The sequence below is a fragment of the Centropristis striata genome, chromosome 21 (assembly GCF_030273125.1).
Source record: "Centropristis striata isolate RG_2023a ecotype Rhode Island chromosome 21, C.striata_1.0, whole genome shotgun sequence".
NCBI classification, from domain to species: Eukaryota; Metazoa; Chordata; class Actinopteri; order Perciformes; family Serranidae; genus Centropristis; species Centropristis striata.
Window position 1 is genome coordinate 4,727,514 of NC_081537.1, and position 72,089 is coordinate 4,799,602.

Below are 72,089 nucleotides of genomic sequence, written 5' to 3' on the forward strand. Positions count from 1 at the left end.
GATTTTGAAGATTTTTGAATTCATTTTTCAAAATGTGATTTTTTACTTGCGTCCCGCGTCCCAATTGCGGCCCTCGTGACGATATTTTGTGGCCTCCACAAAAATGATATGAAAGTTTAATGTGAGTTTTATATGAATCGCACTTTACCGTGTTGTGTGTGGAAGGTTCCTTTAATTACTTTTTTAAATAATTTTGTGGCTTTTTAAAATAATTTTGTGTATTTTTTGGAAATTCTGTGTATTTTTTGGTAATTTTGTGTCTTTTTTTTAGTAATTTTGTGTCTTCTTTTGGTCGAGTCCATTTGTCCATTGGTTGAAGTCGAGTCCATTTACTTCCTGGTGTGAACGTGTGAGGCAGGTGGCCCAGAGACAGCTGGATCCCTGTGATTAGTATATGAGCAGAGATATTTAAAGCATTTGAAATACGTGACTGCTCTCAGCAGCGACAGGACACCACTGATTCATCTTTTACTGGAGCTGATGCTCAGACATGGTGACAATGCTCGTGTTAAAATTCCAGACACATCTGATGTAATACGTGTTTGTTAATCCCTCAATTATTATGGAACTCATTTTTATGATATTTTCTGCAGTTTTGGCTTTTCAGCTCGTCACATCTGCTTCATCTAAAACACAAGAAATCACACAAAACACTAACAGTTTTTGATTAAGATGTCTGCACAGCCTGCCAATAAACACATTGTACTCTCTTGTTACATTATGGAATGTATGTTTTTAACATGCTCCATGCAGGCGTATGACTTATTGGAGTGAAAAAAGAGTCGACTGACACCCTGCTGCACGCTTATTCTACATCAGGGATGGGCAACTGGAGGCCCGGGGCCCGCATACGGCCCGCAACCTCACTTGAAGTGGCCCTCAGTACAACTACATGCATTTGAGCATGAAATCTTAAAAGTGCAGTGTAAAAATGCACAAAATTACTTCTTGCAATTAATGTTGGTCTACTGTTCTTGCACTGAAAAAAAGAAATCACAGTAAGTGGTTATTTTTTATTTGCTTCAAACCTTTTGTATTCCTATTTATACTGTTCTACGTGTATTTGAGCATGAAATATGTTAAGTTACTGCACTGTAAACATATTTTAAATTGCAGTTTCATCTTATCTGGTGACGTGCATGGTCCTATATGTCAGTGATTCCACACAGGGGGGGCCCGACCCCCCCAGGGGGGCACAGCAAAGATCCATGGGCGGTCGCGAAGCCCTCTTGATTTTAAGGGATGTAATCAATCTAATGTGTTAAATATAGATGAGTCAGCATTTAATTCATTAGTGGGACAAAAACAACTAAATAAGGGCTACATTAAACGTCTATTCATTTATTTAAATAGAAAAATCACTATAGAAAAGTTTAAAAATAAAGGCTATATCGCGAGAATAAGGACATGTGTAACATCCCTCCTGCAGTATACACAGGTAACCTCACCTAGTGGTAACCTCACCTAGTGGTAACCTCACCTAGTGGTAACCTCACCTAGCGGTAACCTCACTTAGCGGTAACCTCATCTAGCGGTAACCTCACCTAGCGGTAACCTCATCTAGCGGTAACCTCACCTAGTGGTAACCTCACCTAGCGGTAACCTCACCTAGTGGTAACCTCACCTATCGGTAACCTCACTTAGTGGTAACCTCACCTAGTGGTAACCTCACCTAGCGGTAACCTCACCTAGCAACGGAAACACAGAGCTAGTGGTAACCTCACCTAGCGGTAACCTCACCTAGTGGTAACCTCACCTAGTGGTAACCTCACCTAGCGGTAACCTCACCTACCAACAGAAACACAGAGCTAATGGAAACATGGCGAAGCGTCAGGGAGACGAAAATGCTGAATATCTCAAAAAGAAAAAGAGAGGGTACCATGAAAGTCACATTGAATTTGGCTTCATAGAAGCAATGGACAATGGGGGGGTCGCCAAAGTTTACAATGGTAAAAATGCGGGTCCCTCACGAAAAAGGGTCGGAACCACTACTATATGTGGCCCTGTGGTAGTGTCCATGAAAAATTGTGGCCCCCTGCAGCATTTAAGTTGCCCATCCCTGTTCTACATGATGTACAAAATGTGTGCGCAAATCTGTCTCCTTGGTCTATGAGCATTATCTCCTTCTGTCTTTTTCTTTTCATCACACACACTCAAACACACACACACGTCCAGCTCCAGACAGTTCAGATGAGATTTGTCACATCCGTTGACATAGGGCCCAATTAAAGGGGAGGATTAAGCCAGGGCTGGGTGACCTCCTCAGGAATCTCTCTTAGACGCTGTGTGTACACTGTCAAACCCTCTGACAGACCTTCCCTTTAAGCACTTTCACCTGCTAATTAAGACGCAGGACTGTTGTGTGTGTGTGTGTGTGTGTGCATGTACATCCATGTGTGTGTGTTCATTCACCGCACATACAAGACAAATGTACCAGCGAGTGTCAACGATAGATTTGCAGCCAGAGAAGCATCTATGTAAATATTTGACTTGAACATTGTGTGAGTTTTTTGGGAGCTCGCTCCAGCACACGTCAGCACACGGCTACAGCCAAACAGATCGGCTGTGTCATTTATTATATTAAATTATTATATGTTTTGGTGTGTGCATTGCACTGATGTGTGAAGAGGCTCCTTGGCAACAAAAGCCAAGCAGTGTTTATGGTGTGAAGAGATTAAAATGGATAGCGGCGAGGCAGAAGCGGTGAGCTGTTGCTGGACAAAGCTCTCAATGACTGATTAGTGCTGTGTCACTGCGGTTTTTACACAATGTGGAGAAAAGGCCTGTTGTAACCACACACTTCTTTTTTGGTATTCTTTTTATTTACAGTAGCAAACTGTATAGTGGCAGGATAGGAAATCTGGATATTTTAAGGGAATAATCACTTTGTGACAGAGTCAAGCCGGAGATGGGCTCAAGGGGAGAAACAAGGCAGATAGAAAAGGTTTTTAAAAAGGATAAAAGAAGAAGACAGGGGGATCAAATGGAGGATTACACGAGGGCAGAGAGGGAGCACGATGAACAAGCAGAATATGTTGTGTCATCAAGACCAGTGGTTCCCAACCTTTTTCTTGAGGGACCTACATTTTTACCATTGTAAACTTTGGCGACCCCCCCATTGTCCATTGCTTCTATGAAGCCGAATTCAATGTGACTTTAATGGTAGCCTCTCTTTTTCTTTTTGAGATATTCAGCATTTTCGTCTCCCTGACGATTCGCCATTTTTCCATTAGTTCTGTGTTTCTGTTGTTAGGTGATGTTACCACTAGGTGAGGTTACCGCTAGCTGAGGTTACCACTAGGTGAGGTTACCGCTAGGTGAGGTTACCGCTAGGTGAGGTTACCTCTAGGTGAGGTTACCGCTAGGTGAGGTTACCGCTAGGTGAGGTTACCTCTAGGTGAGGTTACCGCTATGTTACCGCTAGGTGAGGTTACCTGTGTATACTGCAGGACGGATGTTACACATGTCCTTATTCTCGCGATATAGCCTTTATTTTTAAACTTTTCTATCGTGATTTTTCTATTTAAATAAATGAGTAAATCCTTAATGTAGTCCTTATTTAGTTGTTTTTGTCCTACCAATGAATTAAATGCTGACTCATCAATATTTAACACATTAGATTTATTACATCCTTTAAAATCAAGAGGGCTTCGCGACCCCCATGGATCTCTGGCGGCCCCCCCTGTTGGGAATCACTGATCTTGAGAAATCTGCCAGCAGTAAACAAATAAACAAAACAAAATGACTTGAAATCATGTTGTTGCAAATCAGACAACTATGAAACATTATGTGATCTCAAACCAAATATAAAGGATGTGATACAAGGCAAAAACTTGAAATGAAAACATTATTTATTGTTTCTTCACCCACACGCTTCATGCCACTCTGTGCAGATATCAGTCATTAGTGTCACCAGGAACTGAAGCCATGCTTCTTTACTTACACTGTCCCCACACAAGACTCAGTCCTCCTGACAGTGAAGGCTGGTCTGAGGCAAGGTTATTATAATTAACGAAAACTAGAATTAAATAAACATTTTTGTGAACTGAAATAATGCGCCAAGTATGTGCTCCTGTGTCTTGACTGAATTGTCTGGTGTGTGCGTTCTAACAACTAAAATATCTGTTAAATCTGTTCTCTGGTCTCCCATGTAAAATATGTTACAGTCTTATGTTGACAGTCTTATTTTAACAAAGCCTCTAGACAAAGGCTCACTCATCTTAATAAAAGCATCCAGTGCAGTCATCTGCCTTTAGTCCAACTATAGTTTAACCCTATAAAGCCAAGTGTATCATATTTGATACATAAGTTTTTGAGACCTCTACATCATCAGTGTGATATTTTCTTTTCCTGAAAAACCTGATGAATACATGAATTGATGATTAAAAAAACTGAGCGACAAATTTCACAAAAATACCAGATGTAACAAAAATGATTTGCTGGTTCCACTGGTGGATCTGTCATTGCTGCGTGAAAACTTCATATCAGCAGATGTATGATGTTGTTTTACATGGAAAAAAATATTTTGTTTGTTTGAGGAAAATGTTAAAAGGAAAGTCAAAGTTTTATTTGGTTAAAAATATTAGGTTTTATGTGATTATGTGAGTTCAAGAAAAGCAAATTGTGAGCAACAAATTGCACAAAAAGACCTGATGTATCAAATATGATCCAAATTAAATTCATATATGAAAATTGATATTGAATTAAAAAAAATGTTAGCCGGTTCAACAAGCACTCCAGTTTAGAAAATTTTGAATTTTCTGGCAATTATTTCACGGTTCAGGCTTTATAGGGTTAAGTCTGAATATTCAGCTCAGCTTTCTATTAAAGGAATAGGAAATAGTCAGTCATGTGCATGTCCCGGGGGACACAGCACTTCTAGAAAGTTTTTTTAGAACCTGGCTAGCAGCCAACTAGCCCCAACTCACACTGGTGATCCTGGATAACCTGTGTAATGAAGATGGTTATCACCATAGACTGTATGAACCATGATATGGTCTATAGGCCATAATTACGCTTGTTTTCAAAATGAGTCTTGGGCGATGGGAGCACAAGTGGACAGTTGAGACCATAGACTGGAAAAAATAATGGACGTAGTCACGGTGACATCACCCACTGGTTTGTGGTTTTTAATTGTTTTGTTTTGTTTTTTCAAGTTGTTAGGCCCAAAAGATGGCCATTCCATCCCTGGTCGGGTAAGAACAACATCTCGAGTCACTAGTTGCTATGTTGCAAGCAATACCCTAGTACAGTGGTTCCCAACCTTTTTCTTAAGGGACCCACATTTTTACCAATTGTAAACTTTGGCGACCCCCCCATTGTCCATTGCTTCTATGAAGCCGAATTCAATGTGACTTTCATGGTACACTCTCTTTTTCTTCTTGAAATATTCAACATTTTCGTCTCCCTGATGCTTCACCATTTTTCCATTAGCTCTGTGTTTCTGTTGCTAGGTGAGGTTACCGCTAGGTGAGGTTACCACTAGGTGAGGTTACCGCTAGGTGAGGTTACCGCTAGGTGAGGTTACCACTAGGTGAGGTTGCCGCTAGGTGAGGTTACCGCTAGGTGAGGTTACCTGTGTATACTGCAGGAGGGATGTTACATATGTCCTTATTCTCGCGATATAGCGTTTATTTTTAAACTTTTCTCTCGTGATTTTTCCATTTAAATAAATGAATAAACATTTAATGTAGCCCTTATTTAGTTGTTTTTGTCCCACTAATGAATTAAATGCTGACTCATCTATATTTAACACATTAGATTTATTACATCCCTTAAAATCAAGAGGGCTTTGCGACCCCCCATGGATCGTTGTCGCTCACCAGAAACTTTTTTGCCCTAAACCTAGGTCAGTGGTTTTGGAGCCTAAACTCACAGAAACTGCAGCCTTTTTTACAACCATGAACTGTATGTGTATGTATAACGATGTGTGTGTTATTTTTAGAACACTCCACTGTTCCGTGAGCCGTGAAATACTCATTTTGACAAACGCTCATATGTGTTGTTATGGGTGGTATTGACTAGCACTCTATTCTGTTGTTTAGGTTGGAGATCTTGTTGTAACTGGAGAGAGCTACTTTCCTACTTGTTTAAAATATGCATACCAGCACCTCTAAAAGCTCACTGATGAATATGAATCTTGTTGTTTGATTTGTACATTGTGTTAAAGTGTGCAGTAGAGTGTACAAGGGGACAGGAAGCCAGCCTGCTAGCCTCCACACATTCTCAGCTGTATCCACTGAACCTTTAATCTGCTTTAGTGAGACAGGAGCTCTGTGACTTTGACACCTGTTATGCACATAATTGACATCCTCACAACATTCTCACTGTGGTGGATTTTGTGAGTCTTTCTATTGGTTTTGGTCTGTTCCATATATGTTTAAATCAAGCCTGGGAATAAAAGCCTGGACGTGTCCAGCTGACGTCCTGTGTTGACGGATGTTTAGGGACGTATATGAGCTGCAGTTGGTTAATGCCGCCCCCTGAGGAGAACGGGCACAGAGCTTAGTTTACTACGACAAATGTCCCCTGGTATGTGGGAGCTGGAGGAAGGGATGCCTTGTTGAATACAGATAAACCTCCTGATCCTCAGCTGCTGCTGCTGCTGCTGACCGACTGCACTGATTACTTATTGTACAGCAGGGCCGGCTCTAGCCCATTTGGTGCCCTAGGCTAGATCCATTGGTGTTGAACAGCTCTGCTTGCTGTTTCACGTGGGGGGGGGGACTCCCGTTTTTGTTTGCCCATGGTGCCAACCAGGCTATATAATACAACTGTCTGTCTATATAATCATTAACTTACAAGTAAATTCGCAAAGAAGCACAGCTGGAGACTGCTAACAAAGTTAGAGACAAGAGAGACAATGAAAATGCAAACCCCGCAAAAAATGTGCTTAACTGTGTTAAGCTAGCGTTTCTTTATTTCAACCTAGCTAGCAAGCTAATACAAATGAAACGTCTTCACACAAAACGGCATTTAAAAAAAGATTGGGACTTCTTCTCCTCTTTTCTTCTCTTTCGATACTGAGCACCGGAGAGCTTTGACGGCCGTTTCATCTTGCAAGATTTATCAAAACATAACTGTCTGTCACTTGACGTGACCTGACCTCTGTGACAGCGGTCTGACCATCTAAAGGGGGGCAAGGCAATGACCACACGTCACAGTCACAAAATGTCATTGTTTATCTGTTTCTTTATTTTTGTTCACTGTAAAATGTGGAGTGGGTTTTCTACTCTAAATTTAAACGTAAATATCAACAAAAACTGTAATATAAGGTGAATAATCTTGATATTTTTAGAGTAATTGTGTCATTCATTCACACATCATGGTATTTCTCCATTAATTTTACATGAAAATGTCATTTTTACAGCAAAAGTGTGTGTTTTATAATAGTAAAAGTTAAAGTTTTGTGCTATTCTTTGATTCATGGCATGGGTCTCAAACTCGCGGCCCGCGGGCCAATTGTGGCCCTTGTGACGATATTTTTGGCCCCCACCTTGATATGAAAGTTTAGTGTGAGTTTTATATGAATGGCACTTTACAGTGTTGTGTATGGAAGGTCCCTTTTATTACTTTTTTTGGTAATTTTGGGTATGTTTTGGTAATTTTGTGTCTTTTTTTAATGATTTTGTGTCTTTTTTAATAATTTTGTGTCTTTTTTGGTAATTTTGTGTAATTTTTGGTAATTTTGTGTCTTTTTTAAGTCATTTTGTGTCTTGTTTTGTAATTTTGTGTCTTTTTTGGTCATTTTGTGTCTTTTTTTGTAATTTTGTCTCTTTTTTTGTAATTTTGTCTCTTTTTTTGGTCATTTTGATACTGCCTCTAGCGGCCCCCAGGTAATTTGAGTTTGAGACCCCTGCTATAGATGATTGAAATAATAATTACAGAACAGGTTTTACAGAGGTTTGTGTTGTATGGTGCAACAAACCAAACCATATTTTCCACCCATCCACACACTGCTGACATGACTGACTCCTTTCTTACCTACACACCCCACTCATTTGTAAACAAGTTAATTCAATTATGTTAAATAAAAGTAGTTTTTTCATGCTCAATCTTTGTGTGACCTCCCTTCTTGTTGCCACCTTAGAGCCAGGTGGTAACAACCCTCCTAACCACTCCCAATACCTGCAAAAAAGCAGAGGTAAACAGGTAGGCAGAGTGGGAGGGGTCGTCACACATGTGATATGCTCTAATTCCATATCACATTTAAAATCACAGTTAAATGAAAGCTGACGTGATACGTTTCACCTGCCACCACAAGACAAGAAATGAAACCTGTTGAATCGCTGCTTTTCCCACTTCCTCCCTGCTGGCTGTACTGCTGCTCCACTATCAGTCTCCATCTTGATCTCCCCCTCCCTCCCTCCCTGTCTCTCTCTGCTCTCTGATGACAGTCAGCAGGGCTGATAGGCAGATATATTTACACTGGTGGCAAGGGAGGGAAGAGTCATCCTGCAGTCGAGCCCTCCTGTCCAGCCTCCGGGGCTGTGGCAGGCGGGGCTGAGAGGAAACCCTGCATGGCTGGTGTAGCTCCTCCTCCAGCAGGGCATATCTCTGTGCTGTCCCTGGTCCTGCTCACAGTTCTCAGCTCCATGGGACCAAAGCTTGACCGGCCGCAGACTCCCACACTCCCACAGCAGCCCCTGGGGGAGAGCAGAGAAGAGGAGGCGGGAAGGGAAGCAGCTCAGCGAGAGCAGAGCGTGCACACTGCCTGATTTGCTTGCACTGGTTTTCCCTCTCTCAGCTGTTGATGCATTCTGGGTCCACTCCGTTTTATCTCAGCGTGGCGTCCAGAGGTGACCAGGAGGGTCCAAGAAGTGTGCACCACCAGCGCTTCTCTCCTGCTTGTGACTTTATTTTGCAGCTTTTGAACACTGGAACTGTACTGTAAGCATTATGACTCTTCTGAGCTCCGAACACTCCATACTGATACGAAGCAAGTTTAGATCAGGTAAGTGGGAACCAGGACTGACATGTGACTTCTCTCTGCATGTGTGTTTAATGAAGGTTTAACCCATAAGAACCCAGATACCCAGTTATCCTTAAAGTGGACCACATTGAACACATTTATGATGTTTTAAAAAGAAAATACTACCCCTAAATGTCAAAGATCTGTGATGTGACATATACGTTACAATGGGCGTTTATGGTATTTATGTTTATGATATTTCTTATTTTAAAATAGAAAACAACGAGATACATTTTCTGCTTACAGACACACAAATCTGCCTTTTTATTTTGCATCTCCATAACATTTATCAAAATTGTGACTTTAATTTGTTCAGGAAATATGGTCAGACGAAGACGTTAAATGCAACACAGGACACAACTATTAATGGATTAGAATTGTTAAATGGGTTTAAACTTAGCCTAGTAACAAAAAATAAGCTTTTTAAAATTAGCTACTTTTGCACATTTCTGTTTCCAGTCACACAGTATACGTCTCTTAGAGATTTAATGAGTTAAGGTGAAGCACAAAGCTGAATATGGGAGATTCTAGATGGTGTCACCATTGGTTCTTATGGGTTAATCAGGAACAGTTGCTGTTGTGTACAGCTGTGTTTATCCTTAAGAGCCTCGCAAACAGTTTGTCTGTCAACACTTTGACATTTATAGGCAATCCTGGTGCACATTCTGTCATTCATCTGTGCAGGATGAGTCGTGTTGACACTCATACTGGGACACCAGCACAGTGACAGGTGTGTGTAATGGTGTAATGTACTGCGGGGCATACCACAGGGAGGCCAGCATGGAGCACCGAGCCCACGTCTCACTGACGTCAATTTATGGCTCGACGTGCTCTTTCATGTTCGTGCAGCGACTCGTAAAAGCAGGACTTGTGAGGGCGAGGTCTCGGGCAGGTTAGTGCACTTGTTGCATGCCAGTCGCTAACCTGCTGCTGCTGAGGGAAGCCAGCGAGATGTTCGCACTCTGTGCACGCTGATAAAGGCAGATAAGACCCCGGGGAGGGGTCACAGGTTATCTTAATAGGGCTGAATTGGAGCTGATAGTGTGTGTGTGTGTGTGTGTGTGTGTGTGTGTGTGTGTGTGTGTGTGTGTGTGTGTGTGTGTGCATGAATGTGTGTGAAAAAGGGAGGAAGGGTACCGAAACAGCACTGGTTTAAACTCCTCTTAAAGAGACGCTACAGGTGATTTTTTTTTTTTTTAAACGTGTAGATATCACTATGAAACTTCCCCAGTTTGTTATTTACATTAAGACAATATTTTTTTGCATGAGAATTTTTTTTTTCCCAAACTTTTTTTGTTGGGTTTTGCAGTCGAGTACAATTGTATTAAAACATACACAAAGAGTAAATTAGTCACTTTTTCTTCTGTTTGAAAAAACAAACAAAAAACAAAAGTGATCATTGAAGTATAGTATACTTATAGTAGTATAGTTCTGCAACTCACAGAACTAGAACAGCCATAGAAGTTGTTTTTTAATGCTATGTTTAGATATTCAAATGAGGTGTGGATTAAATGTGCGATACTTTGCATATGTTTTACAGGGCATGTATTCATAGTAATTATTTTTGTTTTGTTTATATATTAAATTCAAAGATTTTTAAAAAAAAGTATATTAGGATATCTCCTTTTATCATTTCATAAATAAGAAAATACTCGCAAAAGCCAAATACAAATCTATTTTCGTCTATTTTTGTATGCATGTATAAAGTCAGGGTTTGATATGATTTATAAACAGACTCTGTAAAAATCTTACATTAAAATATATTAGGAATAAAACTGGTAAGTTTGGTGTCTGTAAGTGGAGCTGCAGTTGAGATTTATGGTTCAGAGCATGAGAAAAAAACTTAGTTTAAGGAAAACAGCCTTTAAAGATTTCATACATTCTTACGGGAAATGAAGACAAGTGAAGAAAAACATTGAGTCTAAGTCATAGCAACAACAATATAGAACATGTAAAAGAGAGAATATTGTGCAGGAGAGTGTTGAGCTTTGTAACGATGCCTCTGATGACGAGGTTTATGGTCTAAACGCTGCAATAGAACGCTGACTTTTAGTGAATTTATGTAAAATATATAGATATATACACCTACATGTTTGTTTTGGATGTTTCCATTCCACTATTTGGACAGAAGACTTGTTATGGCCCAAAACCTGAAAGATTTATGTTTTTGCCTGTAGTGTCTCACCTTAACACACAGCAGCTGCTGGGGCTTTGTATCCATCACACACACACACACACGCACACACACACACACACACACACACACACACTGCCTACATCTTCAATTCCATCACTTTCTCTTTCTAATTGACACACACACACACACACACACACACATTCTTGTACTTCTATCTTTGTGAGGACCCTCATTGGAACAGTTAATTCTCAGCCCCTTAACCTAACCTTCACCATCACAACTAAATGTCCAACTCTAATCCTAACATAATCCTAACTGTAACCTGAACCCTAAAAAAAAGTCTGAACTCTCAAACAAGCCTTTAAAGCAGGGGTCTCAAACTCAAATTACCTGGGGGCCGCTGGAGGCAGGATCAAAATGACCAAAAAAAGACACAAAATTACAAAAAAAAACGACACAAAATGACAGAAAAAACTACACAAAATGACCAAAAAAGAGGCAAAATGACAGAAAAAAGCTAAATTACTTAAAAAAGAAACAAAATGACCAAAAAAAGACACAGAATTACTAAAAAAAAGACACAAAATTCCCCAAAAAGTCCGAAAATTTAACCAAAATTTTTTTGGGGCCACAAAATATCGTCATGAGGGCCGCAATTGGGCCGCGAGTTTGAGACCCATGGTCTAAAGAAGTGAGGACCAGCCAAAATGTCCTCACTTCACAAAACTGTCCTCACTCTTTTGGTTAAAAACATGTTCCGGTCCTCACTATGTAGGAAGTACAAGAACACGCACAAACACACACACGCACACACACTTACACACACTTTCTTGGTTTCTTGAGGCGGAGTGTGTGTTTGTGCTGTGTATTCTGACCAACACTGCCACCTCCCTGAGCAGCCTGTAACTGATGGTGGCAGCAGCAGAGCTCCTGCCCCTGAACGCAGCACGGCTGTGAACTACAAACTGCTCCACTGTGAGCTGTAATTGATGCTTTTTTTCCCCTTTGAGCTGTTTGGAGCAGATCAGCAGGGTGGGAAATGACCCCCGGTGCTCCGGGGAGCATGACAGGCTGGAGGACTGTGTTCAATAGCGTCTCAGGTTCTGTGTTGCTCTAACTGGTTATTAGGCACAGATGTATACGAGGGAATAAGATACTGTCATCTTCTGTCTGATGTCACAGTCAGATGGATCTATCGATCAATAAAACAGGGTTCGTATGGATGCTTGAAATCCTTGAAAATGCTTACATTTTAATGTTGTATTTTCAAGGTTTGAAAAGTGCTTGGATTTTGGATAAAGTGCTTAAAAATGCTTGAAATTCATACTGTATTTCTCTTGCAATCTGACTATAGATAACCGCATTTTCAATTAAAAAAAGAATAAATTGAATCTTGAGATTAGCAAACTGTACTTTTGGTTGTTGACAGTGTAAAACCGTCGCTGTTGGTATGGTTGAGTGAAATTACCCCTTTTAGCATGTAAGTACTCATCTAAAACATGCAACTTACAACCGTTGTGAGATCCTGGAAAAGCTTGAAAATGGACCTGGAAAGTCCTTGAAAAGTGCTTGAATTTGACCACTCAAAAAGTGTATGAACCTTGATAAAAGCAAGAAGTGTGTGTGTGTGTGTGTGTGTTCATAGTTCATATCTCTCTGACCTCAGATCTCGTATGTGTCTTGCTCATGGCACGACGGTGTGCATCCTCGATTTTGAAGATTTTTTCAAATCCATATTTCTAAATATCCTTATTTACGTAGGACGTGTTGCAGCATTGCACTGTTTCCGATCGGACGCCTTTTAGGGCAGCTCCGCCCCCTTTTAGGGGAACTCCGCCCCATTGTGTGATAGACCTACACCTGGTCAGTAACACAATTCACTCTGGATTTCCACCCTGGCTCATCTCATCTGGAAGTCTATTTAGCCTACACTGTAAAATCTAATGTTGCTTGTTTGTTATAACTAATATTTATTTTTCAATACAACAAAGATCTGTGCAAAAGTAATTTTTACTTAAAATATTGAGTCAAATAGCAAGATTAATTTGAGTTAACTCCATTGTCTTTGTTGTCTTGACATAAAATTCTTTCGCAGCATTGACACATAAATATTTAAGTTGAAACAACAAGTTGGGTTTTTACAGTGTACCTATCTTCAGGAGTTTTAAAGTGCGCTACAAAGATTTTCCAATAATATTCTAATAGTTTCCAGTGAATAACAATGTTCAATGTGTATGTGCTGGATGGTGTGGTACCTTATGAAAAGTAAGTGTTTTATGGAGTTGCAGACGTTGTAGTGGTCCGCATGTAATGTGCAAATTCTGTTATTAGCAATTAGCATGCTAAGCGGAGATTTAGCTTTATTCACTTCTTATGTTGCATTACTATGTAATTCAGGGATGACATTCATGTTGCTTAGCGTAATGCCCATAATCATTTGATATGAGATACTTACATGTAATATAGCATATCAGCTAATCGGGTTCATGTTAATGTACTTTTAGTGCAGCATACTGCGTAATGTGCTATCTCACCATTAGCATGCTAAACTAAGCTAAGCTAAGATTTAAGCCCTTTCTTCTGCATCAGTTTGATCCATTAAAAACAGTAAGTGTTTTATGGAGTTGCAGACGTTGTAGTGGTCTGCATGTAATGTGCAAATTCTGTTATTAGCGATTAGCATGCTAAGCGAGATTTAGCTTCTACTTAATCTCCCACTATATGAATACATGCTTCCTACTGGCACTGCAGTAGTGTTGTGTAACACTTCATAGATGAATATAAGAGTGAAATGTGTGTAACTCAGTCTGAGGTACCAGCTGATGACATGATGTGGTTATAACAGTTTTCTTTAACTCCATTATCAAAGCCATGGGAACTGCTGCTGCATGCTGAGGCTAAAGGGAAAGATAAAGATCTGACTTTAAGTGCTCCCCGCAGACCGCCACATGTTTTGTGAGTGTGTGTTACTGACTCGTTCTCATGATCATTTGATTTACAGCTCAAAGGCTGTTAACTGCCATGACATAATACTGTAGTGTGACATCAGATATATGTTTAATCAATAGTACAAAGTCTTCTGTCACTGTTGTTGTCGACTGGCTTCAAACCATCTTACAAGAAATGTGGGAAAACATTTGGACGCTGTAAAGGGACAAATCATGGATCAGTGAAGTGAGGAACAGAACAGAAGCTTACAGCACAGTTTAGGACTGTTAGTGAAGAGTTCAACACAAGTTAGATTAATTAATTGTGTTTGCCCACCATGTTGTGCTTATCACATTCATTGAGCCTTTAACCGTTTTGTCCGTTTTTTTAAATCCTTTTCATTCTGCCACTGAAAAATGTTTACCATGCCATGTTGGTATCATTTTGTTCAAAACAACCTCTCCTATATGACCTGATTTTTGACTTCCCCTTTTCCAAAATCTCAAGATAATGCCAATTTTTGAGATCAATATATGCCAAATATGCATTTTTATCTTGAAGTATATATTTATAAATATCTGTTAGTCCAACCAAACGCTGAACAAGACATTTTTACTGAACAAAAAGTTCAAATAAACTGTCATTAAGTGAAAATACAGTGAAAGGGTCAAAGTTATGAGACCAAACCGATAAACGTCCTTTCTTATATCTATATAATGTTATTTATAACTTTATTGACACGTTGCCATGGATACGCATTGTTCTGCTTCTCTCCTGATGACGGCTCGCCTTGTTAGTGACCTGTCAATCAAAGGTAGTCCCGCCCCAAATCATACGATTCTTTATCTTCTATTTTCTTCTAAATGGGGCCATTATTTACACTATTAACATCAGATTGTCTTGAAGAAGATTTTTTACTAGTGATTGAGACCATAGTGTTGTCCTAAAAAACATTTCTGAGGGAATAAATCAAGTGAGAAGTTTTCTCATTTTGCATTGAAATGAATGGACATAAATGCTTTTGCAGCCACACTTAGCGCCCCCTGCTGGAATTTTAGGTAGAATGTCGCTTAATGCACTTCCTGGTTTGCCTCCCTGCTCAGACCAGGAGGTTGCCGAGTTTGAATCCAATTCCTGAAGACTTGTCTCTTAAAGACATTTTCTCTAAAAATTACTCTCTCTATATATACATTACACTGCCATCTTTTGACCAAAGCACATTTATGCAACTTGTTTTTCCCCCGATCTAAACCAATTGATGGAAACGTCTCTAAATCAATTCAATTATTTATTTTTTTATATTCACTTCAACTTTAATAAAACACAGCTAAAGCCAATGGAGCTGCTCCAGAAACTCTGTCCAAGACCATAGGGATAAAATATAGCAGTTCTGTTTTAAGGTGGATTTTCACTTTATGCAGAGGTATTAGACTTAAATAAACCCAATATTTCATTGAGGAATACCTGTTTATTAGATGTTATACAGCCGTGCTCATACATCTGTCGCCAACACATTCCTGCTTGTGCCGAGGGAACGTTCATAGGAGAATTCATGTAACAAATGCAACCTCTTTCTTTAGCTAAGTTGTTGGAGTTTGAGTGTAAAAGAGCAGTGTTATTATTAGACCACTTTTTGCATGTGTGGTGGCTGTGAATGTGTTAGCCACAGCAGGACAATAAATCACAGTATCACTACACTGGCCTGTGTAATTATCAGCAGTGCAAAACCAAACCAAATGATCATTTATTTACACTATAAATCTGAAAACTTGTAAATGTTGCCGTGGATTTGTATGTCCTTTGTTGTCAAGAAAGCCCAAATTAAAACAAATGTCTACAGTTTCAAAGTCAACAGTGAGAGAGGCAGAGTATCGTATGGTTCAGTGATCTGTGATTACACAGCCTGGCTCGCTCTTTCTTTCTGTAACATGTGCACTCTGCAATCACGCCAGACGTCCCTCTGGTCTGTGCAAAAGCTTTGCAGGAGACAAAGCAGACGAGGAGGCAGCTGCTGCGCTTTTTTTTTCAGACACAGTTATTGATAACCTTTTAGTAAACAGAGCGGCGAGGAGCTCGAATCAAAGATGTTCTGCAAAGTTGGCTGATAGTCGTTACGTTTCGATTTGTCATCTTCCTTTTTTTTACGACAGAAGAAGCTCTGCACGTATGAAAAAAGTACGGCTGTTATAGCTTATCATGTTAGCTTGATAGAAGCAGGGGCGCAGATGGGATTTTTGAACTGGGCGAGTAGTAGTAGGTAATATAAACAACAACCAACATATTTACATACAAGAAGTTTGTACATGAAATTCCCAGTGCAGCCAAACAAATTTACTGACTTGAAGCTGACTCAATGAAGGACCCAAAAACATCTCTCCTCCTTTATTACCCTGAACATACTGCTGGGTGATTTCTAACCCTAACCCTAAGACTATGATGGGGGACCCAAACAAAGTTGCATGCTCCCCCAGAGAACATTTTTGCCCTAAAAGCCTAAATTTGGTGCCTCTCGCACGTTCTAATGCCACTATTCCATCTTAATCATTACATATGTTTAATAAATTATTGTAAAGGAGAATAAGGGTTCTAATATGTTTTATTTAAGGCGTCATATTTTGACAGTCTTTTTGCAAATTCTGTGGTGGATTCTGCCAACACATCCATGTGCTCTTATTTTGAAAGCTACATGTGTTTGCTTTTATTTTGAAGGTTGTAGGTGAAGCCCCAGTTTGACGCTCGTACCACACTTTCCCCGTGGGGGGAACCCAAACAAAGTTGCATGCTTCCTTCAGAGAACATTTTTATCCTAAAAGCCTAAATTTGGTGCCTCTCGCACATCCTAATGCCACTATTCCATCTTAATCATTGCATATTTTTTATGAATTATTGTAAAAGAGAATAAGTTCCTATATGTTTTATTTAAGGCGTCATATTTTGACAGTCTTCTTGCGAATTCTGTGGTGGATTCTGCTAACACATCCATGTGCTCTTATTTTGAAAGCTACATGTGTTTGCTTTTATTTTGAAGGCGGGTCTAACAGGTTCTTACCGTAACACCTTATGGTGTGTTTAATTTACACTGAAAGTCTGAACTTGGAGCTCAGAACAACTTTGAAAATTCTGACATTCATGTAGACCTTGAAGGCACCATTAGCTGCTGGACACTCTATGTGCTGCAATGTAAATAATCTAACTAACGGAACATTAATCCTCTGTTTTACCGGCGATGTTTGTCGCTGAAAGTATGGGGGACGGATCAGGATCTCTATGAATCTGGGGGGACAGCTCTGTTCACTGCAAATGAACAGAACAATACCAGGCGTATCTTAGGATTTGTTGGTAATAACAGGACCACCATGACTCCTACACATCCTATAGGTGCTGTCAGACCGCCACAGCGTTCTTTCATTGTTTGTGTTCACAAGCACGTCAATAATACATTTGTTTGACATGTAATTATGGGGAATGAACAAACCGTCACAGAGCATGGAGCAGGAGCCCGTGACAATTTATAATGTTTCTATTTTCGGTTCCTTTTTTTTTTTTACCGCTGCTGCACGCCAGCCGTCATACAGCCCAGCTTACTTTATTGTCTGCTTCACATCAAAGAATATCATGTACAACAATCTTACAGCCAGAAACTATATCAGATCTCAAATGTTAAAACTAAAAATGAACTCCTTGATGTCTGTTTTATCATGTGACAATGTTTTGGATTAAAATTTTGCTTTACTTCAGAGAAATAATTATATAAAAACCACAAAATCCAACTCAAAACCAAGCAGTAATTGCACTTACCACAGTCTGTTTTGGATATATATACTAATTTAAACATAAAAATAATAGAAATTATACGTTTATCTAAAAGGTAAATTATTATTCTAGATAGTGATGAACTAAAAAAGTGAGATAAAATGATATTAAGACTAAAATATAACATTTCTTTATATTATTAAGTCTAAAATACACAAATATTTGAATAGAGTTGTTAAACACTTTTAAATAAACTGATCGCAAAATCAATTTGAAAATGTTTATTCACTGAAAACAAAATATAAAAGCTGAAAGAAGACAACAACATTACTATTAGAACCTTTTACAGCAAAACCAGAGTGCAGTAACTACATTTTTGGGGTCAAAGGTCAAATAAATCATCATGATTTAATATTAAATCATCAATACTTGTAGAAATAAGTGTCATATCACTTATCGATCTATAACTCTTTTGGCTGGCCAGTTAAAAAAAAAACATTAAATAACTTTAAAGCAGTTTTTCTCATTTGTGTAGTTACTGCAGTTAGACTTTGTAGGGCCGTATATTGTGTAGCCTTATTGTCATAAATAATGTGTAGATTTTCCTTTAGCACATTCAGATAGTGTTGTAAGGTGCCGGATCACTGACCTTATATGGTAATAATAATGTATGATGTGGTGGCAGTTGGAGTATATCCTCAGAAATCTAATTACATTATATAGCAGCTGCTGTGCTTCTCCATACAGAAATATTCAGTCCATGATAGAGAACAGTGTGAATGAGCACGGTCTGCTTTGGATATATATACTAATCTAAACATAAAAATAATAGAAAGTTTATCTGAAAGGGAAATTATTATCTAGATAGTGATGAAGTAAAAGACTAAAATATAACATTGCTGACTAAATGAAGGACCCAAAAAAAAAAAAACCCTGGAGAACATTTTTACCCTAAAAGCCTAAATTTGGTGCCTCTCGCACATTCTAATGCCACTATTCCATCTTAATCATTGCATATTTTAGAGAATTATTGTAAAGGAGAATAAGGGTTCTTATATGTTTTATTTAAGGCGTCTTATTTTGACGGTCTTCTTGTAATTTCTGTGGTGGACTCTGCTAACACATCCATGTGCTCTTATTTTGAAAGCTACATGTGTCTGCTTTTATTTTGAAGGCGGGTCTAACATGTTCTTACCGTAACACCTTATGGTGTGTTATATTAACACTGAAAGTCGGAACTTGGAGCTCAGAACAACGTTGAAAATTCTGACATTCGTGTAGACCTTGAACGCACCATTAGCCACAGGACTCTCTATGTGCTGCAATGTAACTAGTCTAACTAACTTCTACTGTAAATTTAAATGTAAACATCAGCAAAAACTGTAATTTTAAACTGAATAATCACGTTATTTTTAGGGTCATTGTCTCATCATGGTATTTCTCCATTAACTTTACATGAAAATGTTATATTTTTACAGCAAAACTGTGTGTTTCCTACAGTTTATGACAGTAAAAGTAAGAAAAAAATTATGCTATTCTTAGATTTACAGTAAATTAAAAGTGTCTAATACGGTGATGAACAATTTTTTATTTTACGCCCTATTTCTGATGTAATTTCACAGTGTTATTCTGTAATTTCTACAAATATTTTTTACAGTGAACCTCACTTAAAAAAATCCAAACTTTCCCTTTAAAGAAGATCCAAATGACAGGAACAGTGCCAGATCTACAGCGTAGTTTAGGCTTTGGTGTTTTTTTCAGTGAGGATTATTAAAAACCCTTACAGTAAACATAAAACAGAGCAGAACTAACGGCTGCATTCCTTTGTCACCTTGCTTTTTCCATGACAGAAGTGACTAAAGCTGCATGCATGTGTGTGTATACACAGTGTACTAGTTTGTATCAGCTGCATGTCTTAGTCAGCTCTCAATCAGCATCTAATGCTCCTGTAGTCTGTGTGATGTGGCGGCCAGCAGGTCGAGACCCCTCAGAGTAAACTGAAGCAGATGTCAGATGAAGGGAAGAGCCTGCTGTTACATAACCAGGACGCTACCATGCTGATATTCAGTCAAACTGTTCAGAAATAATCATCATAATAACTTTAATTATATAGCACCTTTTTAAAAAACAGCACTCTGCAAAAAAGGTGTTTAGTCTAAAAACCAGATAAAACAGTGAATCTGAGGGAAATGATCTTGCTGCATGGACAGATAATTTACCTTGACAAGATTTATTAAATTAAGATTATTAAATCTAGAAATAAGCATGTTGAACGCTTAAAAATAAGAAATTAACTCTTAACACAAGATAAATTAAAGCTGCAAGCAGCGATGAACTGGCCCGAGCAGAGTGACCTGATGATTATTTGTTTCTTACCAAGATAAAAAAAAAACTTGTTAAAGTGTTAGATAATTTATCTTGTTTTAAGAGTAAATTTCTTATTTTAAGCGTTCAACATGCTTATTTCTAGATTAAACAATCTTAATTTGTTTCTTTTTTGGCCATTTTGTGTCTTTTTTGGTCATTTTGTGTCTATTTTTAGTCATTTTTGTATATTTTTGTGTCTTTTTTTGGTCATTTTATATCTTTTTTTGGTGATGATTTCAAAGTTCTGGAAAAGTACCATGTTGCAGTGCGACACTCCCACATGTATTCTCTTTTTGTGTCTTTTTTAGTCATTTTGAGTCTTTTTTTGGTCATTTTGTGTCTTTTTTAGTCAATTTGTGTCTTTTTTTTGTCATTTTTTGGTCATTTTTGGTCATTTTGTGTCTATTTTTAGTCATTTTGTGTCATTTTTTAGTCATATTGTGTCTTTTTTTGGTGATGATTTCAAAGTTCTGGAAAAAGTCCCATGTTGCATTGCGATGCTGGAAGGTTTGAAGCAAATTCATAAAATGCTTGAATGTAAAACGAAGCACCTGAGGGAGATAATTAACAACAGGGAAGACAAGCAGAAAGTGATTAGGAGCTGAGGAGGAACATCTCATGCTGTGTGTCAGATGCAGGATCTCATGGAGGAACTTCAGATAACAGCAGGGAGGAAAAACACACACAAAGAAAGGAAAAGAGCCACAGACACAAGCAGACCAACAGACATGGGGGAGGCTCTATGTTTATGACCCCGGACTCCCACCTAGACCACTTCTACACACACACACACACACACACACACACACATACACACACATAAGGCAACGTGCGCACACGCTGCGGACCACACACTGGCTTACAGATCTGTTTAAAAGCCAGGAGCTGTGTTTATCATTCCTACATCCTGCTCACAGAAATATGTGTTAGCTTGCAACGTTGTTTTCCCCTGTTTTCTTTATGCTGATGTACATACATATATATATATATATACATACATATATATATACATACATACATACATGCATACATACATACATACAAACATACACTCTAAGAAAAGATTCAGGAGGTTAAAAATGAAGAAAGACGTCTTAACTCAGAAATATATTGATTTTGGATAAGCATTTCTGCCTTAATTTAATTTAGTATTAAGGTAATGAAACTTAATATTGTATTACAATATGTCTGACTTAAGTGAAATAAGTTACTTATACTCAATAAAATTGAGGAAACAATTTGCATGGACTTTGCTGAGTAGAAAGAAAGTAAAATAAAGGAGTTATAGCAGCTTAAATAGAGTAATTTGACCACTTATTAACACTAAAACATTGATATAAAAAATGATAATGAAGCTTGTAGAGGACAAAACAAATCATGTTGGTTGTACTAGACTATTTGAGTTAGTCCAGCTATAAAAGTCTCATGGGAAATACTCAATAATGTCTTAGTTGGAATTACTTAAAAAGATAAATGCAAATTGTTACAACAGTTTTTTTTTTAAATTGAGCCAGTGTCATTTTTTTAGAGTGTACATACATACATACATGTGCTTTTTTTAATTTCAGCATGTAGGTGAAGTCAAACTGTTCTTAATCAAACTACAAGTTACAATAATGAAAGAGCTTTCAACCCTCTGGAGTCCATCTATTTATTGATAATACATGTTTTATTTACAGTAATAGCTTTATTTATATATGATATGTAGACAAGCTGAGAAAGCCAGTTAAAGTGCAATTATAGGAGCTTTCAGTGTGACAGTTATGTTTCTAGACCATTTTTAAAATGTGGATTTCCTTTCTACAATGAAAACTATTACTATTTTTAATTTATATGCAAATAGACTGTTTTGTAGTTTTATTATTTGTTATTTTTTCTGCTGTTTTTGTGTGTATAAATGGTTTAAAAAATCAAACATTTCCATAGAAACCTGTGTCTTTTGCTTGTATTTTCGGTATTGTCGGCAGCTTTATACTTCAATTAAAATAAAATGTAAAATCTGACTGATAGCTAAGTTTGTGTGGAGAAAAAGGAGCCATGCATGTGATGTAAAACAGACTGAAAGATGCTAAACAGACAGAAATTAATGCAGAGGAAGTTGACAAATATGAACCTAAATCTTCTGGACTTCAGAGGTTTTAAGTGGGTTGAATGCTCAGTCTCTTCCTGCTTTTTGTCTGTCCCTTACCTGTCCACATCTCTTCTTTTTACTCTTCCCCTCCTCCTCCTCCTCTTCCTCCTTCGTTCAGTCCTACAGTTAAGACTTCAGCAGAGGAGGACACGAGAGCAGCTGGCAGACCAAGGCATCATGCCTCGTGAGTAACACCTTCTGAAGCTGCCGCACATGCACACACACACACACACACACACACACACACACACACACAAACACACACACACCACACACACACACACTTACATGCCTTTAGACAGAGAGAGGAAACGTGAGAACATATTATCCCTCTATGGTACGCATTATGATACCAGTAAGGAAAAAAAGTGTTTCTTTGTCTTAAAATAGACAAAATAAAAACATAATTTGAAGAATTTTTTAAATAATTTTTTAGAAGTTTTTGGGGCTGTATTTTGTGGTTACAAAACTAACTAAAATTATAAAGAAAATATCCTTCGTTTTCGTCTTTGTCAACTTTTTTCATCCGTAAACCTTTTTGGTTGATATGAAATCTATTTCATCTATCTGGTTTTATGACTTAATAAACTTATTGGTCTGAGCTGGATCAGACAAAGGAAATAAAGGAAACATTTATTGTGACTTTTTTGAATCTCGCACCCAACAAATACCCCATTACAAAACAACTAAAACTAATAAAAACTAAACTAAAACTAAGCATTTTCCAAAAGATAAAAACGAATTAAAACAAGCAAACACACTCTAAAAATCTCTTTAAAAAAGTGTTTCTTTGTCTTAAAATAGACAAAATAAACATAATTTGAAGAATTTTTTAAATATTTTTTGGGAAGTTTATGGGGCTGTATTTTGTGGTTACAAAAATAACTAAAATTATAGTGAAAATGTCCTTCGTTTTCGTCTTTGTCAACTTTTTTCATATAATTATCATTCAACTTTTTAAAAAAATGTATACATAATTTGAACTTAATTTATTTCAGTCGCTTCAACAGGGTACGATAATACATAACATTTTAAAATGAGCTTTTTTAACTGGTTTCATGTCTGAATGTTGCCTTTAGGTAGTGTTGGGACAACGAAGCTTCGTGAAGCATTTTCTTTATTTATGGAGCCCAAGAGATGGCGCTCTTTGTTCAACAAAGGGCTGAAAACACACTCAATCACCATTGATGAAGCTTTTTTTAAAAGCCAAGACCTCCATCTAGTGGGGTCAAAAAATAAAGCAAATGCTTCATGAAGCTTCGTTGTCCCAACACTAGATTCAACCACATTTTAGGGTCTTTCTCATTGGATACTCACATACTACAACTTACTACATACTACTAAGTACTACATACTTTTGGTGTTTTCATCAAGCTTTTCTCCTGCAAATCTTCAAAACAGAAAATAGAAATTAGAAATTCTGAGGGACATCACTTACAGTAACTTCTATCTAAAGTTTGCTAACATTAGCTCGCATTAGCCACTTAGCTTCTGGTTGTACTGAACTGAGAAAGAGTGCATTTGATTGCTTATTCATTTGTGAGATAAATATTTTTCTCTTTATTCCTTCAAATGTTGCAGTGTTGTTTTAAAGTAGTTTTTGGACATACAAGCTTTGTGACACAATAGAAATCTCTCTTTTTGCTCTGTTTTGGTCTCCGCCAACTCCTGAGAAAAATATCTGTCTCTGTAGCTGCCAAATTATCCACTATGCTCTATAGCTAGTTGTGAACTCAGTCTGTTTGGTGCTGGGCAGGTAGTTTACACTGATGGAAATGAAGTAAAACAGTGGTGGAACGAGACCAAAACAAAAAGCTGGAAGATGCTAAAACGCTAAAGCTAACGCTAACAAGGAGTGTGGCTTTAATTCAGTTATTATGAACAGTGAAGAATCTAATATTGTGTGTGTTGACAGTTTTGGAGAGCAACATAGAAGGAAAAGTCCAAACATCCAGCCCAGTGAAATGAAATATGAGTGGTTATTATTATTTTTTCATATTTGCCCTTCAATCGCAGGTCTCTTTGGCTCAATCAGTATTATTGAGAAAAATCTTGGAAGGCAGTGGTGAGAAGCATCATTTCACATGAGTCAGTTAATAGAGTCTGACATATTGCATGTCATGTAGAAAGAAAATAAGAGCTGACTGATTATCTGTTGCAGTTTTAAAATGAGAGAATGAAGTGCTGCTTGTTAACTCTGTCTTTTTGGGCTATTTTGTCCATTTTTGAATCCTTTTCATCCTGCCTGTATTTAAATGCCATGTTGATATATTTTTTCCAGCACAACCTCACCTATATGACCTAATAATAATTTATTTTTTATTCTGACTTACTGGATCAACATTTTGAACCAAAAAGAAACATTTTGTGTCTTTTTTGGTCATTTTGTGTCTTTCTTTTAGTCATTTTGTGTCTTTTCTTGGTCATTTTGTGTCTTTTTTTAGTCATTTTGTGTCTTTTCTTGGTCATTTTGTGTCTTTTTTTTTGCCATTTTGTGTCTTTTTGTGTTTGTTGTTTTATTCATTTTGTGTCTTTTTTTGTCATTTTGTGTCTTTTTTGGTCATTTTGTGTCTTTTGTTGGTCATTTTATGTCTTTTTTTAGTCATTTTGTGTCTTTTGTTGGTCATTTTATGTCTTTTTTTAGTCATTTTGTGTCTTTTTTTGTCATTTTGTGTCTTTTTTTAGTCATTTTGTGTCTTTTTTGTCATTTTGTGTCTTTTTTTAGTCATTTTGTATCTTTTTTTGTCATTTTGTGTCTTTTTTAGTCATTTTGTATCTTTTTTTAGTCATTTTGTGTCTCTTTTTGCTCATTTTGTGTCTTTTTTAGTCCTTTAGTCCATCATAAAATGTGATTTTGAATCTTTTTTTTACTTTCAAAACACTATCATGCTCAATAGAATGTTTTAGATGTTGCAAATGTCAACAAAGGTGTCAAATCTAACATATAAGAGGGTTCCATCCAGTTCTATCATTTTATACTAAATCTATTTGAGCTTGTCTCCAGTTTTACTTGGTATATCATCATCAAACTGAAACTGGCCTCATGGAGTTTACAGCCAGAACTTTAGAGGTAAATTTACAGTAGGGCTCCACGCTGCTTTGTTTTCTAGTCTGGATGTCATGAAGAAGTCTGGATTTGGTGATTTTAGAGACTCCAGAGGGTTAAAGAACAAGAAAAGAAGGGAGGAAGAAGGATGGAGACAGGAAGAGTTCAGCTCAGGAGTCAGATGAACTTCTCTGATGAACTTCTCTCTAGTTTGTACACTTTTTTCCACATGTTACAGTATGTTTCTGATGCACTTTGAACCTGCGTCAGACACATTAAAGGCAGAGAAAGAAGCAGGTAGGAGGAAAAGAAAACAGCGAAGATGACAGATGCTCCACTGAGGATCAGACACAGACTCCAGAGACGTATAAATCCAGAAACAAAGGTAAAGGAAGCAGGTGGATCTATGCAGGCAGACAGACAGACAGGCAGACAGACAGACAGGCAGACAGACAGACAGACAGACAGACAGGCAGCGCAGCAGCCAGCGAGCAGGCAGACAGGTCTCTGAGTGACCGCTGAGGAATGCTCTGGTGCTGGAAGAGGCTCTGGCTCTCAGAAGAAACACATTTACATAGACACAGTACCTGTTTACTGCAGAGAGGCACGCCCAAACACACAAGACATGAGTTCAGTCTGCTCCGGTTCATGTTCCCTCACTGCAGCACTGCTTTGCTTCTTATTTCTACATACGGCTCATATTCATGTTGTTTAGCTGGTAATTACAAAAAAGCAACATTTGAAATAGTCATAAGAAACCAAACGTTTGTTTAAATCAGGGGTCTCAAACTCAAATTACCTGGAGGCTGCTGGAGGCAGTATCGAAATGTATAAAAAGAGACACAAAATTACTAAAAAAAGACATAAAATGACCAAAAAAAGGCACAAAATCACAAAAAAGAAACAAAATTACTGAAAAAACACTAAAAGACCAAAAAAAGACACAAAATTATTTTTAAAAAAGACACAAAATGACCCAAAACAGACACAAAATTACCAAAAAAAGATACAAAATGAAGAGAAAAAACTAAATTACTGAAAAAACACTAAATGAATCACGAAATTATTTTAAAAAGACACAAAATTACTGAAAAAGACACAATTACAAAAAAAGACACAAAATGACAGAAAAAAACGAAATTACTTAAAAAAGACACCGAATTACCAAAAGAAGACACAAAATCACTGAAAAAGACACAAAATTACCAAAAAAAATACACAGAATTACCAAAAAAAGACACAAAATGACAGAACAAAACCTAAATTACTTAAAAAAGACACAAAATGATCAAAAAAAGACACAAAATTACCAAAAAAAAATACACAAAATGACCAAAAAAAAGACACAAAATGACCAAAAAAAGTAATTAAAGGGACCTTCCACACACAACACAGTAAAGTACCATTCATGTAAAACTCACATTAAACTTTCATATCAAGGTGAGGGCCACAAAATATCATCACGAGGGCCGCAATTGGCCCGCGGGCCGTGGGTTTGGCCCCAAGTTTGTTTTCTGAGAGGTTTGGCAGCAGACGGCTCATAAGCTCAGATCTTATCGCTGCGTGATGCTCTCAGGCAGCGCTGTGACGTGGTGGCAGCAGCGTCCCAGAGGACGGGGACGGCTTTGTTGAATGATATCTCTGGCACCGTTTGAGGCTCCAGCCTGCAGATAAACCGCCGGTAAGTGTGCGGGGGAACGGAATCCAGAGGCCCGGCTCAGGCTCTATCACTTTCTAGGAGTCTGTCACAGATAAGGCAGCAACAAGACATGCCATTGGCCGGCCGGGCTGCAAGCTCTTTTTAAAAAAAAAGACATTTCAATTGGCTGTTTATCTCTTGATTGCAGGCGGTGGCACACATGGAAAAGGGCTGCAAGTTAAAAGACTTGCATTTGTTAGTACACACTTTATAACACCCACCCACAAGATGTCTAATCATTCTGTTAACCCTTTGATGCTCAACATATAAACACCTTCTAATGCACAACATGGGTCAAAAATGACCCACATTCATTCCCCATGTTATTTCATGCTGGCTGTGTGTTTGAATATCCTTGTTTTCATTATATCCATTTTTCCTTTCATACTTTTTGAAGAAAAATGAATGAATGAATGAATGGCACTTTATGTGTGGAAGGTCCCTTTTTTAGGTAATTTTGTGTCTTTTTTTGATAATTTTGTGTCTTTTTCAAATAATTTTGTGTTTTTTTAAATAATTTTATGTCTTTTTGGTAATTCTGTGTCTTTTTTTGGTAATTGTGTGTCTTTTTTTGGTAATTCTGTGTCTTTTTTTGGTAATTTTCTGTCTTTTTTGGTAATTTTGGGTCTTTTTTAAATAATTTTGGGTCGTTTTTGATAATTCTGTGTATTTTTGGTCATTTTGTGTCTTTTTTTGGTCATTTTGTGCCTTTTTAAAGTAATTTAGTGTTTTTTCAGTCATTTTGTGTCTTTTTTTGTGGTAATTTTGTGTCTTTTTTTGTCATTTTGTATCTTTTTTTGGTCATTTTGATACTGCCTCCAGCGGCCCCTAGGTAATTTGAGTTTGAGACCCCTGATATAGAATATAAAAACTTAGTCGGGTGACTATGCTGCCCTGTGACATGTCATTAGTCTGTTCATGTTTGTGAAGTGTATTTTGCTTCATTCTTCATCTCTGTTGTCCTGTCCTGCCACCTCTGTCATATTGTTTGTGTGTTTTTATACATTTGGACGGGTTGATGGCAAATCTCGTTGTTCTAGCACTTGTTACCCTGTGCAATGACAGTAAAGGCTTCTGATTCTGGTCTGATTTAGACCCATGATGTGCATCAAAGGGTAAATCAGCAGTATCATTTGTCCTTTAGTCCAAAAAACGAAGAGTTTTCCAGCATGGTGCTGATCTGAGCTGTGGTGCATGTGATCCTTCAGACGCTGCCTGGCTGTGTTATTCCTGCTGAGGAGATGGACACGGCACAGGGTCTGTGTATATATTACCCAGGGAACATCTGGTGTTTATTAGGCTATTGGAGAAGCCGCCCCAGCCTCTCAGGCCTGACTGGCGTGTGGCCTGCATAGGAGCACACTGTCTGCCTGCTCAATACACTGCAAAAAGAGTCAACTTGTATTTTTTGGGCCTAAAACAGTGATTTAAGTTGGTAAAACTTGGAAATATAAATTATTGACATTTAGGGCAATAATGTAAGTTAGCACAACAAAGGAAGCCAGTTGTCTGCTCAAAAACAAGTTGGTGAGTTGTTGTTACTTATATCTTTAAGTTGGGGTTCACAACAAGGGACAATAGTTCTACTAACTCTTATTTCTTTGTTGTGAAATGTGGGAAAGCGGTGAAATTCGGTCATTAGCGAAAGCTAGCGGCTAACTGATGCTAGCAGCTAACTGATGCTAGCGGCTAACTGATGCTAGTGGCGTTTCTCGTTACAGCTACAAGAGTAGCCATTAGCATATCAATGCTAACTCTTATTTCTTTGTTGTGAAATGCGGGAAAGCGGTGAAATTCGGTCATTAGCGAAAGCTAGCGGCTAACTGATGCTAGCGGCTAACTAATGCTAGCGGTTAACTGATGCTATCGGCGCTGCTCGTTACAGCTACAAGAGTAGCCATTAGCGTATCAATGCTAACTCTTATTTCTTTGTTGTGAAATGCGGGAAATCGTTGAAATTCAGTCATTAGCGAAAGCTAGCGTCTAGCTGATGCTAGTGGCCAACTGATGCTAGCGGCTAACTGATGCTAGCGGCTAACTGATGCTAGCGGCGCTGCTTGTTACAGCTACAAGAGTAGCCATTAGCGTATCAATGCTAACTCAAAATTGTGGTGGCAACATTAGCTGACATTTCATAGCGGCGTTACAATCATGCCAGAGAAATTCAGAGTTGGGCAAACTCAAAAACAAAACTAATAAAATATTAAGTTTAATTGTCCAACTTAAAATTTTATCGAAGTTTGTTGCTTTGAAATTTTGAGTTCACCCAACTTTTCTTTTTTTGCAGTGTACACACACACACACACACACACAACCTAATATTTCCTCATAAAGATAATAGGGCTGTAGCTGCAGGTTTACTGCATGCCTTCTTGCATAAAAACACACATTTCCATTACGGCAGCAGCGGTGCTTTAATCCTCTCTGGATGGAAACACAAAGGGAATGACTCCTGCCTAATGCACCATACGTCTTCCCTCTTAGTGTACTGTTTACATTCGACTGATACAGTCAGCAGGTATATGTATTGCAGCAGGTTTAAAGTGCGCCGTATGTTTTAATACTGCTGCTGGAATGTTTAAACGTCTGTAAGCCAGCTCCAGAGCGGGGGATCGTGTTACACGGTGCCCCAGTGGGACCGAGCGGCCACGCTCAGACGCCTTTTAGCCCGTTTGGTTACACAGTTTAAACACACTTAAAGCTCTGTGTGTCCCTGTGATGTCAAATCAGGTCTTAAATCAGGCCGAGCGGCGACAGGTGATGATGTCATCCTGCTGGTGGATGACAGACTGGCAGCTGAGGGAGGGTCCAGGATCTGATCAGACTGATCTGGATCTGATCTGTGGCTTCAGTCCTTCACCGCTGTGTTTACATCCCTTTATCCCTCCTTCATAAGTCCTCCTTCCTTCCTCATCCCCTTCTCTCCTCTTCCCTTTATTTCCTCTCTTTTTTTCCTTTTTACAACAATATTTTTGTACTTTGCTTCAGATGCTTTTTTACAATAATTTCTTGCTGCATTCTCACATCAGTATAAATAATAATTATAACAATAACAATAATAATAATATGATAATAATAATAATAATGATGATAATAATAATAAAATAATAATAATGACAATAATAATGATTAAAAAAACATAAAAATAATAATAATGACAATAATAAAAGTAAAACAATAATAATAATAATGACAATAATAAAAATTTAAAAAATAAAAATGAAATAATAAAAATTATATAATAATATTAATAAAAAATAATGAATAAATAATAAAAATAAAAATAATAATAAAATAATAATACAAAAATAAAAACAATGATGATGATGATAATAATAATAATAACACAAATAATAATGATGATAATAATAATCACATTCATTCCATTTTATTTCAATATCAATTTCTTACTTTCTTTTATTCTAGTCTTTCTCTTCTTTCCTTACTGTTCTGTGTTTTTTTCATTTTTCTTCATCACTCCTTTTTTATTTCAACATATTTTTCTTTCTTCTCACTGATAAACATTCAATAATTCCACGTGTTGCAAATTCACACTCACACAGGCTGTTCTAGTCTTTTATGTCATCTTTCAACCCCATTTTTTCCCATCTTCCTTTGTTGTCTTTCCTCATAGATTTGTTTTTTACAATTTTATTTTTATCTCCCACAGATTTTACTTCTTCTTTTCTGTATTTTATCCATTCTTCATCCACCTTCTTTAAATAACATACTCATCACCGCCACTTCATTTTGATGTTGGAATTATTTTTTTAATGTTTCAATTTTAAAAACATTTTTCATCAGACTGTAACAGGTCCAGCACAAAGCTCAATATCATTCCTTTTATTTTGGCACTTTATTCTGTGTCGTCACTCAAAAATATCCACTAAATGATATTTGACCAAATAAGAGCTGGTGCTCCTTCTGGCCTTCAGATAATTAAAGTGCTGGCTGAGACTTTATTTTTACTGGAGGAACAGAGAGAGATTGTGGAAGGTTGATGATGTCACCACATTTACAGAAATATTAATAACAGAAATATTCATTATTGAAGGCTGAGGAAGTTTCATGTGCAAAACATAGATGAATAATAATATAATAATTCAATATGTATAGTATTATTATTATTTTTATTATATAGAATCATTTTAAATGTATATAAAAAGAATAATAATAATAATAATAATAATCAAAGCACCTGGAATTGTTAGAGTTAATAACTTAATTGGGGCTAAGATAGATAAACCAAAGGAAATAAAGGCAAAATTTATTATGACCTCTTTGAATCTTGCACCCAACACATAGCTCATTAAAAAAAATTAAAAAAAATAATAAGAACTAAACTAAAACTAGCAAACTCACTCTACAAACTAATTAAAACTAACTGAATTAAAAAAAAAAAAAATCACAATGAAGTTAAAACCAAAACTAATGAAAAATCCAAATTCACACACACACACGTTAGTATTGGGCACCATGCTGTGTTTTGGTATATCCGGTCCACCGTGTGTAACTGCTGTGGTCCTGCTGTGTGTTGTGTAGAGCCGGCCTCAGACGGCCCCTCTCTGGAGGCCCAGAGGAGGCTAGAGCGAGCCCGGCTCGCCCAGGACCTGAATGAGAAGCTGGCTCTCAGGCCGGGGCCCCTGGAGCTGCTCCAAAAGAATATCATGCCCCTAGACTCTGACGTCACAATGACAGGTATCAGCAGGAAGATGTGTGTGTGTGTGTGCGTGTATCTGTAACTGTAATCACATCAAAGCATCAAAGGCTTTGCGGTCGACCAATCAGAGCAGAGCAATCAACAGAATTAACAGCTGTAGAATCTTCTGGCACAGTGACAGCAGCCAGAGGTGGACAGACTGGAATTTCTGGCCTCGAACAGAAAGCATTTTTGGCAAAACCATAATACCTATCATTGATCCGACTTCACTTTGAGCGTCCTGAGTTCTTCCTGAACAGCTACATGTGTTTTTTGTGAAGAAAAATGAAGAAATAGCTTTGTACGAGCGATCTGAAAAACTGTTAGAAAACAGTTTTTCTACAGAAATCTTCCTGCGTTTTTAATATGGGAGCCAATTAGGCTGTTGGTGCGTGTTGGTGGCGCATCTGTGCGTCCTACGCCCAAACTATAACTCTGACAGCTTTACCAGAGGATTGTGAGTGAGAAGACTAATTTTCCTACGTTTCTATGTATAAATTATTTCTGTAGAGTGGAATTTGCGGCCTGGAGCGCAGTTTTCAAATTAATTTTTTGACAATTTTTTCTCTCCCTCTACACTCTGGCGATGATGTCACACACTGTGACACGAACATTCCGTGCAATACACACCCATTATAATCTCAGAATTTCTCCAAAAATGATCATGGTCATTGAACAGGGATTGATAAAAAACTATATGACCTATCGAAACGTGGATTAATACACCGATACACAAGACTTGTGTCTACTGTTTACAGTTTAAATGGAGTCTCTAGCTGAAATTATGCCGGAGAAGTAGACGTTTAAAAATCTCCAATTATTGTTCTTTTTTGCTCATTTTTTTCGGCCGTCCAATTCATTTCAATGCAAAACTTTGGGCAGTTTTTCGCGACGTTGAGAAAAGTAATAGCACACCGATCCCGATCAAACCGCACGTTTTGATATATAATTAGCGGGAAAAAATTGCGTCCGGAAGAGGAAGAATAAAAAATCCACAGTATAACAATAGTATGTATGTCCCTACAGCTATTGCTGTATATACATTTACATACACTCACTGTAATTTTTATGTTGAAGTTCTTGCAACCACAGCTGCCGGTATTTTACTGTACTTTTTTACAGTGTAACCTGAACCCTAAAACAAAGTCTGAACACTCCAAAAAGCCTTTAAAGAAGTGAGGACCGGCCGAAATGTCCTCACTTTGCAAAAATGTCCTCACTCTGTTGGTTAAAAACGTGTTCTGGTCCTCACTATGTAGAAAGTACAAAAACACACACACACACACACACACACACACACACACACACACAGAGCTTAACATGCCTGATGCACGCCTTTGTCCTAAATGCCATTTCCTCCCACCTGTTCACATTTAACTGGTTCCCTCTCTGCTGTCACACAGTGACGGGTCACACAGTCAGTACATGCTGTTTCCATGAGTCTTTAAGTCAACTTGATGTCACCGGGAGATTGAGATGGCAGAATTGCAGGAAATCTGCGAGCCGTGTACACGTCCGCTTCTCAAGTGGCTGGTTTCGAAGCTACGGCGGGTCACATAGTTTCCAAAATTACCGGACAGAGGTTGAAACCATCGTTGGGAGTGTTGTGTAAGGCAGTAGTTCTCAACCTGTTGTCTGCAACCCCCACTCACTGAACAGTATCTCACAAGCACAGTTCAGATCACCCAAAAAAGAAACAAAATGACCAAAAAAAGACACAAAATGACAAAAAAAAGACACAAAATGACCAAAAAAGACACAAATTGACCACAAAATGATAAAAAAAAACACACAAAATGACAAAAAAAAACACAAAATGACCAAAACAAGACACAAAACGACCAAAAAAATACACAAAATGACAAAAAAGACATAAAATGACCCAAAAAAGAAACAAAATGACCAAAAAAAGACACAAAATGACTAAAAAAAGACACAAAATGACCAAAAAAGACACAAATTGACCAAAAAAGACACAAATTGACCACAAAATGATAAAAAAACAAACACAAAATGACCAAAAAAGACACAAAATGACAAAAAAATACACAAAATGACAAAAAAAATACACAAAATGACAAAAAAGACACAAAATGACCCAAAAAAGACACAAAATGACCAAAAAAAGACACAAAATGACTAAAAAAAGACACAAAATGACCAAAAAAGACACAAAATGACAAAAAAAACAAAAAAACAAAATAACTAAAACACATGAACACATGAACACTTTAACACAGTGGAGACAGAGCTGACTCCAGGAGCCCTAGGTTGAGAATAGCTGCTGTAAGGGGGACATGGAGCTTTAAGGTTTAAGGTTAATGCTGCAGGAGGAGAACTCAACAGCCTGCTCCTGTCACACAGCGCTGTAGGTGGCTGACTGGAGACAAAAGCATAGACACAGGTACGCCCACACAAGGACCCACTCAGAGAGAAACACACATGTCCACTCTGAAGGAGAGGGTGGGCCCAAATACAGCTGCTGCTCATCTCAATAAAGGCTCCGTCCTCCTGCAGAGGTAGTGTAAACCAGCTGACCGCCTCCTCTACGCAACATGTTTACTGGAAGCTCAAGGGGGCAAACATAAAACTTCTGAAACACCCGAGTCTGAAAAACACGAGGCCAGCTGCCAACAATGATATAGAGAGAGAGAGGAACATGTTGAGGGTCCCAAGACAAACAACACCAGCTTCAAACAGAGCCACATCCACCCGCACTGCTTTCACTCTACGGAGGCTTACAGGGATATTCTGTCTGTTTTAGAGTCCTTTTCATGTCTTTTCGTGTTCACTTTGTGTCTTTTTTGGTAATTTGTGTCTTTTTGTGTCTTTTTTGTGTCATTTTGTGTCTTTTTTTGGTCATTCTGTCTTCTCATTTTGTCTGTTTCTGGTCATTCTGTCTTCTCATTTTGTCTTTTTCTGGTCATGTTGTGTCTTTTTTGTCATTTTGTGTCTTTTTTTGGTCATTTTCTGTCTTTTTGTGTCTTTTTTGGTCATTTTGCGTCTTCTGTGAGGTTTTTTTGGTTATTCTGTCGTCTCATTTTGTGTCTCTTTTGGTCATTTTCTGTCTTTTTTTAGTCATTTTGTGTCTTTTTGTGTCTTTTTTTAGTCATTTTGTGTCGCTTTGTTTCTTTTCTAGTCATTTTGTGTTTTTGTGTCTTTTTTTAGTCATTTTGTGTCGCTTTGTTTCTTTTCTAGTCATTTTGTGTTTTTGTGTCTTTTTTTAGTCATTTTGTGTCGCTTTGTTTCTTTTTTAGTCATTTTGTGTCTTTTTTGGTCATTTTGTGTCTTTTTTTTTGTCATATTGTGTCTTTTTTAGTCCTTTAGTGCAACATAAAATGTGATTTTGAATCTTTTTTTACTTTAAAACACTATCATGCTCACTGAAAAATTATAAATGTTGCAAATGTGAACAAAGGTGTCAAATCTAACATATAAGAGGGTTCCATCCAGTTCTATCATTTGATACTAAATCTATTTGAGCTTGTCTCCAGTTTTACTTGGTATATCATCATCAAACTGAAACTGGCCTCATGGAGTTTACAGCCAGAACTTTAGAGGTAAATTTACAGTAGGGCTCCACGCTGCTTTGTTTTCTTTCTTGTTTTCTTTCTTTGTTTTCTTTGTTCTCTGGATGGAGGCAACAAGTCTGGATTATTTGGAGCTTTTGGAGACTCCACAGGGTTAAATCAAACGCTGGAGGAGGTGCAGGTCTCTGGACAGCTCCACATGCACTTTACTTCACAATATACATTTATAAAGTTTCCGAAGTGCCTCTTTTTAAAGAGATTGAGTCTTTTAATCCTCATGTTTAGACAGCCACACTGGATAGAAGATATTTTCTGGAATATGCGCCCATGTTGTAAAAATGTAAATAACATTCTCTGTGCAGAAAATACAAATAAATACTTTTTCCTGCTCAGAAATTTGGATCACACTGAGGAGGAGCAACAGGAAATAGGTACTGGAAGCAGCGTAAACTTGTTTGCATTTTTTTGGTACCACTTTAAAAAGTGTCCAAAAGGTTTGTTAATTAACAGTTAGTAAATACGACTAACTGACTGGTCTAACTGCAGTAACTAGCAAAAGGTAAAAATGCTTTAAAGTTATTTAATGTTTTTAACTGGCCAGCCAAATGGGTTATAGGTAGATAAGTGATATGACACTTCATTCTACATGTATTGATGTCATTTTTATGCTCAAAAATCATGACGATGTGCAGTAACAACACGTTTTTGCGAAGTGAGGACATTTCAGCTGGTCCTCACTTCTTTAAAGGCTTGTTTGAGAATTCAGACTTTGTTTTAGGGTTAATGTAATATTTTTACAGCAAAATTGTGTGTTTTCTACAGTTTATGACAGTAGAATTAAAAAAAAAAGGAAAAAAAGTTTTATGCTATTCTCTGATTTACAGTAATTAAAAGTATCTACTACGTTGATGTACAATGTTTAATTTAGTCCAATCCAATCCACTTTATTTGTATCGCACATTTAAACAACAAAAACGTCTCCAAAGTGCTGCACATAGAATCAACAATAAAACAAACATTTCCATATAACAATCAGCAATAAATAATAAGTGTATAAATCTAAAATGATGCTATAAATAAAACAATAAAATCAAACAGAAAAACATAGTAAAATAAATTAAAGACATGGCCTATTTCTGATGCAATTTCACAGTGTTTTACTGTCATTTCTACAAACATTTTACAAGAGTGTGTGTGTGTGTGTGTGTGTGTGTGTGTGTGTGTGTTTGTGCGCGTTGCTTCTCGAGGTCACTGAGTTGCACACGATGGTCCTGGTGCTGTGATTGAAACCAGGGTCTGTTCTTGCCTGTCACATGTTTGGATACAAAAAGACAATCTTACACACACACACACACACACACACATACATACACACACACACACACACACACACACACAGACCAACCTTTACCACCTCCCTCTCCTGTCTCTGTCCCTGCAGCTCTGCTAGATAGCCACTCTTAGCTCATCCAATTAAATCCGTGTTCTCTATCAGCTCAGCCAATCAGGAGGCTGCTGGATGTAGAGTGGTGGTGTCAGAGTCTCACCTACGCAGCGTAACACCTCCAGGCTGAGTGTGTTACTAGGTGTCAGTGACAGACAGGCAGTGTGTGCATGCTGCTGCTCACACAGGGAACATACATACAGCGCTGTTCTTTACTAGCTGCAGCACACTGCTGCTGTTAACCCATAGGAACCAATGGTGACACTTTAAATATTCTAGAACAGGGGTCTCAAAGTCAAATAACCCGGGGGCCACTGGAGGGAGTATTAAAAGGACCAAAATTACTAAAAAAAAAAAAAAAAAAATTCACAAAATGACCAAAAAAAAAACTAAATTACTTAAAAAAGACACACAATTAATTAAAAAAGAGACACAAAATGACCAAAAAAAGACACAAAGTTACTAAAAAAAAGGACACAAAATGACCAAAAAAAGACACAGTTACTAAAAAAAAGGACACAAAATGACAGAAAAAAACTAAATTACCTGAAAAAGACACAAAAAAGACACACAATTAATTAAAAAAGAGACACAAAATGACCAAAAAAAGACACAAAGTTACTAAAAAAAAAGGACACAAAATGACAGAAAAAAACTAAATTACTTGAAAAAGACACAAAAAAGACACACAATTAATTAAAAAAGAGACACAAAATGACAGAAAAAAAACTAAATTACTTAAAAAAGACACAAAATTAATTAAAAAAGGGACACAAAATGACCAAAACAAGACACAAAGTGACTAAAAAAAAGGACACAAAATGACAGAAAAAAACTAAATTACTTGAAAAAGACACAAAAAAGACACACAATTAATTAAAAAAGAGACACAAAATGACCAAAAAAAGACACAAAATTACTAAAAAAAAGGACACAAAATGACAGAAAAAAACTAAATTACTTGAAAAAGACACAAAAAAGACACACAATTAATTAAAAAAGAGACACAAAATGACCAAAAAAAGACACAAAGTTACTAAAAAAAAGGACACAAAATGACAGAAAAAAACTAAATTACTTGAAAAAGACACACAATTAATTAAAAAAGAGACACAAAATGACCAAAAAAAGACAAAGTTACTAAAAAAAGGACACAAAATGACAGAAAAAAAACTAAATTACTTAAAAAAGACACACAATTAATTAAAAAAGAGACACAAAATGACCAAAAAAAGACACAGTGACTAAAAAAAAGGACACAAAATGACAGAAAAAAACTAAATTACTTAAAAAAGACACACAATTAATTAAAAAAGAGACACAAAATGACCAAACAAGACACAAAGTTACTAAAAAAAAAGGACACAAAATGACAGAAAAAAACTAAATTACTTAAAAAAGACACACAATTAATTAAAAAAGAGACACAAAATGACCAAAAAAAGACACAAAGTTACAAAAAAAAAGGACACAAAATGACAGAAAAAAACTAAATTACTTGAAAAAGACACAAAAAAGAGACACAATTAATTAAAAAAGAGACACAAAATGACCAAAAAAAGACACAAAGTTACTAAAAAAAAAGGACACAAAATGACAGAAAAAAAACTAAATTACTTAAAAAAGAGACACAATTAATTAAAAAAGAGACACAAAATGACCAAAAAAAGACACAAAGTGACTAAAAAAAAGGACACAAAATGACAGAAAAAAACTAAATTACTTGAAAAAGACACAAAAAAGAGACACAATTAATTAAAAAAGAGACACAAAATGACCAAAAAAAGACACAAAGTTACTAAAAAAAAGGACACAAAATGACAGAAAAAAACTAAATTACTTGAAAAAGACACAAAAAAGACACACAATTAATTAAAAATGAGACACAAAATGATCAAAAAAAGACACAAAGTTACTAAAAAAAAAGACACAAAATGACAGAAAAAAACTAAATTACTTAAAAAAGACACAAAATTACTAAAAAAAGACACAAAATTACTAAAAAAAGACACAAAGTTACTAAAAAAAAGGACACAAAATGACAGAAAAAAACTTAATTACTTGAAAAAGACACAAAAAAACACACAATTAATTAAAAAAGAGACACAAAATGACCAAAACAAGACACAAAGTTACTAAAAAAAAAGGACACAAAATGACAGAAAAAACTAAATTACTTGAAAAAGACACAAAAAAGACACACAATTAATTAAAAAAGAGACACAAAATGACCAAAAAAAGACACAAAGTTACTAAAAAAAACGACACAAAATGACAGAAAAAAAACTAAATTACTTGGAAAAGACACAAAAAAGACACAATTAATTAAAAAAGAGACACAAAATGACCAAAAAAAGACACAAAGTAACTAAAAAAAAGGACACAAAATGACAGAAAAAAAATAAAATTACTTAAAAAAGACACACAATGAATTAAAAAAGAGACACAAAATGACAGAAAAAAGACACAAAGTTACTAAAAAAAGGACACAAAATGACAGAAAAAACCTAAATTACTTGGAAAAGACACAAAAAAGACACACAATTAATTAAAAAAGAGACACAAAACGACCAAAAAAAGAGAAAGTTACTAAAAAAAGGACACAAAATGACAGAAAAAAAACGAAATTACTTAAAAAAGACACAAAATTACTAAAAAAAGACACAAAATGACAAAAAAAAACCCAAACATCATAAATATGTTCTGTGTGGTTCACTTGGCCTGTGATATGTCCCCCATAACTTTCCTTTATGGATAACTGGGTCTGGGTTCTTATTGGTTAATGATGAACCTCCTGAAGGTTTTGTTTTTACCTCATGTAGGAGGACTTGGGTTGGTAGAGAATGTGAAGCACAGGTGAACTTGTGTATTTTGTTAACTTACTGAGCCCCTTAGTTACTGTCTTTTAAAGAAAAAATGTCTTTATTCATACTTTGAGCAAACATATGCATCAGAAGGAAACATCAGAATCATGCACATACACACACAAAGCAGCATCAAAGAGAAAAAGACAACCCAAACTAAACAAATTACACCTTGGTAGTCTGTTATGAACGTTGTCATCAACACTGCATTGCATTGTGGGATATTTTTGCCAGTGTAGTGTCTGTTTCAGTATACTAAATAGCATGTTATTGTGGAATCAGAATCAGAATCAGAAGCCTTTATTGTCATTGCACAGGGTAGTGCAACGAAATTTGCCATCAACCCGTCCAAAACGTATAAAACACACAAACAATATGACAGAGGTGAACAGGACAGGAAGATGTTTTTTCAATTCTAGTTTTCGTTATTTCGTTAGTTTTCGTTAACTGAAATAACAATAAAAACAAGAGTTTTTTAAGAAACGATAACTAACTGAAACTGTATTTTGTGGTTACAAAACGAACTAAAATTATAGTGAAAATGTCCTTCGTTTTCTTCTTTGTCAACTTTTTTTCATACGTAAACCTTTTTGGTTGATATGAAATCTATTTCATCTATCTGGTTTTATGACTTAATAAACTTATTGGGGCTGAGATGGATCAGACAAAGGAAATAAAGGAAACATTTATCGTGACTTTTTTTAATCTGGCACCCAACAAATACCCCATTACAAAAAACAAAAACTAATAAAAACTAAACTAAAACTAGCAAACTCACTCTAAAAACTAATTAAAACGAACTGAATTTGAAAACAAAAATTGACAACTAAATAAATCTAAAACTAATGAAACATCCAAAACTATTATAACCTTGTCAGGAAGAAGCTGGTTGAAAACATATCTTATTGGGCCTTTCATTTAGGGGAAAACCCCTTTTCAAAGGGCCGAGGTGAGGTACCAATGCAGCTGTTTATAGTGTGTTGGAGCAATTTTAACAAAGTGAAAGTCCTGCTTTGCCTTGCTGGTAATCACACCTTGAGCTTGAGCTCTTACTTTCATATTTTTATATTGATGAACAACATCTAACATCTAAACACCTTCAACATGTTTGCTTGGCAGAGAAAACATAGACAGATGATAAACTGATACACATTGTGCTTTAACTTTGTCCCAGTGTACTTGCCGTAGTTGTGAACACAATTAGGGATCGTTAGTTTGGATGTGCTCCGTTTTACCTGCAAATAAATTGGATTAGATCATCTGGAAACACTTCTGGCTCACAACAAAATCAGTTTTTTTGTTATGTCCCTGCATTAACAGATCTCAATCATAAATTGCGTACAGTGTGTACAATGTCATCATAATAAATAGAAATAGAAAGTAAAATAAGGCCCAAATTGTAAGAACCTTAGGCTGGATTCACAAAGCATTCTTAAGAAAGAAATGCCTCTTAAGTGCCACTTTTTTCTTAACTTTGCTCTTAAAACAAAATTGAAGAATAGAAGATTTGGTATTCATGAAGAAATTATGATCTTTTCTTTAGTTTTTTTTCTTAACTATCCTCTAAGATAGAACTTGGGAAACAAATGAGATTCTTGAAAACAAAATTCTTAGATTTCTTCTCATATTTCTTCACAACTTTAAGAGAAACCCTCAGCAGTCTGAAAACAGCTACAGAGAAAAAATAAGTCTTGATTTGTGTTTACTTGAACAAATTTGTACGACATTTATTTGATTTCTTTAATATTAAATCCAGCCTTAGACAATGTGTTCACAAGCTTTGTTCATTGAAGTTGGTCAGAGTTGTTTTTTGTTAATGTATCACGTAAATCTTATTTTGGCAGTTGACATATAATTGAAATGTCGTTTCAGTCTGTGTGACATGTCGGCCTATTCCTAGATTACACTAGAATGTTCTCTTAGTAAATCACTGAGGCAGTTGTTGTATTTGATGCTACTTAATTAATGATCTAGTGATCTTAAATTAAAAATCTAAGAACTTCCTAAATGAGAAAACTAAGAAGTTCCTAAGACATACAGCAATGCTTAAGAAAAAAATGGTGAATAGCATTTAAGAACATTCTTAGGAACGTTTTTTATCTTAAGAACACTTTACAATAACCATCATTCATAAATGGTAAACAGATTAATTATTAATGTTTAATCATCATTTATAAACCGTTTATAGGCCATTTAGAATGGTAAATACATCATTTATTAATGTTTAACTAACTAAATAATTTATAATTTGCAAATAGATGGAATGTTAATGTAAGTTTATCGTTACTTTACCATTAACAAACAATTAAATTATAATTAATTGTTTATTTTTATTTTTAGTTGCACTAATTATACAGTTTTTAACACCATATTAAGTATGTTAATGATTTTGAAAGATTCATATACCTTTAAGAAATTGATTAGAAACACTTAAAGATGAAATATGTATATAGCACTTTGTAAATGGTTAATAACTGGTTTATAAACCATCTATAAACACTATTTAGTTGGTTATTTTGAAGTGTTACCGAACACTTTTGTGAATGGGGCCCCTGGAGTTATCATTTAAAAGTTTCCTCTGTTCTCCTACAGTGAACCATGGCAAGTTCCCGAAGCAGGAGGACTCGTATGCGTTTGAGGAGGACAGCAGCAGTGAGAGTTTGTCTCCAGAGCACCACAGTGACGAGTCTCAGGGCTCGGCCTGCCCTTCATCAGAGGCTGTGGGCAGCACGCCCTCCTCCTCTTCATCACCTGCTGTCACCAGCCCACGACAGGTACAAACACACCTGATCTCCCTCTGTTCTCCTCCATTCTCTTATATAATGCACCTTAACCCTGTGGAGTCTCCAAAAGCTCCAAATAATCCAGACTTGTTGCCTCCATCAGACTAGAAAACAAAGCAGCGTGGAGCCCTACTGTAAATTTACCTCTAAAGTTCTGGCTGTAAACTCCATGAGGCCAGTTTCAGTTTGATGATGATATACCAAGTAAAACTGGAGACAAGCTCAAATAGATTTAGTATCAAACGATAGAACTGGATATGTGCTCTCTTATATGTTAGATTTGACACCTTTGGTCACATTTGCAACATTTAAAATTATTTTATTGAGCATGATAGTGTTTTGAAAGTAAAAAAAAATAATTTCTGATTTAAAATCACATTTTATGATGGACTAAAGGACTAAAAAAGACACAAAATGACCAAAAACAGACAAAATGAATAAAAAAGACAGAAAATGACCAAAAAAGACACAATATGACTAAAAAAAGACAGAAAATGACCAAAAAAAGACACAAAATTACTAAAAGACACAAAATTACTAAAAATAAAGACACATAATGACCAACAAAAGACACAAAATGACCAAAAAAGACACAAAATTACTAAAAACGACACAAAAAGAAACAAAATGACCATCAAAATTACTAAAAAAGACACAAAATGACCAAAAAAGACACAAAATTACTAAAAAAGACACAAAATTACAAAAAAAGACACAAAATGACCAACAAAAAACACAAAATGACCAAAAAAGACACAAAATGACTAAAAAAGACACAAAATGACTAAAAAAAAAAATTTAATTAAAAAAAAGACACAAAATTACTAAAAAAAGACACAAAATGACCAACAAAAGACACAAATTGACCAAAAAAGACACAAAATGTTTCTTTTTGTTTCAAAATGTTGATCCAGTAAGTCAGAATAAAAAATAAATTATTATTAGGTCATATAGGTGAGGTTGTTCTGAAAAAAAAACCAACCCAACATGGCATTTAAATACAGGCAGGATGAAAAGGATTCAAAAATGGACAAAATAGCCCATAAAGCCTCCATAGAGTGGAGAGTAGTTCCCTCTGCTGGGTGTGTTCTGCCCTCTAGTGGTGACGGAGTGAACTGTCCTCAGCCTCCACTGACCGTTGTACACAGTAGATCTGGGCAGGTGTCACATTCCTGCACACGGAGCCACAGCTGCCTCCGTTAACCGCTTCACCACTCGTGATGACCTCATTCCAACGGTCACTTGATTCAAATTCAAGCCACAACAGAGTTGTTTATATCTGTCACAGATCTGTCTCTGAAATGTTCCAACTGAATCACCACACTGCAAAAAAGGTGTGTCTAAAAACCAGATAAAAACAGTAAATCTGAGGGAAATGATCTTGCTGCATGGACAGATAATTTACCTTGACAAGATTTATTAAATTAAGATTATTAAATCTAGAAATAAGCATGTTGAACACTTAAAATAAGAAATTAACTCTTGGCTATTTTGTCAATTTTTTAATCCTTTTCATGTCTTTGAGTGTCTTTGTAAGTCTTTTTTGTGTCTTTTTTTAGTCATTGTTGTGTCTTTTTTTGGTCATTGTTGTGTCTTTTTTTGTCATTTTGTGTCTTTTTTAGTCATTTTGTGTCTTTTTTTTGTCATTTTGTGTCTTTTTTTGGTCATTTTGTGTCTTTTTTTTATTCATTTTGTGTCTTTTTTCTGTCATTAATTAATTAATTAATGTTGAATATGTGTTCCCTAATATAAAATGTGACCACAAAATGTAAATTACAGTGAAACAGGCCCATCACAAGTGCCCAGAAGCAAAGATGCTAATCAGATGACCTGTTCTTTCCACTCAAGAGCTCCAGTACTCAAAGATATTCAGTTTATAATTTATTTTTTAACAGGGGGGTGCAACCCAAGAGCCACCTGATCAAAGCCAGGATGAAAACCTGTCTGGGACCAACAGCAGCCAAGCTACTCCTCCAGTCCCTGTTCCTGCTATTGGCAAGGTTAGCTACACTAAATACACTTACTTTTTCAGTTAACCCTTAACAGGGCACTCATTGAAATACTTGCAAATTCCAAATTTCAACCCTAGAGAATATTGGAGGATATTACATACAGCCAGAATGTCTGACTGTGGCAAATCTGCGCGAAAAAAGTCACAGATTTACGAGAAAAAAGTGTGAAAAAACAACTTTTTTCTCGCAGACTCACCACTTTAAATCTCATAAATCTGTGCATTTTTTTTCTCGTAGAGAGTGTTTTTTTACACATTCTGTGTAATGTGTAAAAAAAAACATACGAACCCAGGGGAGGGGGGTAATATTTTGAGAAAAAAGTTTACAAGATTAAAGTGGCAAATCTACGAGAAAAAATGTGCAGATTTATGAGATTTAAAGTGGTGAATCTGCGAGAGAAAAAAGTTGCTTTTTCCCACTTTTTTTCTCGTAAATCTGAGACTTTTTTCGCGCCGATTTGCCACTTAAAATCTCTTAAATCTGCAACTTTTCTCTTGTAAATTTGCCACTTTAACTCTCTTAAATCTGGAACTTTTTTTCTTGTAGATTTGCCACTTCAAATCTCTTAAATATGCAACTTTTTTCTTGTAGATTTGCCACTTTAAATCTCTTAAATATGCAACTTTTTTCTTGTAGATTTGCCACTTTAAATCTCTTAAATCTGCATCTTTTTTCTTGTAGATTTGCCACTTTAAATCTCTTAAATCTGCATCTTTTTTCTTGTAGATTTGCCACTTTAAATCTCTTAAATCTGCAACTTTTTTCTTGTAGATTTGCCACTTTAAATCTCTTAAATCTGCAACTTTTTTCTTGTAGATTTGCCACTTTAAATCTCTTAAATCTGCATCTTTTTTCTTGTAGATTTGCCACTTTAAATCTCTTAAATATGCAACCTTTTTCTTGTAGATTTGCCACTTTAAATCTCTTAAATCTGCAACTTTTTTCTTGTAGATTTGCCACTTTAAATCTCTTAAATCTGCGACTTTTTTTCTTGTAGATTTGCCACTTTAATCAAGTAAATTTGCAACGTTTTTCTGGAAATATTACGTACAAGTCTTTAAAGATTAACTCTGCTTGTACGACTGTTTCTTGCATATTTTTTTCCCAAAATTTTTCATTTTTACATTGGAGGGTCCAGGTCAATAAAGTTAATATTATTATATTATTATCATACTGATTAGTAGCCTGATCTTTGCTGATTAACTGGAAGAAATCCATGTGGTTCTACGACCAAACAGAGAGACATGGGGACCCAGTTTTTAAGTTACCAAATATAGTTTTTTGCCCGATAAAGGGTTAAATTACTCTCCTTGACTTTATACTTTTCATTTCCAAACGTCTCACCCATTCTTCCTCCTCTGGACAGTCCAAGACTTCAGACAAGAACCGACACAAGAAGCCCAAAGATGTGAAGCCGAAGGTGAAGAAGCTCAAGTACCACCAGTACATTCCTCCGGACCAGAAGGCGGAGAAGTCTCCTCCGCCCATGGACTCGGCCTACGCCCGGCTCCTGCAGCAGCAGCAGCTCTTCCTGCAGCTGCAGATCCTCAGCCAGCAGAAACACGCTCACACACACGCACAGTCACAGCAGCCGCAGCAGCACACACACACTGCACAGAGCCAGGCCGCCCGGGTCCAGAACCAGAACCAGAACCAGGTCCAGGCCCAGCAGCGGCAGCCCTCCTTCAGCTACCAGCCTCATCCGTCCACACACACTCAGAAGTGAGTCACACTCGTGGAAAAATGATAAATATGATTGTTAATCTCAACTGAAGGATCCCTTACTAGCATTTTCTGGAGCTTTCAACCACGTGAATTAAAAATGAGTTTTTAGAGTGAGTTTGCTAGTTTTAAGTAGTTTTTATTTTTTGCAAAATGCTTAGTTTTAGTTTAGTTTTACAAAATACATATTTATTTGACATTAAGTGGCTATATATAGAGATACAATTTCTTATTTTTGAAGTGTTGAGTATCAGGGGATAGGCCTAGATAAGTCTTTTATACTTCAGCCTACTCCCTTTTTTTTCGAACCAAAATGATATAAGGAAATGCTTAGTGAATATTAAGTTAACTGGTTCTTATTTCTATCTTATTACTTAAACGGGGCAGATGCATGTATATGTATAGGGCTTTATATACTGTATGTGTGTAAATGTTTATATGCTTATGTACATCTGTTTAATGGTGCCTATGTGAGTATGTGTATGAATATGTATATGCATCTAGCCTACGCTGTTGTAGTCTATGTTGTTTATTTTTTTTCGGTTCGAAAAGAAGAATTAATAATTAGTTTTAGTTTTGTTGTAATGGGGTATTTGTTGGGTGCCAGATTCAAAAAGGTCATAATAAATGTTTCCTTTATTTCCTATGTCTGATCCATCTCAGCCCCAATAAGTTTATTAAGTCATAAAACCAGATAGATGAAATAGATTTCATATCAACCAAAAAGGTTTATGTGTGAAAAAAGTTGACAAAGACGAAAACGAAGGACATTTTCACTATAATTTTAGTTAGTTTTAGTTAGTTTTGTAACCACAAAATACAGTTTCAGTTAGTTATCGTTTTTAAAAAAAACTCTCGTTTTGTATTTTTATTTCAGTTAACGGAAATGTTTTTTCAATTCTAGTTTTCGTTATTTCTTTAATTTTCGTTAACTATAATAACCTTGATTGCTACCTTACTATGTGACTAATGCACTTCCATTCTCCCCCACTAGAGGAGCCAGTGAGCAGCTAACAGCTTGTAGCTCCAGCGGTCCGTCCAGCCAAGCCAACAGTACCTCCTCCTCCCCGGTCAAGAACACGTACGCCAACCAAAGCAACATTTCACCGGTCAAACCTGGGCCCCTGCCGGCTAACCTGGATGACCTAAAAGTAGGTGTTACAAAGTCAAATGAAAATAAGAAAAATCTACACTGTACTGGAGATAGGCCTGTCACCATAACACATTTTTTACAACGATATATTTTCCCAGAAACTATCACGATTAACGATAGTATCGTTGTATCAGTGTTGTTTTAGATCTATAAAAATAGTTTTAAATAGAATATTCAGCAATAGAATTAAAATGTGGAAAATAAATATTAAAATATCCATCCATGCATGTCCACTTATCCGGGGCCGGGTCGCGGGGGCAGCAGGCAGCTGGAATGCCCTGCTTAAAATATCCTAGATAAATAAAACATAAATAAGCTACAACCAAAACAAATAAAATAGACTTCCGGCTTCTGTTAACACATCCAAACATTGCAATGTGATAATCACTATGTATTATATTGTTTTATAATTAAAATAACATATAATCAGCTGGAATGGCTGCTTGGGTTTTTTTTTTTTCTGGCAATTCGCACTGCCTGTCAAACATTTGCAGCTTTACTTTAAACACAAAAAAAGCACAAAAAGTCACACATATTCTACTGGTCCAAAGTTTTACAACACTCCAACTTTTCTAGAATTTTATTGAAAATTATGCAATTTAATGTCTCAGTGTACTCTGAAATTAATGCACATTTGCAACATTTAAAATTCTTTATTGAGCATGATAGTGTTTTGAAAGTAAAAAAAAGATTCAAAATCTCATTTTATGTTGGAATAAAGGACAAAAAAAAGACAAAATGACCAAAAAAAGACACAAAATGACAAAAAAAAGACACAAAATGACAAAAAAGACACCAAAAGACACAAAATGACTAAAAAAAGACACAAAATGACCAAAAAGAGACACAAAATGACTTACAAAGACATGAAAATAATAAAAAAATGGACAAAATAGCCCAAGACTCCATAGAGTTAAGTTGTTAACCCATTTCTTGTTCCCTGAAAAAGGCCTACTTGTATAATTCTGAAATGTACATTAATTTCCAGTTTTGGTTAACCTTACCTTTTTTTATTTACCTCTGGCAGTTCACCACTTACCTTCGTACCCTTTCAAGCTGTTCATTTGACTTGAACTACTTGAATTTCAATAAAAAACTGGAAAAATTGGGGTGTTCTAAAACATTTGGCGACAATATATTGAGTCCAGAAAAAAACCATCGCGTCCATTTTTATATATTGAACGATAAGTTGATATAGTAATTATTGTGTCAGGCCTAACTGGAGGTACAAAAGACTGCATTCGAGACTAACAGCACATGTTAACAGGTCTTTTTTTGGTTTATAAGGTATCGGAGCTCAGGCAGCACCTGCGTATCCGCGGTATGCCCGTCTCCGGCACCAAGACGGCCCTCATCGAGCGACTCCGACCCTTTAAGGACTCCAACACGGGCTCCTCGCCATCGGGCTCCTCTGACATCACCACAGTGACGTTCCCCGTCACGCCCACAGGATCCCTGTCCTCCTACCAGTCCCCGTCCTCCTCCAGCACCCTGTCCCAGGGAGGCTACTACCACTACCCCAGCACCTCCTCATCTCCTCCCATCTCTCCGGCCTCCTCGGAGCTCTCCCTCAGCGGCTCGCTCCCCGACAGCTTCAGCGACGTGCCCATGTCTTCGCCGACGCAGTTCGCCCTGCAGCCGTCTCCGGCTCAGCTCGGCCTGGAGGACGGCCTCGGAGGAGGGAGGCCGAGGGCGGGGGAGGGGGAGGGGATGGACGGAGTGGAGGCGGAGAAAGACAAGATGCTGGTGGAGAAGCAGAAGGTGATCGAGGAGCTGACGTGGAAGCTGCACCAGGAGCAGAGACAGGTGAGTCAGAGCAGCACAGAGCGACGATGGGATAGTCAGATCTACCAGCCAAGTGATATACAGAGCAGCCAACAGACCAAACACAGGGCAGCAGACAGTAATCATCAGAGCAACCAACAGAGCAACAAAGAATGACCTACAGAGAAGCTAAAAGAGCGACAGACATAAAGACCAAACAAACAAACAGAGCGGTCAACAGGGAAACTGACAGAGCAGAAGACAGTAACCAACAGACCAATAGACAGAACCACAGACAGAGCTATAGACAATGTCTAAGAGAGCGGCTGGCAGAGCGGGAAACTGACAGAACAGCAGGCAGTAACCAACAGAGCAACAGAGAATGACCGACAGAGAAGCTAAAAGAGCGGCTGACAGAGCGGCTGACAGAGCGGCTGACAGAGCGGCTAACAGAGCGGCTAACAGAGCAGTGAACAGAGCGGCTAACAGAGCAGCTAACAGAGCAGCTAACAGAGCGGCTAACAGATTGACAGACAGACCTAGACTGACAGAGTAAACAACAGAGCCACAGACTGTGAGCAAATGGCCAACAGAGCAACTGACAGTGCAACTGACAGAGCATTTCCCAGGACATATATCTAAATATGTTCCTTTTGTCACCATGCATTCTAGGTTGAAGAGCTCAGGATGCAGCTCCACAAGAGGAAGCGTTGCTACGGAGCCACACAGGACAGCATCCCTGCTCCGCCTCTCCCGCCCATGCTCCACCAGCAGACTCCAGCCATGATGGGACAGCACTTCTTTGGGGTGACCATCAAGCAGGAGCCCATGTCCTTGTCCTCCAGCTGCCCCCTGTCCTCCTCCAAACAGCTGAAGGCGTCTCCTGGCAGCTGCATGGAGGAGGTGGGCCGCTGCACCAACCCCTTCTCCCGTCCCGGAGGACCACAGTGTATGGACACGTCCACCGGCAGCCCGTCCACAATGTCTGCCTTCCTCAGTCCCCAGTGTTCACCTCAGGACTCTCCCATTGGAAAGTCTTCTAGCAGCCCCCAGCCTTCTTCTCCCAATAACCCTTACCTGCTATCCCCCCCGCTGGGACGGGACGGCTGCGGTCATTCCCACCCCCAGGGCAACAACAGAGCGCGCAACATGCAGGTAGGACATACTGATATAACACAAACATTTCCAAATATCCCTCTTATTTACTACTCTACTGTTTCATTAGTAGGATTTGTACAATGATGAAATATTCTCTTCGCCAATTCTTCTGGATTAGTGTTGGGACCACGAAGCTTCATGAAGCATTTTCTTTATTTACGGAGCTCGAGAGATGGTTCTTTGTTCAAAAAATGTCTGAAAACACACTCAATTATCATTGCTGAAGCCTTTTTTTAAGCCAAGAACGCCATCTAGTGGGGTCAAAAAATAAAGGAAATGCTTCATAAAGCTTCGTTGTCCCACCACTACTAGGTGTCTACATAAGAGTCACACAAGCCTGTCAGAAGTATCATGAGCATTAATGTTACTTCAAAGTGTCATTAATGTTCATGACACATCCCACGTCATGTTTATGACACGCTCATGTCACTCTTATGTAGACACCTTCAAAATAAAATGTTACCATATCTTGCTTAAGTCACAAAGGCATGTTCAAATAAATTGCCTAAGTCACATTTTATTTATTGACTTAGGCATAATAAATCCACTTAACTCACACACTTGACATAGGCCATTATCTTAAAGGGGTAAAATCACATGATCTGATCAACTGAAGATGTAGGCGATTTTACCATAGGTGGTAATGAGGAGATGATTTAGGCAAAAAACAACAATTTTGACAAAAAATTACATAGGCAATTATTTTAACAGTGTGACGATATGATCTATGTTTTTTTAGACTTTTTGTGCGTGTGTGTGTGTGTATAATGTTTTCTGACATAAGTGGTTCAATTGTACTTTTTCCTGACTCCAGATGCAGAAGAACGGTGGCCAGGCAGTGAACTGTTCTTATCCTTCTGACCAAAGAGGCAATCAGGCCATCTTCCCCAGCTCTCCTGATTGTGGCCACAGCAGCTCCACCAAGGCTGACAACCAGAATATGCAACCAAAGGTAAACATTATGTCAACATAAACACCATTTAAAATGTTTTATGTACTGCGTGTGAATCACCTCACATTCACGTAACCATTTTTCTCTTTTCTATTCATTCGTGATCTGTCTCTAGCCTGTATAATTGTCTTTGTTATGAGATGCATTGTCACTCTTGTCATATGTCCGAGTCCCTCTGTTTCCATCACATATTCTGTCACATGATGGTGACTTTTCCTTTACAAGAACACAACGCCAAACCTTTTTTTTTTAACCCTCTAGATCAGGGGTCTCAAACTCAAATTACCTTGGGCCGCTGGAGGCAGTATCAAAATGACCAAAAAAACCCACAAAATTACTAAAAAAAGACACAAAATGACAGAAAAAAACTAAATTACTGAAAAAAGACACAAAATGACTAAAAAAACACACAAAATTACTGAAAAAACACAAAATTACTTTGAAAAGACACAAAATTACTGAAAAAACACAAAATTACTTTGAAAAGACACAAAATGACCAAAAAAAGACACAAAATTACCCAAAAAATACACAAAATTACTAAAAAAGTTACAAAATTATTAGAAAAAGACACAAAATTACCAAAAACACAAAAAATTACTAAAAAAAAGACTAGATTACTTTAAAAAAGACAAAATGACTAAAAAAAGAAACAAAACGACAATAAAAAACTAGATTACTTTAAAAAAAGACACAAAATGACCAAAAAAAGACACAAAATTACTATTAAAAAAAAGGCACAAAATGACTGAAAAAGACATTAAACTTTCATACCAAGGTGAGGGCCACAAAATTTCGTCACGAGGGCCGCAATTGGCCCACGGGCCGCGAGTTTGAGACCCATGCTCTGGAGTCCATGAAAGCACCGGCACATTTCTTCTTCAGTAGTAGTTAGCTTAGCAAGCTACTTAGCTAAAAAAAATGGATATGGGTCATTTTTGCATTAGAAGAGTAGTGACACAAAAAGTGATTTTATTCAAAAATGAATAAAGGAAAACACAAAATTAGGATGTATGATGATCAAAAACAAACTAATTGAGGAAAACCTGGAATACTGAATGATGAAAATAATTCATTGCAAAGATATAGAACATAAAAACTCATACATATCGGGTCACTTTAGACCCATGTTGTGCATCAAAGGGTTAAAGAACATAATAGCCCAAGATTTCAAAGGGTTAAATGAAATGTTTAATTTGATGACGCCATTCCTACACTGCAAAAAAAGCCAACTTGTATTTTTTGCCTAAAACAGTGATTTAAGTTGGTAAAACTTGGGAATATAAATTATTGACATTTAGGGCAATAATGTAAGTTAGCACAACAAAGGAAGCCAGTTGTCTGCTCAAAAACAAGTTGGTGAGTTGTTGTTACTTATATCTTTAAGTTGGGGTTCACAACAAGGGACAATAGTTCTGATAACTCTTATTTCTTTGTTGTGAAATGCGGGAAAGCGGTGAAATTCGGTCATTAGCGAAAGCTAGCGGCTAACTGATGCTAGCGGCTAACTGATGCTAGCGGCTAACTGATACTAGCGGCACTGCTTGTTACATCTACAAGAGTAGCCATTAGTGTATCAATGCTAACTCAAAATTGTGGTCGCAACATTAGCTGACATTTCATAGCGGCGTTACAATTGTGCCAATTCAGCACATTGCAGAAGTTAGCAGAAGTAAGGATTAAAAGTTATTACAATGTAAAATTAGTAAATTCAAAAATCTGAATTCAGAGTTGAGCAAACTCAAAACTTAAAATATTTAGTTTAATTGTCCAACTTAAAATTGTATCAAAGTTTGTTGCCTTGAAATTTTGAGTTCACCCAACTTTTCTTTTTTTGCAGTGTAATTATTATTTTTTTAACCACAAAGGCCTGATTTCCTCTTTTTTTTTGTTTTTTCAAATCTACAATACACTCACCTTTCGTAAGCTCCCCTTTTTTCTAATGAATGGGCTAATGTCACTTCTCACCTGTCTCATATAGATGTCAGTAGCGCCCTCTCCTCGCCATGTTGGCCAAAAGTGCCAGGCCCCTCCCCCTGCCTTCAGTAGCTCAGATTCAGATGCATCAGACTTAAGACAGCCCCCATGCTATGAGGATGCAGTCAAGCAGGTAAAAAACTGAAATTCATGCTAAATTTCAGTAGATAATGGCTGGCCAGAGATTTTATTTGACCTATCGGCGTTGCTCTAAGTCCATTTTACTTCCTGTCTCCTTTTGTCTCCTTTCAGTCCATCATCTGTTATCGCACCTCTTTTATTCATTCATTCATTCATTCATTCGCTTTGTTTACTGCACTAACTTTTTCCACCCTTTACCAAGTCTGACGCAGATTGCTGTTTTAGTTGTGCAAACGTTTTTTTGAAGGCAGATATAACTTTTAGTAGTTGAGTTTAAGTTGCTACACTGCAAAAAAAAAGTGTGTCTAAAACAAGGTTATAATAGTTTTGGATTTTTTATTAGTTTTTTATTAGTTTTAATGTATTTAATTAATTAATTAGTTTTTATTTTTTGAAAATGCTTAGTTTTAGTTTAGTTTTTATTAGTTTTAGTTTTTTTTGTAATGGGGTATTTGTTTAGTGCAAGATGAATGAAAAATGAAAAAAAAAGAAAAATGTCTCCTTTATTTCCTTTGTCTGATCCATCTCAGCCCCAATAAGTTAATTAAGTCATAAAACCAGATAGATGAAATAGATTTCATATCAACCAAAAAGGTTTACGTATGAAAAAAGTTGACAAAGACGAAAACAAAGGACATTTTCACTATAATTTTAATTAGTTTTACTTAGTTTTGTAACCACAAAACACAGTTTCAGTTAGTTATCGTTTTTTTAAAAACTCTCGTTTTAATTTTTATTTCAAAAGGAAGTTCTTCCTTTTGAATCTGTACACAGGTTAAACCAAGGCTGAACACTGATCACTGAACTTGAAAAATATCAATCAGTGTTTCCCAAACCACAAGATGACGATAATCAAGATAATCTCTTGTTTTTTTCCACAAACCAAAGAGATATTCAGTTTATTGTCATAAAGGAACAAAGAAACCAGAAATATTCACATTGAAGAAGCTGAAACAATTAATTTAACAATCGATTATTGTTTGATTAATCGAATAATTGTTGCAGCTCTACTTCAAGTGTTGGAATTTCAAGAGACTCAACAATCAATCTTTCTTTAGAACCACATACTGCACCTTTACAATAAAAAAACAGTAGTGAAATCCTAATAAAATGTTGTCTAAATGTTAGTTATTTAAAAAAAAAAAATGCTGGCCACCATAATGTCATTGTTACACACAGAAATTGGTACACTGGTATCTATATTCAGTATATACTAAGATAGCTTTGATTTAAGATGCTTCCCCCCATTATAATGGATGTTTATAGAATTTGTTTTGTAGAAAAGGTGCTTTCTTTAAGCTATTTTTTTTTATCTCAATCAATAAACTGGTCTGTCTCCAAGAAAAGTTTGTATTACCAAAACTCTCTTATGTACAGAACCCAACCGTCATGGCTCAAACACTTCAATTCCTGCCATTATCTCAATAAAATGGCCTTTTGTCAAGATAATTCAATTGTTATCGCAGATAATATTGGAAATAAAGTCTTTGAACCGTGTCCGTTTAGGGCTTCCGTAACTATGCAAGTCTTCGTATAGACTGCTTGAAAGCTTGCATACTTTTCATATAAAATCTAATGAAATTGGATGAAACTTTTTTTAATTGTTAAAACATTGTTCAATTGATAAAAAGAATCATTTTTTCTATTACTGTTGCAGCAACTGACCAGAAGTCAGCAGATGGACGAACTTTTGGATGTTCTCATAGAGAGTGGAGGTAAGAGGCTAAATTCCACCAATAGCATTAGCGTAGCTAGCACTGCACATGCATACCGTATTTCCTCAAATAGTAGCCGGGGCTTCTATTAATGAAACATCAGTTTGGGACCCGGCTAATAATAGGGGCAGGCTATTATTTGAAGGAGGCTTTTATTTAAAAAAAAAAGAAAATCAGAGCAGCTCTGAGCGGCACTTTTTAGAGTGTTTTACACAGCGCATTGTAGCCAGTTACCTGGATGTCGGCCATATTGGAAGTACTCGGATGTAAACAAACAATGAACAGCACGCTGAATGTTCATTTTAAGCAGGATTTAAAATGTCTAAACTACTAAAAAGCCCAGAAGAACATGCGTAAACGGCTCGACTTTACAGAGAATGACTAGGACAGCGGGAGAAACAACCATATTCGTGTGGCGAAATTTCAAAATAAAGGTGTTGTGTCGAAATCTGTTACCGTCAAATGATGTTTCCTGAATGGTGTTCTCCGTAGCATCACCTCCGCAGTTGAAGTTAGGATTTAAGTTTAACCCATTTAGGCCTAAAACGCCTGGAAAAAATGCCTGTAAAACCTCTGGGCGATTTTGAAAGAACCCCCTAAAATCTGAAGTTTTTCTGGAAATTCAACAGAAGATTTTTCAGCCTCTGTAGCAGATAGAAATGAAATTCAAAAAGTATTTGAGAGCTTATATCCGTGGCTTTCATGAGCAGTTGAGTTGAGTATTTGTCCAAACCTTCAATAAAGTTTTTTTTAAAAATCAACAAACTCAGCAAATGTTACATTTGACTGAATAAAAATCCTATGCATAATACTAATACATGCCCATTAGCAAGATGCAAACATGATATGACCATTGGAAGAAGTAGACATAGTTCTCATTAGCCTACTGTAATAAAAAATAATAATCATAATAATAATACATTTTATCTATATTGCACTTTTCAAGGTACTCAACGATGCATAAAGTAATATAAGACATAAACAGTCTTGATTTCTTATATCATCATCACAATCAATTAGTGTTATTGTTTTTATCTCCAGATGGCCACAAATCTGTCTGTTCTTCAGTGAAAATATGTCGTCTAAAAACATATTCCTCATCCATAAATCCCGGTCGATTGGTTCCGAGGGTTCAAAGTCCGGATCAGCAATAAAATCATCTACGCTGTTTTCATCTAGATCGCTTCCTTCACTTACTTCTGAGCTCCTCCGCTATAGTCGTCTTCCGCCATGATTTATAAGTTCTGGAAAAGTCCCATGATGCATTGCGACACTCCCACATGTATTCTGAAGCATTTCATTGAACCAAGAGACCGAAAATAGGTGAAAAAAAACTACAAATACTACAAAACGACGTATCCGCTTTCCCGGCTTTAATGGTAGAATAACGCAACAGCGCCCCCGGTTTTAATGGTAGAAATGTGGTAATGCTTTCCCGCCTTAAATGGGCTAAGGTTAGGCCTTGTAGAGAGAACTGTTTGGGATTAAGGTAAACTTGGGGTCATGTTAAGCAACTTAAAGGAGGACTGGTTGGGGTCAGGGGTCAGGTTGGTGCAGGTTAAGGTAAGGGGGACACATATCGACGGGGGAACAGACTTTGACATAACACCGGTAAGACACCCGGCTTATAAAAGAGGCCTGTAGAACCTGATAATGTAATAAATTCCCGATAATGTAATAACCCCGATAATGTAATAAAAATCTTCACTTGAGTCCATTGAAAATGTAATAAAACCTGATAATGTAATAACTTCCCGATAATGTAATAAAGTGCATTTCCCAATAATGTAATACACTTTTTACCAATAATGTAATAAAGTATAACATTAATGGAAGGTTTTTGATCAAATCAAAGATGACGGAAAATCCAATATGGCCGGAAAAAACCCCATTGAGGATGCATTGAGCTGGGATTGGCCCAAGGGTTCCAGTGATACATCCTTTGTGAAAAACGGATGAACGGGTCAAAAGTGAATAAACATTCAACTTTGACCTGTTGGTGGTGCTAGAGCTCTTGAGCTAGAGTTGATACACAGTATCACCACTTGAACCCAAGTAATGGGTGGTCTGCTGTTAAATTATTACAATATTGGGGAATTATTACATTATCAGGAGTTGCGAAATGAAGGCTGACCTGATAATGTAATAACCTTCCATTAATGTTATACTTTATTACATTATTAGTAAAAAAAAAGTGTATTACATTATTGGGAAATGCACTTTATTACATTATCGGGAAGTTATTAGATTATCAGGTTTTATCACATTTTCAATAAACTCAAGTGCAGGTTATTACATTATCGGGGTTATTACATTATCAGGAATTTATTACATTATCAGGTTCTACAGGCCTCTTTTATAAGCCGGGTGTCTTACCTTCATTTCGCAAGTCCTGATAATGTAATAATTCCCCAATATTGTAATAATTTAACAGCAGACCACCCATTACTTGGGTTCAAGTGGTGATATTGTGTAGGCAACTCTAGCTCAAGAGCTCTAGCACCACCAACAGGTCAAAGTTGAATGTTTATTCACTTTTGACCCGTTCATCCATTTTTCACAAATGAGGTATCCATGACAACCGAATGCATTCAGCAGCTTCTTGAAATCTAAAGGTGTTTGGTGTTATACTTTATTACATTATTGGTAAAAAAGTGTATTACATTATTGGGAAATGCACTTTATTACATTATCGGGAATTTATTACATTATCAGGTTCTACTTATTTACTAAAAGTTGTTTTTATACCTGGTTACTAAATGAGGCGGGTCATTAATAGGGGCCCGGCTTTAAATTGAGGAAATACGGTACGTAGTATTGGATTGACATGACACATAATGTGTTGCTCCACCAATATGGGGTCCCAGTACCTGCCGTGACCCTCCCTCCTCTCCTCTTTGTCTTCAAGAGATGCCAGCTAACGCCAGAGAAGAGAGGGAGAGGGCCTCTGTAACCAAAGTTGTGCCTCACATTACTGTGTCCCCAGGGTGTCCTGGTCTCCTCATCCCGAGGTTCCACAGACACTACGAGCACCTGTCCGCCACCCAGCTCCCTTACGACCACTCGGCCAATCACCTCGCCGAGAGCCACCTGGAGAACCTGCTGGGCGTTCCGGTTGGCCGGGGCGTGGAGGTGGCCCTTCTGAAAATGGCGACAGAGGACGGAGGGCAGGAAGACGACGGGAACCGGGATGGCGAAGGGTACGGCAGCCCCAACAACCACCACCGCCACCCTCACCACCCCCAACAGGACAAGCTTCTGGCCAACAGGGATTTGATGGACACTCCTCTGTCCCCCATCAGCACCAAGGTGTCCGGCGTCTCCGAGGTGCAGGGGATGGTCAGCATGACTTTCAGCGAGACGCCGTGGGAGACGATGGAGTGGCTGGACCTGACGCCGCCCAGCTCCGCCACAGCCTTCAGTATCGCTCCGCCCAGTGGGCCCAGTATCTTCAACACAGAGTTCCTGGATGTCACAGACATTAACTTGAACTCTACCATGGACCTTCACCTGGAGCACTGGTGAAAGAAGGCAACACTGCAGCATGCTAACCGTCAAAGCCAAGGTAGCAGCTTTATCAGCTGTGACCAAACCAAAGAACTATTGACTTCTGCCCTTCACAGCTTCAGTCCAAGTGCCAGAATGTGCCTCTTGTTATAACACAGTGGGATGCCACTTAACTCTATGGAGTCTCCAAAAGTGCCAAAGCATCAGACGTAAAAACAAAGCAGACCAAAAGAAGACACAGAAAGACACAAAATGACAACAAAAAAAAAAGACACAAAATGACAACAAAAAAGACACAAATTGAGAAGACAGAATAACCAAAAAAACCCATAGAAGACACAAAATAACTAGAAAAGGCACAACAACAGACACAAAATTACCAAAAAAAGACTAAAAAAAGACACAGAATTACCAAAAAAGACACAAATGACCAAAAAAGACACAAAATGAGAAGACAGAATAACCCAAAAACCCCATAGAAGACACAAAATGACAAAAAAGGCACAACATGACAAAAAAAGACACAAAATAACTGAAAAAGACACAACAACAGACACAAAATTACCAAAAAAGACTCAAAAAAGACACAAATGACCAAAAAAAGACACAAAATGACTAAAAAGACACAAAATAACTAAAAAAGACACAACAGACACGAAATTACCAAAAAAGACTCAAAAAAGACACAAAATTGCCAAAAAAAGACACAAATGACCAAAAAAGACACACAATGACAAAAAAGACACAACAACAGACATGAAATTACCAAAAAAGACACAAAATGACAAAACGACAGACACGAAATTATCAAAAATGACCAAAATAGAGACAAAAGGACTTACAAAGACACGAAAATACATGAAAAGGATTCAAATAGACAATAGACAAACTAGCCCTATAAGACTCCATAGAGTTAAAGTAGACCATTGTCCTCCACTCATAGATGACAGTTTAGTCAGAGGTTGAACCACAGAAATATATTTTGACTGCACTTAAGGGAAAGGAGGTTCTCATCTTGTCATCATAACCCGAATCCAAAGACTCTTGACTGTGTTTTTTGACATAATCTTTGTCCTTTTTTTGGACGACGATGCAAACAAGTGCCAACCAAGTACGACCGTGGTCACGCAAGGATCTCCTAGATAATGGAATACATAATAACAGTGCTTTATACCACTTTATGCAATATCAGTGTTATGCCACCTAGACTTGAAGACACTTTTTGGCAATCATTGTATATTTTCTGTTTGTATTACTGGAAAAAAACAAGAAAAAATGAAAGGAATAACAAAGTGAATTGGATTGCTTAGTACGGCCATTTTTGTAAATATCTTAACTATCTGTACTGACAGAGACACGTAGACGTCTGCATATTTTGTCAGTAGTGTGGAAGAAGATACAAACTACAAATCAAGTGTATTATGTAATCAGTCTATCGATATGATGTAAATATGACAGAATTATCTCACTGTGCACCTCCAACTAAATACACATTTGTCACAGTTTGCTTGAGCTTAGAGTATGTGTGTAGAGATGGTTGTCATCCCTTTGAAGGATCTTTTTTATACAAGTTTGTTTTCACTATTTGGCGTATTTATCGATTAATGTCTTTGAAAAATCTTTGGTCTTATTGGTTTGAATTGGCAGACGAAATGTGCCTTATTTGCTTCAGTTTCCCCTTTACATACACTAAAAGTCAGCAACTCATCAGTTTTTCGGAAAAAATGTTAATGAAAAGTACAACTTCATCTCTATTTTTCTTCCTTTGTCCTTACAAATTTCACCCTTTCTATTCACAGGCCACAATTATTTATTTAGTGTTTTATATTTATCCTGTATTTATAATGACATTCCTTTTATAATACATTGGGGCTCTTTGATTTCATGGAAAAACTGCCATTTTCAACACGGACTATTTTGTCGTAAATTGATTCTCTGAAAAATGTGATACAATGTTAAAGGAGCCACTTCAGAAATCTTTCTTAAATCACTTGTCTTTCAAGAATCCCATGAAATGGACACGTCCATTTTTAAGCACTTGTGAATAGGAAAATGTAATATATTCAGATCTTTACTGTGAATACTTACATAATGTGTACCAGAGCCAGCCTTCACACAGTAATCACACTAATGAGAGAGTTTCAGCTGCACCTTTTAAGTCTTTAGTTTTGGTCAATAGTATTCTTTTTGTAACAAACTTTCTCTCACAGATGAGAAGAACGATAACATGCTCATCACATACCAATGTGTTGTCACGGCAACTGATAACGCCAAACTCTCAGCGTGTGATGCTGACGCACACAGAACTCCTCTGCTTTAGTTTTGGTTTTTGTGTCCCTTTACGTTAGTTACATGCGTATCCATCCATTCTCGTCCGCTTATCCGGGGCCGGGTCGCGGGGGCAGCAAAATAAACATCCTTATTCAAAATACGCAGTTATCCACTTGACTAAGGTTAGGGTAAGAGAACGGGGTTGCGCCTAAAAAACAACGACTTCCACACTGAACTAACTGGACGCAGTCATTTGGATTGACTCCAAATAACAACATTGGCTCTTGGTTTTATACCCGGGACACGAACACCCACAAAACAAGTGTTGGGACAACGAAGCCTCATGAAGCATTTGCTTTATCTTTTTACCCCACTAGATGGCGGTCTTGGCTTTAAAAACAAAGGCTTCAGCAGTGGTGATTAAATGTGTTTTCAGTAGTGTTGGGACAACGAAGCTTCGTGAAGCATTTTCTTTATTTACGGAGCCCAAGAGATGGCGCTCTTTGTTCAACAAAGGGCTGAAAACACACTCAATCACCATTGCTGAAGCCTTTTATTTTAAAGCCAAGACCGCCATCTAGTGGGGTCAAAAAAATGAAGCAGTTAGCCAACAGAGACTAGGTCCAGTTAGCCAAAAGAGACTAACTCCAGTTAGCCAACAGAGACTAGATCCAGTTAGCCAACAGTTGTCCCTTGTGGACGCCATAATGAGTCAGCAGCACCTCCAGCGCTCGCTAATGAACATGTTTATCTTGTTTATTTAATCCAGCACATAACCTGTTCGACATGCCACAACTTGCTTTTACACTTTGGTTTTTGCAAGGATTAAACAAATTAAATGGAATGTGTTAATTTGTGAGCTTGTTTGTCCTGGACGGTGGATTTTACTACCCAGTCAAATAAGCCATCTGCTCGTTTGTTGTGCTAAGCTAATTTAAGCTAAGCTTGCTAAAGAAAGTGGTATCAATCTTGTCATCTAACTATCAAATATACTTCCCAAAATCTCAAATTTTACTTTAAATGCATTGTCCAACACATTTCTTGCATTTACATGTATGCTGTTTGTAATCATGGCTCTCACTGTGTGATTAGACCCCGTTACTTATGAAGAGTTGCACTAGCTACATGTAGGCTATGAATCATCCTGAATACTATTGGACAAAGCTGATATTCTTCACTTCCTGTCTTCTGTTGTAAGGACATCTACTGACCTTTTTCTTTTTTTTTTATCTGGGCTTATTTTGCAGTTATTTTCCCTATCCAGGAAAAAAAAATCTCACCTGACAGAAGTGTCCATGTTGCCTGGCCACTGACTTGCTTTACTATTGAGAAACAAACAGTATTTGCCTGCATCCCTGTATACTACAGAAAGAAGAGCAATAAACGTATCACAGCTAAATCAATTGTGCACTTACTTTTTTTTGTCTAATTCACAAAAAGCACACAATACAGGTGGTCAATATTTTCCATGGGAACTTTATTTGTAACCCTTGATAAAGATACAATATAATATTCATTGCCCATAATATCTTATAATCTAATATGAACATTCTAGTAAATTGCAATTTATACAACATGTACCCTGGAGACTCATGTTCACCAGTGGTAAGTTAGCTTCCTGGAAATGTCCCATGAGACTGTTTGCCGCAATGGCTCCGTCTGTTATTTCACATCACAGAACAGAGCTGACACTAGTGTTGGGACAACGAAGCTTCATGAAGCATTTTCTTTATTTACGGAGCCCAAGAGATGCCGCTCTTTGTTCAACAAAGGGCTGAAAACACACTCAATCACCATTGATGAAGCCTTTTTTTTAAAAAAAAGCCAATACCGCCATCTAGTGGGGTAAAAAAATAAAGGAAATGCTTCATGAAGCTTCGTTGTCCCAACACTAGCTGACACTAGTCTCATTTTAAACTGCATCACCACCAACTCTGCTGTAATGTTTAACCCTCCGCACCCAAAAACCCATTAATGGTGGCCATTTTCCAACATGGCAGACATCTGTAGAGGACTATGCCAATTTTAAATTAAATCTTAAAGGGAAATCATAACAAATTTTACACTTGACATCGATGTAATAGTCATCACATATTAAGGAACACATATTCAACTTTAATTAGTTGCTTATTAGCATGCAAATAAGTAACATATTGGCTCTTTGTTAGTCATTATTAAGTAGGTATTAATGCCTTATTCTGCATGACCTTATTATACAACCAGTAAGACATTAACTAAGAGATTTCCCTCAATGACCTCAGAATTATTGCTTATTAGTAGTAAGTAAGGAAGTTGTTGTATATGAGTTATGATCTTAATATGCTTTACTTTGTATGGACTTTATAAGTCTCTACATAGCGGTGAACGAAACCATGGAAACGGCAAATAGCCACCTTCTCCAGACCTTTGACGTGACTGGTGGCTCCTTTTGGATGATTGGATGAGGATTGGTAGGTTGTAATGTCAATCATTACTCTACAAAGTGGGTCACTTTGTGCCAATGTTAGTCTACCAGTGACCAAGTTTGTAGAGTAATGATTGACATTAAAATCTCCAATTTACTTACTACTAATTAGCAATAATTCTGAGGTTATTGAGGGAAAACTCTTAGTTAATGTCTTACTGGTTGTATAATAAGGCCATGCAGAATAAGGCATTAATAACTACTTAATAATGACTAATTAAGAGACAATATGTTACTTGTTTGCATGCTAGTAAGAAACTAATTAATGTTGAACACGTGTTCCCAAATATAAAGTGTTACCCAGGTGTACTACTCAGCCTCTGGAAATAGAACGTCTACTGTGGTTCTTTTTGGTTTGGAAGCTTCTCCTATAAGAACGACTAACAAACAATCAGGATATATCAGCCTTTGCTGCATCAGTTTGACCATTCTTTGTTTAATCTGCCATACTTTATGAAAGTATCATATGTGGGAAAAATCACTGGAGTGGCCCTTTAAGCATGGCACTGACTTTAATGATATTAAACTAGATTTAATAGAGTTGTGCTAAAAAGCCACTGTATGCAGCACTGTTGATCAATGTTGGAAACAAATGTATTTTCACATTAAAGCTAAAAGTGTGTCATTAAAAGTAATATCCCAACACTTATAAAGTCATCCAATCAGCTGATTTCAGTCAGTCTATACTGTCCTACAAAGTCTAACTGCAGTAACTACAGTTTTGGTCGAAATTGAGCTATAACAAAAAATGTACTCCTTGATGTCTGTTTTATCTTGTGACAAAGTTTTAGATTTTAATTTTGGTTTATTTCAGAGAAATAATTGGATAAAAATTGCAGTAACTACAAAATCCAACTCAAAACCAAAGCAGTAATTGCACTTACCACGTTCTGCTTTGGATATATATACGAATTTAAACATAAAAATAATAGAAATTATAAGTTTATTTGAAATGGAAATTATTATCTAGATAGTGATCAAGTAAATAAAGTGAGATAAAATGATATCAAGACTAAAATATAACATTTCTTTATAATATTGAGTCTAAAATACACAAATCTTTGAATAGAGTTGTTAAACACTTTTAAACAAAATCAATTTGAAAATATTTATTCACTGAAAACAAAATACAAAAGCTGAAAGAAGACAACAACATTGTTACTGCACTCTGTTTATGCATTACAATTAGAATATTTTACAGCAAAACCAGTGTGCAGTAACTACATTTTTGGGGTCAAAGGTCAAATAAATCATCATGATTTTTGAGCGTAAAAATTACATCATCAATACATGTAGAAATAAGTCTCATATCACTTATCTACATATAACCCATTTGGCTGGCCAGTTAAAAAAACATTTAAAAAAACAAACTTTAAAGCAGATTTTCTCAGTTTTACCTTTTGCGTATTTACTGCAGTTAGACTTTGTAGGGCAGTATACCTCTTAACTTATTATTGTATAGGCTATGAATATGAATTTACTTTACATTATTAGTATTTGCTGGGTTAAAAGATATGGCTGGCTGGCAATGTTACATAAACGGGACTGTATATATACATAATGCCTTCCTTATCCTTTCAAGTCATTTATACTCGTCTCTACAGTGTCCCAGTTTTGAAGGACCACCATCCATACAGACAGACAGTTTGGTTAACTAGCAAACTTCCACCCTTGTGGCAGCCGTGGCTTTCTAAGAGGGAATGTTACCATCCCTGTCCTGGGATGGTAACCTGTAGGACATCTATGGGCTGAAATATGTGCCACCAGGAACTGAATTTGAATCACATAATTTGAATTTGTATTGTTCAATTTGAATCATTGCATTGAAAAACTGTAATTTGAAATTTAATGTATTAGTTTGGAACTGAACATTCTTTGAAGAAGTTAGACAGGCTTGACCGTGGATGAGGCTGGAAGGGAACGGAGGTGCTGATTGGCCGAAGAGTCGCTATGGCAACCGGGTGGCAACAAATGTTACGAAAGAAAACGGAAGTGCTGATTGGCCGAAAAGGCGCTATGGCAACCGGGTGGCAACAAATGTTACGAAAGAAAACAGAGGTGCTGATTGGCCGAAGAGGCCTAATTGCAACCGGGTGTTTTTTTTTGTAACATTTGTTGCCACCTGGTTGCCATAGCGCCTCTTCGGCCAATCAGCACCTCCGTTTTCTTTCGTAACATTTGTTGCCACTCGCCACGAAACGGAGGAAGAAGTTAGACTGGCTTGACCGTGGATGAGGCTGGAACGGAACGGAGGTGCTGATTGGCCGAAGAGGCGCTATGGCAACCGGGTGGCAACAAATGTTACTTCAAAAAAACGGAGGTGCTGATTGGCCGAAGAGGCGCTCTGCATATCTTCGTCGCAGAAAATTGAATTTGAATTGTGAGAACTGAATGTTAAGTTCCAAAGTAATAAATTTAATTTCAAATTACAATTCAGATTGAGTTTTTCAATGCAATGATTGAAATTGAACAATACAAATGCAACTTATGTGATTCAAATTCAGTTTTTGAATGCAATTATTCAAGTTAAGCAATTTAAATTCAACTATAAATAATTCAAATTCAGTTTCTGGTGGCACATATTTCAGCACATAGACATCAGCGCTGCTGGAGGAGAACAGGCGAGGGAACACGTTCTCGACTATTGAGATTCATCCCGAGTATAATAAATGGTTTGGCTTTGGGAAACATTCGATCATCAGTGCAAGTCAGAGAGACATGCCGAGTCAGGGAGGAACATGCTGAGTCCATCTTTAGGACCTTTAGGGTCAAAGAGCAGTTACCGTGTGAGGACCGACCTCCTCCTCTCCTGACTGTTGTGTGGTTGGTACACCAGTGGACATTATGTCATTTAGCAGCATTTATGGGTGTGTTTTGTTTTATTTTTCGACAGGAAACCCTTGCCAGGACTTTTAACTACTGTTTGCCATAATATGGCAGCATGGTGGATCTGTGATCAGTGTGGATGAGTAGTTTAGCTGTACAGTGCTATGGCACACTGCAAAAAAAGTGTTTAAAAACAAGATAAAAACACTAAATCTGAGGGAAATGATCTTGCTGCATGGACAGATAATTTCACTTGACAAGATTTCTTAAATTAAGATTATTGAATCTAGAAATAAGCATGTTATATATACGCTTAAAATAAGAAATTAACTCTTAAAACAAGATTTTAAAAACTTAAGATTTAGAAGTGTTAGATAATTTATCTTGTTTTAAGAGTTACTTTCTTATTTTAATTGTTCAACATGCTTATTTCTAGATTTAACAATCTTAATTTAAGAAATCTTGTCAAGTGAAATTATCTGTCCATGCAGCAAGATCATTTCTCTCAGATTTACTGTTTTTATCTTGTTTTTAGACACAGTTTTTTTTGCAGTGCAGGCTGCTGAGGAGCATTAGGACTCATTCTCTAACTGCAACACACAGACATACACGGAGATCTTGTCACTGTTTGATTTGATCATCTCTGTGTTCAGTAATGCGCCCTAACTGTCCAGCAGGACGTGCCGGGAACAGCAGATTACATATACTATATACATACACATTTACATCAGTGGACATAACGTCCTAAAGTAACTTTACATCAGGCAATGAAGCATTGAACTGACTCCAGTTTGTGCATCTTCGGTACTGTCACTGTGTTTGAGTGACAGAGCCAAACATCCATTCAAAAAAGGCTTCACTTCCAACACTTCTAATGCTATCATTTATTTTCAGTCTACTGGAATTAACTGCTGGTGTTAAATTGTTTTTTTAACTAACTGAGCAGTGGATAAAATATTGATCCACGTGAACATAAGAGGCTTTAAGCAACTTCAGAACAACAAAAAGTCTCTGTAAACATTCTGTACGTTTACATGACACTTGAAAAAAATGAATTATTGCCTTAATCCGACTATAACTGGACAACTGAAGTGCATGTAAACGTGTTAGTCCGACTGATGTTGGAGTTCTCCAACTCCGATTAGGACACCCCGATAATGTGATTGGAATTGGATTTTCGCCGGCATGTATGACAAGACAACATATGTGCGCATTCTCCCATGCTCCACTCCCGCGCTGGTGTATGACCCCGGAACAAAAACATCCAAGAAAGCCAGTCGCATTAGCAGGTCGCATTAGCCGGTGGCACATTCGCCGGTCACATTAGCCGGTTGCACATTAGCCGGTCCCACATTAGCTGGTCGCATTAGCCGGTCGCACATTAGCCGGTCAAATGAGCCGGTTGCACATTAGCCGGTCGAATTAGCTGGTCACCCATTAGCCGGTCGAATTAGCTGGTCACCCATTAGCCGGTCGCATGAGCCGGTCGCACATTAGCTGGTCGAATTAGCCGGTCACACACTTGCTGGTCGCACATTTGCCGGTCTTAACCGGTCGCATTAGCTGGTCACATTAGCCGGTCACATTAGCCGGTTGCTGGTCAGTAGCGACGGCACAAAGTGTAGAACTAAGGTCAACCGGAAAGGGCGCAATATTAACCCGCTGAAAAGACTAAACTCGGACAAGGACAGAGTTACTATTAGACGGCAATATTGATTTTAAAGCATAGCTCAATTAAACTGTGCATGTAAACGCACTGAGAGTTCCTTTTAGAAAACCAGACGCTTGGCTCTGTGACTGAAACATAATGCTAATACATAAAAAAGGTACAAACTGTTGCCAACATTGGATGTGAGAAACGTAGATGTCCCAATCACGTCAGGGACAAACTCTCACAGATTGCATATTGACAAAAGAAAAGCCATGCTACCGAATCCATGAACACTTGAGCATCCGCATTCATTTATCATGAGTGAACAAAACTGCATGGTGCTTGTGTGTGTGTGTGAGTGTGTGTGCGTGTGTGAGTGTGTGTTTAAACAGTAGGTCTACCAGCATTCATCTGTACATGCCAACAATTCAAATGCATACATACAGTTCACAATGTATAAATCCAATAGGTGGCTGTTTGTTCATACATCATGAGAGTCACTGTTCAACATTTTATTTGGTAGATTCTGTATTTGTGTATAACCACTTCAAGTATATACTTTCTATATACCATATGTATACTCTATTCATTTCCCCCCCACATGAAAAGATGCATTGCATTTCATGAAGACAATGTCTCCACGTTTTCCTGGCTGAAGATGGGTGATTTTAGATTTACTTTAAAATGAGGTGGAAGGGTTTGCTTTACAATATTCGTCTCATTGCACCATTAGTTCCTTTGTTCTTTGGAACGTGTGAATAAACAGGTGATCCTACTCAACTCTTACATTTCAAGCGTTGCATCACAGAGCTTCGTGTCCCCCCCCCCCCCAGTTTAACTCCATCAGTCCACGTACATGGGGGAGATGGGAGAGGTGGGGAACTGATCCAGGATGCGACATACGTAACTGGCAACGTCCACAAAACGCTCTTCATACATCAGAATGAAGGCATGTTTCTGGAGAAGAGACACAGTGAGCAGAGAAGAAGGTTTTTGAATTCATTTTTCTAAATATCATTATTTACGTAGGACGTGTTTCGGCATTGCACTGTTTCCGATCGGACGCCTTTTAGGGGAGCTCCGCCCCCTTTAATGGAGCCCCGCCCCCTTTTAAGGGGAGACCCACCCCTTTTAGTGATTGTGTGATAGGCCTACACCTGGTCAGTAACACAATTCACTCTGGATTTCCACCCTGACTCATCTCATCTGGAAGTCTATTTAGCCTACCTATCTTTAGGAGTTTTAAAGTGGCTACAAGGTTCCATTTTCCACTAATATTCAAATAGTTTCCAGTGAATATCAATGTTCAATGTGTATGTGCTGGATGGTGTGGTACCTTATGAAAAGTAAGTGTTTTATGGAGTTGCAGACGTTGTAGTGGTCTGCATGTAATGTGCAAATTCTGTTATTAGCGATTAGCATGCTAAGCGGAGATTTAGCTTCATTCACTTCTTATGTTGCATTACTATGTAATTCAGGGATGACATTCATGTTGCTTAGCGTAATGCCCATAATCATTTGATATGAGATATTTACATGCAATATAGTATATCAGCTAATTGGGTTCATGTTACTGTACTTTTAGTGCAGCATACTGCGTAATGTGCTAGCTCACCATTAGCATGCTAAGCTAAGCTAAGATTTAAGCCCTTTCTTCCGCATCAGTTTGATCCATTGAAAACAGTAAAAACAAAACTTTATTAACTGACAGCTAAGCATAATACAGACGGAAAGATACTTCCTATGGGCACTGAACATTCTTAGGAACATCCTATTTTTTTTCTTAAGCATTTTCTTAAGTTTTATGTTAAGAACACTTTTGTGAATCCGGCCCCAGCTCTTTAACTTGTACCTTTATGTACGGTATCAAACGGTTTTACATCTCCATAATACACACACATAGTACACACTTCATTTAACAGCTTACTTTTAAATTGAAGATCATGTGTTAAGAACATGTGCTGGTGCTTATTTGTGAGATGAGTAAAAAGTGAAGAACTTACGAGAAGCTCCTTGTACTTTGGCCGTTTTGATTCATCCTTTGTAAGGCTGGACACAAAGAGAATAACAAATCTCCATCAGTACAACTCTGCTCCAGTATTCTGCCCTACAAAGTCTAACTGCAGTAACTACACAAAGGGTAAAACTGAGAAAAACTGCTTTAAAGTTTTTTTTAACGTGCACTGCAAAAAAGGTGTGTCTAAAAACAAGATAAAAACATGGACAGATAATTTCACTTGACAAGATTTCTTAAATTAAGATTATTAAATCTAGAAATAAGCATGTTGAACGCTTAAAATAAGAAATGAACTATTGAAACAAGAAAAATTAAAGCTTAAAGCAAATTATTTGTTTCTTACCAAGATAAAAAAAACTTTAGATTTAGAAGTGTTAATAATTTTTTGTATGTTTTTTAAATAATTTTGTGTCTTTTTAAAAAATAATAATTGTGTGTCTTTTTTTAAATAATTTTGTGTCTTTTTTGGTCATTTTGTTTCTTTTTTAAGTATTTTTTTTTCTGTCATTTTGTGTCATGTTTTTTGGATTTTGTGTCTTTTTTTGGTCGTTTTTTTTAAAGTAATTTAGTTTTTTCTGTCATTTTGTGTATTTTTTAGTCATTTTGTGTCTTTTTTGGTCATTTTGTGTCATTTTTTGGTTATTTTGTGTCTTTTTTAAGTAATTTAGTTTTTTTCTGTCATTTTGTGTATTTTTTAGTAATTTTGTGTCTTTTTTTGGTCATTTTGATACTGCCTCCAGCGGTCCCCAGGTAATTTGAGTTTGAGACCCCTGTTTTAGATCATTTATCTTGTTTTAAGAGTTAATTTCTTATTTTAAGCGTTCAACATGCTTATTTCTAGATTTAACAATCTTAATTTAAGAAATCTTGTCAAATGAAATTATTTGTCCATGCAGCAAGATCATTTCCCTCAGATTTAGTGTTTTTATCTTGTTTTTAGAGTAAAGAAAGAAGTGCTTACCATAGGTTGACAAAGTTGATGAACTTGGGGGAGAACTGCCTCTCCTCTGAGTTGCTGAGGTGAGGAGGTTCACCTTTCACCACTTGTGTCAGCTGGTCGAAGACGCTGTTCCACTTTGGGTACGGGAACCTTCCTGTGGCCAGCTCGTACTGAAAGCACACACCAAGGTTTCTACTGCAACAGCTCTGTCCACTCACACTTTGTCAGACAAAACATGTTCATGTGTCTTACCAGGGTGATCCCCAAGCTCCACACGTCAGAGCGCACATCGTAGCCTTGTCTGGAAGCACTGGGGTCTATCCTCTCAGGCTGCAACACACACAGGACACACACACTCTGCATATCTGTCTTTTTTTTATTGAATTCCTTTAAACACCATGATGTCCAGAAAGAGATAAATCACTTCCCTCAATGTGTTTTTTTTCGTCACTCAGAACGTTTACATGAAACTTGAAAAAAACTAATTATTGCCTTAATCCGACTATAACTGGACAACTGAAGTGCATGTAAACGAGTTAGTCCGACTGATGTCGGAGTTCTCCAACTCTGATTAGGACACCCAGATAATGTGATTGGAATTGGATTTTTGCCGGCATGTATGACAAGACAACGCATGTGCACATGCTTCGTATGCTCCACCCCCACGCTGGCGTATGACCCCCAGAAGAAAAACAGCTAGAAAGCCAGTCACGTTAGCTGGTCGCACAATAGCCGGTCACGTTAGCCGGTCACATTAGCCGGTCGCACATTAGCCAGTCACATTAGCCGTAACATTAGCCAGTCACATTAGCCGTAACATTAGCCAGTCACATTAGCCGGTCACATTAGCCAGTCACGTTAGCCAGTCACGTTAGCCGTTCACGTTAGCCGGTCACATTAGCCGGTCACATTAGCCAGTCACATTAGCCGGTAACATTAGCCAGTCACATTAGCCTGTCACATTAGCCAGTCACGTTAGCTGGTCACATTAGCTGGTCACATTAGCCAGTCGCGTTAGCCGGTCGCACATTAGCCAGTCACATTAGCCGGTCACGTTAGCCGGTCACGTTAGCTGGTCGCACATTAGCCCATATTTATATCTATGCATTAGCCGGTCGCCGGTCAGCAGCGACGGCACAAAGTGTCGAACTGAGGTCAACAGAAAGGGCCCATATTAACCCGCTGAAACGACACATATCGCCAGTTAGTGTTGAGGAGGAGGACACGTTACCGTCAGTTATTCGATTTCCTCAGTGCATGTAAACGGGGACAAGGACAGAAGTCCTATAAGATGCCAATATCGATTTTTAAACATAGCTCGATTAAACTGTGCATGTAAACCTTGTGTGAGATACTTACTGCCATGTAAGGTCTGCAGCCTGCGTCTCTGGTCTTGGCTATGGAGTCCACCAGCTGACCACTGATGCCGAAGTCACACAGCTTGATATTACCCGTTCGGTCCATTAG

At 37.3% G+C, this 72,089-nt stretch overlaps 2 protein-coding genes across 3 annotated transcripts in view; one reads left to right on the plus strand and one right to left on the minus strand.

The window, feature by feature from the left end:
• The first annotated feature begins 8,759 nt into the window (after positions 1 to 8,759).
• myocd (myocardin) lies at positions 8,760 to 58,699 on the plus strand. Its single transcript, XM_059325351.1, has 14 exons — positions 8,760 to 8,953; positions 22,406 to 22,471; positions 31,575 to 31,730; positions 42,162 to 42,343; positions 44,248 to 44,352; positions 45,731 to 45,988; positions 46,028 to 46,086; positions 47,081 to 47,237; positions 48,527 to 49,045; positions 49,676 to 50,158; positions 50,976 to 51,113; positions 53,095 to 53,223; positions 54,889 to 54,946; positions 57,855 to 58,699. Exons 1-14 carry the CDS (start codon positions 8,899 to 8,901, stop codon positions 58,469 to 58,471), a joined length of 2,982 nt encoding a protein of 993 aa, XP_059181334.1. The 5' UTR covers positions 8,760 to 8,898; the 3' UTR covers positions 58,472 to 58,699.
• A 9,463-nt stretch (positions 58,700 to 68,162) lies between these two features.
• The window catches only part of map2k4b (mitogen-activated protein kinase kinase 4b), a 14,584-nt gene continuing 10,657 nt past the window's right edge, over positions 68,163 to 72,089 (minus strand). For both annotated transcript variants that reach the window (XM_059324782.1, XM_059324781.1), the window contains 5 exons: positions 71,982 to 72,089; positions 70,875 to 70,952; positions 70,644 to 70,792; positions 69,669 to 69,714; positions 68,163 to 68,622 (listed from right to left, as the gene is read on the minus strand). The exon at positions 71,982 to 72,089 is cut by the window's right edge and continues 20 nt beyond it. In XM_059324782.1, coding sequence (XP_059180765.1) covers positions 68,509 to 68,622; positions 69,669 to 69,714; positions 70,644 to 70,792; positions 70,875 to 70,952; positions 71,982 to 72,089 — 495 coding nt within the window. In that variant the 3' untranslated portion in view covers positions 68,163 to 68,508. The remainder of the gene's footprint in view (positions 68,623 to 69,668; positions 69,715 to 70,643; positions 70,793 to 70,874; positions 70,953 to 71,981) is intronic.

What these genes read in the sequence shown, in the direction of transcription:
- myocd (XM_059325351.1), top strand. Translation starts at nt 8,899, where the DNA reads ATGACTCTTCTGAGCTCCGAACACTCCATACTGATACGAAGCAAGTTT. An exon ending in ACGAAGCAAGTTTAGATCAG is followed by an intron (nt 8,954 to 22,405) that starts GTAAGTGGGAAC and finishes TCCTTCGTTCAG; the next exon opens with TCCTACAGTTAAGACTTCAG. An exon ending in TGCACCAGGAGCAGAGACAG is followed by an intron (nt 49,046 to 49,675) that starts GTGAGTCAGAGC and finishes CATGCATTCTAG; the next exon opens with GTTGAAGAGCTCAGGATGCA.